This window comes from Lissotriton helveticus, chromosome 6 (assembly GCF_964261635.1).
Source record: "Lissotriton helveticus chromosome 6, aLisHel1.1, whole genome shotgun sequence".
In the NCBI taxonomy this organism is placed as follows: Eukaryota; Metazoa; Chordata; class Amphibia; order Caudata; family Salamandridae; genus Lissotriton; species Lissotriton helveticus.
Window position 1 is genome coordinate 862261869 of NC_136067.1, and position 72089 is coordinate 862333957.

The following is a 72089-nucleotide window of genomic DNA, read 5'->3' on the forward strand; positions in this document are numbered from 1 at the left end:
TGGGGCCTGGCCAGCAAAGGGTGGGTCCCTTGGTGGCTACCCAGGGCACACACCAATCCCTGGGGGGACGTGGAAGCCCCATGGCCCCTGTGGCCCCAGCTGGCAGTGCACAGGCCCATAGGGAGCAGCTAAAAATGATGCTCCCTATGAGGGGGATCAATCTTTTCATCTATTTCCCTACCCACTTCACTGTGAGGTGAAAGCTGCAGATGAAAATTCCGCTCCCAATGGGCGGGAGCATTTTTCCTCCTCCCACCCATTGAGAGCGGACTTGGGGCTCCATTACGATGTCGGGCGGATCGCCACCGCCATGGTGGCGGTGGCAATCCGCCCGACAGAAATGCCTGCCCGCCACCCTTTTCCCCCCGCCACATTACAATGGCGGGGGGGACCGCAACGGACGGAAACACCGCCCGCCACTTTTCCGCCCCTGTCGCCTTGCGACCGGGGCGGAAAAGGAATAATATGGTGGCGGTGTCTAATAGACACCGCCAGACATATTATGATGTGTGGTGTGCAGTGCCTTTCCACGGCGGCGATGCCGCCACGGAAAGGCATGCGGTCTTCACTCTGGGGGCCCCCTGCGGTCCCCTGAGTGATGTACAGGTGGGGGGTGCACATGGGGGGTACCTGTGGTACCCCCCTTCATTGTCATTTGCAAAGCGGGAGGCACCGCGCGGTGCCTGCCGCTTTGCAAATGACAATGTTAAAGTGCATTTTCAGCATTGTGGCGGGCGGTGCAGAGAGCACCGCCCGCCACAATGCTGAAAATACAGGATGTGCCCGCCATTGTCCCGGGCACATCCTAATGACACCCCCGGGACCCCCGCCCTTATGGCGGGCGGTCCCGATTTACGATGGGATGATGGGCGGGCAAAGTCCGCCCGTCATCCTAATGGACTCCTTGGTGTTTACTTCTGCTTGGCAGGAGATTTGAACTTGCTCCCGCAATGTGAGAGCAAACACAGGTTTCCTTCCTGCACCAGTGTGAGTATGTAAACCGCTATGTACTGAGGTGGATTCTCTGAGACATAGCCTGAGCCAGTCCTAGTGTATAGGGTCCCCAGCGCTGTTAAGGAATCAGGGAGGGGGCTCAAGGCTCATATATGTTCATGGCTTATTGAATCACCCTGGTGGATGGGGTCCCTGGGGCTGGCCCTGTGTAGATGGCCACGTGCTCTCCTACTCCTTAATTTATTGGCTGGGCCCCAGGGGACCATCCTAAACCCAAATATATCTACCCCCCCCCCCCCCCCCAGGACCTTGGCCCACCGAGGGGGGGGCGGGGGAGTCCTTCATCAAAAAACACAGGAAACTGCGCTTGTTTTTTTTCATTATTTTGCCATGGACCCCTGCGCATTTGTGGCTACATTTAAAAAAAGGGTTTTTGTCCTCAGGTGGATACCACCTTCACGGCTAACCCTGCCACCTTGTGTCTTTTTTTGTGTTTGTTCTTGGGACTTGGCTGAGTCCAAGTCTGAAGATAGCTTCCACCACTTCCTGGCTGAAGTGGTGGCAGCTAATCATGGCATTGCTGTTGGGGTAAACACCCAAAATATCGAATTTTAAATATCGAGTGTCCAGAATATCAAATCAAAAATATAGAGAGGCCAGAATATCGAATTCCCAAAATATAGTTGTATAGAATATCGAATTTGAGGTAAGAAACATTAATTTTCATAATATCCAATTTAGAAATATCGTTTTCCATAATATCGAATTATTTTAGTGTTATGTATGCTAGTATATGTGTTAAAATTATGTATTATTTTTGTAATGTATGTTGAGTTTTTTTATAGGAATTAATTTTATGTTATTTCATTTTTACGTAATTTAATTCCGTAGCGGGTTGTAGGTTTATAGTGGAATAGGGTGGGAAGTAATTTAATTATAGTACATTAAATATTAATTTTTATGAATTAATCATTTTTAATATAATTTTGCCTTTTAGTTATGTAACGGGTTGTGGGTTTATAGAGGAATAGGGTGGGAAGTAATTTAATGTAATTAAGTAAATATTTATTTGTATTTATATGTATTGATAATTAACTGATTGTTAATTAATTATTAATTGGTAATTATGTTTTTATTAATTGGTAAATAATTTTAATTAATTGTTTAATTGATAATTATGTTAATTGTATTAATTCATTATTTGGAGTAGGTTGTGGATTTTAGGGGAAAAGAGTGGGAAGTAATGTAATTAAATAATTATTGAAATTATTTGTGTCTATTGATGAATAATGTATTGTTAATTAATTATTAATTGGCCATTTTTTTATTACATATTACATTTTTGGTATTGTAAATTAATTGGTTGCTAATTATTAAAGGGTAATTAATTTGTAATAAATAATATTATTGTTATTTATAATTAATTATTAAATATTTTGTAATTGGTAATTAATTTTTAATTGGTATTGCTAATTAATGTATTCTTGTTTAAATATTAACTCATTACTTTTCCCTACTGTTGCACTCTCTGGAGTGGCAATAGTAATTTTTACCACTGCGCTATCCAACGCTTTCCCTACTGTTGCACTCACTGGAGGGGGAGAAATTTTTAACCCCTACGCTATCCAACACTTTCCCTACTGTTGCATTCTCTGGAGTGGGAATAGTAATTTTTATCCTCTCGCTATCCAACACTTTTCCTACTGTTGCACTCTCTGGAGTGCGACTAGTAATTTTTACCCGTACGCTATCCAACGCTTTCCCTTCTGTTGCACTCACTGGAGTGGGAATAGTAATTTTTACAACTACGCTATCCAACGCTTTCCCTACTGTTCACTCACTGGAGTTGAAATAGTAATTCTTACCCCTACGTTATCCAACACCTTCCCTACTGTTGCACTCACTGGAGTGGGAATAGTAATTTCTACCCTCCCACTATCCAACAAATTCTCTACTTTTGCACTTGTTGGAATGTCAATACTAATTTTATTCCTTTAGCTAAGCAATGTTTTTAATTTAGTTATATTTAATGTAGTGTAATTTATTAATTAACATAAAAAGTATAACTTTATTTATTTAATTTACTATATATTATATATTTTTATATTTAGTTAATAGATTTATTTATATAGATATGTAAATATATTTTTAATAATGTTTTAAATATTGTATAATTAAGATTAATAATTATTTTATAATATTATTAAGTAAATATATATGTTAAAAAAATTATGTTTTTTACATTACATTTATTATTTTTACATTTTAAGCTTTTTTACATTATTTTAACTATGTTTTATTTAATTGTGATTATTATTTAATTACTTATATATTATTTTTAATACATTTAAAACATTCAATATTTTAGTTAACTATATTTTAACTATAGATATTTTGAACTCGATATTTCAGTACTTACCTGTTTTTAAATAGGGATTCTATATTCTTTCCCTCGAAATTTTGGAGTCAATATTCTGCCCCTTGATATTTAGTCACTGAACCGCTGTTGGCACATGCATTCGTGGATCCACCACGATGGATCCTTGTTTCTAGATATACATAAATCTTTTTTTGCTGATAACTCCAAAACTGCTCAAAAGATATACACTAAATTATAAAAAGCACTTTCTGGACCAAGATCGAGGTTTCTGACAAATTTGGTGTAATTCCGTTTAGGGGTTCAAGCTGTAGTCGTGTCTAAATTCCCTATGGAAAATTGCATTAGGAAAATGCATTTTGGAACCTGACCTTTTTCTTGGTCCCGCTTGGCAAAATACCTCGAATCTTTTACAACAGCAGCTGAAGTAACTGGCAAATTAATTTAGGAACTTTAATGAAGAATCATCAGACTGCATCATGCATCGACCCCTGCACTGATTCATGCACTGCTACAATACCCTGAGCAGTACCCATGCAGGCCAGCCATCACTCTGTCACTACCCATGCACTCCTCTAATCACCCAGCATGCACCATTTACTTATCCAATCACTCCGCCAAAACCCAGGCACCTATACATTCGCCATGCACTGTTCTTGCAGTACTCTAATCATCCAGTAACTACTCATATACTCATGCAGTGACCCAGGCACTAACTCATGGCAAATACAAAGGAGATAATGCTAATTACAGGGGTACCCCAACGCAGTGTTCCCTAGTGAATGTAGGTGTTTTCACTGTATTCTAAGTGTCTTTAGCATAGCACTGGCTCCGGTCCTAGTTATTCAGAGTCAGTTACCACCAGTACTGGTCAGTAAAAGGTTGATTGCACAGGAGGACTTACTGCTCCTCTGTTGGTTCTTTCTGCACATCTATTGCTTCTTTCTCAAGTCAAGTCAAGTCAAGTCAGGTAATTTATATAGCGCACTACATACCCAGAGGGTCTCAAGGCGCTTAGGAGGGGGGAGGAGGATTACTTCTCAAATATCCACGTTTTAAGTTGCTTTCTGAATGCTAGGTGGTTCTGGGTAAGGCGAAGGTAAGTGGGGAGTGAGTTCCAAGTTTTAGCAGCTAGGTATGAGAAGGATCTGCCTCCCATGGTGGTCTTGTTGATGCGAGGTACAGTGGCGAGGGCTTGGCTGGAAGAACGTAGTTGGCGGGAGGGGGTGTAGAAGGACAGTCGTGAGTTGAGACATTCTGGTCCGATGTCGTAGAGTGATTTGTGTGCGTGGGTTGGCAGTCGGAAAGTGATTCTCTTATTGACGGGTAGCCAGTGGAGGTCTTTCAGGTGACCAGAGATGTGTTCGTTGCGCGGGATGTCTAATATGATCCTGGCTGAGGCGTTTTGGATTCGTTGGAGTTTCTTCTGGAGTTTAGCGGTAGTACCTGCGTAGAGGGTGTTTCCGTAGTCCAGTCGGCTCGTGACCAGAGCATGGGTGACTGGTTTCGGTGGGGATCCAGCGGAATGTTTTTTTGAGCATGCGAAGAATGTTGAAGCAGGATGAGGATACGGCGCTGACTTGTCTGTTCATTGAGAGTGAGGAATCCAGGATGACGCCTAGGTTCCGTGCGTGGTCTGTCGGGATGGGTGCTTTTCCGAGGGCTTCCGGCCACCAAGAGTCGTCCCATGCAGAGGGGGATGTACCTAAGATGAGGACTTCTGTTTTATCTGAGTTCAGTTTCAGACGGCTGTGTTTCATCCATTCGGCAACTTCTTTCATTCCTTCGTGTAGGTTAGTTTTGGCGGTGCTGGGGTCATTGGTGAGAGAAAGGATTAGTTGAGTGTCATCCGCGTAAGAGATGATGTTGAGGTTGTGTTGGCGGGCGATGGCCGCGAGGGGGCTCATGTATACGTTGAAGAGGGTGGGGCTGAGTGAGGATCCTTGTGGTACGCCACAGATGACTTCAGAGGCCTCGGACTTGAATGGTGGAAGGCGGACTCTCTGGGTTCTTCCGGTGAGGAACGAGGTGATCCATTCAAGTGCTTTTCCTTGTATTCCGATGTTACTGAGGCGTTGTAAAAGGGTGCTGTGGCAGACTGTGTCGAATGCTGCAGAGAGGTCGAGGAGGATGAGGGCGACTGTGTCTCCATTGTCCAGTAGAGTTCGAATGTCGTCTGTTGCTGCGATGAGTGCAGTTTCAGTGCTGTGTTTTGCTCGGAAGCCAGATTGTGAGGAGTCGAGGGATTTGTTGGCTTCGAGGAAAGCGGCGAGCTGGTTGTTGACAGCTTTCTCGATTACTTTGGCCGGGAATGGAAGGAGCGAAATGGGGCGGTAATTTTTGAGTTCGGTGGGGTCCGCTGTGGGTTTTTTCAGAAGGGCGGTGAGTTCAGCGTGTTTCCAGTTTTCTGGGAAGGTGGCGGAGTTGAAGGAGCAGTTGATGACGTCTCGGAGGTGCGGGGCTATGATGGAGTCTGCTTTGTTGAAGATGTGGTGAGGGCATGGGTCTGTGGGTGATCCTGAGTGGATGGAGTTCATTAGGCGGATGGTGTCCTCAGTGGAGATTGGGTTCCAGTCGTTAAGGGTGTTCACGGGGGGAGAATGTTCAGCATATGGTTGGGTGGGTTGGTCTCCGGGTTGGTTGTCGAAGCTGTTGTGGATGTCTGCAATCTTGTTGTGGAAGAATGAGGCTAGGGAGTCGCAGAGGGCTTGAGAGGGTGTGATGTCGTTGGAGTTGGCCGAGGGATTGGAAAATTCCTTGACGATGTTGAAAAGTTCCTTGCTGTTGTGGGCGTTGTTGTCAAGTCGATCCTTGAATGCTGTTTTCTTGGCCTTTCGGATTAGTTGGTGGTGAGTGCGGGTGGCGTTTTTGAAGGCGTCCTTGGTGCTAGTGGTTGGGTCTTTTTTCCAGGCCTTTTCAAGGGAGCGGCAGAGTTTCTTAGACTTCTTAAGATCATCGTTGAACCATGAGGCCTTCTTGTTGCCAGGTTTGCTTTGACGTTTTTTCAGTGGTGCTAAGGTGTCGGCGGTGTTGGATAACCATAGGGTGAGGTTGGCGGCGGCTTGGTTTGGGTCAGAGGAGTGGGCTGGGGTGTTTAGAAGGAGCGATGAAGAGATCTGGTCGGTGGTGATTTTGTTCCAGTTTCTTTGCAGAGTTGGTTGGAGGTGGTTGGTGGGTTTTGGCTTGTTGTAGGTGAAGTGAACGCAGCTGTGGTCAGTCCAGAGGAGATCCATAGTGTGGCTGAAGGAGACATGATTGCTGGAGGTGAAGATGGGGTCGAGTGTGTGACCAGCGATGTGGGTGGGGGAAGTGACCAGTTGTTTAAGTCCGAGGTTGGCGAGGTTGTCCAAGAGGGTGGTGGTGTTGCGGTCGTTGATCTTGTCAAGGTGAAAGTTGAGGTCTCCCAGAAGGATGTAGTCTTTGGAGGGGAGCGCGTGTGGAGTGATGAAGTCCGTGATGTCTTCACTGAATTTTGCGCGGGGTCCTGGTGGTCTGTAGAGGAGGGTGCCTCTGAGTGTGGTCTTGGGGTCGATGTGGATCTGGAAGTGAAGGTGTTCGGAGTTGGTGAGGTTGGCGTCAGAGCTGGTTGAGATGCAGATTGATTTCTTATGGACGATAGCGATTCCTCCTCCTGTGTGGCCGGTACGGTCTTTGCGAGTGATCTTATAGTCTTCAGGGATGGCAATGGTGATGTCTGGGGCGGAGGAATCGTTCATCCATGTTTCCGTTAGGAAGGCGATGTCTGGAGAGATGGTGTCTAGTAGATTCCATAGGTCAATGGCGTGTCTGTGGACCGAGCGGGTGTTGAGAAGGATGCATTGTAGGTGGTTGGGGTCGGGAATTTGTGGTGTGGTCGTAGCGGAGATGTTGTCGGTGCCGCTGAATTTGCAGGAGTAGCAGGAGAAAGGTCCATGGGTGTGTCCAGGAGCTGCTTGGACGCAGTTGGGGGCGCGACCGGGGTTAAGGGCTAGGAGGGTGGCGGCATCGTATGTAATGCGGGAGGGCTGGGCAGTGGAAGGGGCAGGGGGTATGGCACTGGGCGCGGTCCAGGCGCGGACGGGCGTAGACGGGCTTACCTTTGGCGCACCTTCGGCATGGACGTAGCGCGTGGACGCTGCGCGTTGGTACATCTGACATAAATGGAGAGTGGAGGGGGCGGAGGGTGGGAGGGTCAGCAGGGAGGCGGGGGCGAGGTTGAGGGAGGACTCGGGTCAACCTGGGAAATGGCCGACCAACAACAACAACAAGGAGCAATGGATCGCTATGAGGGTCAAAGATGCGAGTTCGTGCGCGGAGACAGAGGAGATCGTGGCACCCTTTAAATAAGAACACAGCCAATGTAATGCAGATAAAGCGCAGCTACAATTATTACAGGTACTGCACGGTGAAAGCGCTATCAGTTACCAATCAGCAAAGCGCTATGTAATTAAATAAACAGCAGTGCGCGCTAGCAAGTACAAACTCAGTGCCCAGGGTGAAAGCGATATCAGTTACCAATCGGCAAAGCGCTATGTAATTAAATAAACAACAGTGCGCGCTAGCAAGTACAAACTCAGTGCCCAGGGTGAAAGCGATATCGGTTACCAATCAGCAAAGCGCTATGTGATTAGGTAAACAACAGTGCGCGCTGGCAAGTACAAACTCAGTGCCCAGTCAGCAAGCAAATAGCAAATGTAGGCGCTACAATACCACAGGTGAGGGAGGAAGCGGGGGGAGCGACCACTCGCGTTGGAGGCAAGATGGTCACAGCTCACTGTGTGGGAGAGGGCGGCTCCTGTAGCTCTCGTGGGTGGGAGGGTCAGCAGGGAGGCGGGGGCGAGGTTGAGGGAGGGCTCGGGTCAACCTGGGAAATGGCCGACCAACAACAACAACAAGGAGCAATGGATCGCTATGAGGGTCAAAGATGCGAGTTCGTGCGCGGAGACAGAGGAGATCGTGGCACCCTTTAAATAAGAACACAGCCAATGTAATGCAGATAAAGCGCAGCTACAATTATTACAGGTACTGCACGGTGAAAGCGCTATCAGTTACCAATCAGCAAAGCGCTATGTAATTAAATAAACAGCAGTGCGCGCTAGCAAGTACAAACTCAGTGCCCAGGGTGAAAGCGATATCAGTTACCAATCGGCAAAGCGCTATGTAATTAAATAAACAACAGTGCGCGCTAGCAAGTACAAACTCAGTGCCCAGGGTGAAAGCGATATCGGTTACCAATCAGCAAAGCGCTATGTGATTAGGTAAACAACAGTGCGCGCTGGCAAGTACAAACTCAGTGCCCAGTCAGCAAGCAAATAGCAAATGTAGGCGCTACAATACCACAGGTGAGGGAGGAAGCGGGGGGAGCGACCACTCGCGTTGGAGGCAAGATGGTCACAGCTCACTGTGTGGGAGAGGGCGGCTCCTGTAGCTCTCGTGGGTGGGAGGGTCAGCAGGGAGGCGGGGGCGAGGTTGAGGGAGGGCTCGGGTCAACCTGGGAAATGGCCGACCAACAACAACAACAAGGAGCAATGGATCGCTATGAGGGTCAAAGATGCGAGTTCGTGCGCGGAGACAGAGGAGATCGTGGCACCCTTTAAATAAGAACACAGCCAATGTAATGCAGATAAAGCGCAGCTACAATTATTACAGGTACTGCACGGTGAAAGCACTATCAGTTACCAATCAGCAAAGCGCTATGTAATTAAATAAACAGCAGTGCGCGCTAGCAAGTACAAACTCAGTGCCCAGGGTGAAAGCGATATCAGTTACCAATCGGCAAAGCGCTATGTAATTAAATAAACAACAGTGCGCGCTAGCAAGTACAAACTCAGTGCCCAGGGTGAAAGCGATATCGGTTACCAATCAGCAAAGTGCTATGTGATTAGGTAAACAACAGTGCGCGCTGGCAAGTACAAACTCAGTGCCCAGTCAGCAAGCAAATAGCAAATGTAGGCGCTACAATACCACAGGTGAGGGAGGAAGCGGGGGGAGCGACCACTCGCGTTGGAGGCAAGATGCGCTTTTCTTCCTCTTTCTTCACACGTCCTAACTTTGTAGGCATAATTAGAAATTAGCATTTAAAAAAACATTGAAATTCACTGAAAAAAAACATAGGTTTCAGGGACGTTATAATTAGAAATTAGCATTTAAAAAACCTTGGAAATTCACTGCAAAAACCATAGGTTTTAGGGACGTTATAGTTACTTGGACATTTCATTTGTACAAAACCATAGAAATTCCCCTGTTATAGTTAGTTCAGCTAACTATAACTCACGCCCCCGCAATACACTGCTGATGAAATCACATATTACATCATTCATGACATGGTCGTTGACATCACTGATGAAATCTCTGATGACATCATCCAGTGACTGTGTGTTTCTGTAATGTTTAAATATGTTTTATATTTATATATATATACCATGATGCATTGAAGAATGAGTGGGTGTATAAGTGTCTGGATGAAGGATTTAGTAGAATAGAGCAGCTGTCTCCCACAGCAGCTCTTGGAAAGGAGGGAGACAGCTGTGAGTTAAGAGTCTCAAGTACCCAACTGTGGCCTGGCACTTGATGAATAAATACAATTTAAAAACGTATGTGTTGCATTACAAGGCTGCAGATGATGAAAATAAAAACAGATGGTAATGGTGAGCCGCAGAAGGCACTGAAGCCACCTAATATGCATATTATTTTCACTTTGTCAGCGAAAGCAGGGGCATTAAGGGCAGAGGGGCCACGTAGGAGCAGTAGTGAGCCCTCAAGATCCTCTAAAGGGCTGTAAGTGCCCTTTTTTCAAACATTTTGGAGCTAAGCTTTTTAGCCTTATGGCTCTAATTGGATTGATCTTTGTTGTGGTGTCCAAATGCTGCTTACTAGTATGTGTATGGGTACAAAAAACACTTATGCACAAAGTTAATTGAATTATGGCGCGTGTTAATAATATTCATAAAAAAACAGTTATTCTGTGTTATGGTATGTCTTTTGAAGACAATGCTATATTTTGAAATGTTAATGTTTGTGTAATTTCAGTGTAACACAACATTATGCCACTTTCAGTAACTGCACCATGTTTGTAGCAAAATGAATGCAGGAACATCGCAAATGAAAGCGTGTTGTTGTCATTCACAGTACTTTTGTTTTTTGAGCTTTTTTGTGCAAATTGCGTCCTAGCATAATTTTACATAATTTTACTGAAGTTTTGAATAATAACTCAAAAACAAAATCACACAAATATCATACATCTCTAGTAATAACATATTAATGCTTTTATGATTGTGATGACATCCTAACAAAGCTAGTTGCCCGATTTTAACACTTGTGCCACTGTGTTCAACAGGTATAGGGGGTACTTTGTTATTAGGGGTTAGTCCTTTCTGGACAAGCAACTCCAACATGAAATCACCTTTGGGATTTGAATCTACATATAATTGTGAATTAATGTGTAGTATTTAGTGTGTGTGCTATAAAATATATTTTCTATTTTAAGCTAAAGCAGTAGCTGCTCAATTAGTCCTATGGACTGTGATACTACGCTATTATGGCAAGACCATGGGGTCAACCCCGGTTGCACCAAGGGTTATTAACAGTGTGAGCAACCCTGCGATGTGCAGTGTGGGTTGGGCAGGAATGGTTGGTTGGGCCAAGTAAACAATTCCCACTGTTCATGGCTAAAGGCTGTGTGCAGTGGAGATGTAAAATAAGATACACCATAAAAAAAAATTCAAATGTGAGTTGGTGGTTTGGCTCTAATTTGTCAAGCCATTGAAATTCACTAGTTATGGTTAGCATTGCGAACAACACATGCTGTAACGCACACCACATGCAAGATTGTTATCTTGATTGCCATAACTGGTGAATTTTTGCTGCTTTACCGGTTTGAGCTAGAACCATAGCACAGTTTCTACCTTGTGAATTAATTTGTGTTTTTTTGATGCACTTAATTTTCATCCTTCAATGCACAACCCTTGCTGTGCTTGGCCATCCAAGTTTAAGGGCAGGAGGACAGAGCCTAGCGTGTAGACTATATTTATGTGCCCATAGGGCTAAAACCTGTCAGGTATGTGCGATTTCGGTCAGGTGAATGCTCTTTTCCTATATTTTTCCTTTCTGAGTTTTCCATAGTGTAGTTGGGATTTACTGCAGAGACTTCCCCCTATACGTGCATGTCTAAAATAGTTGCAGAACATTTGCTGCCATTTCAGTTGGACGAGTCTCCATCCCCTGGTGTACTGAGCGGGTGAAGACTCTTACAAACTTGTAAATACTACTAAAGGGTTGATATTTCCACCCAAAAAAGGTAAATACCATTGAGATTTAGATTTCCACCCAGACATTGGTGAAAATTAGATGTGTGGAGATTTCTATTGGTGCTCATTCAATTAGTTTAGGATTGTTAACACGTCAGTAATTTATTTCAGATGTAGGTGCTGACCCCAGAAATGTCTGTGAGCATGCTGATGAAGGAAACAGCAGCCTCCAGCTGCATGGTACACTTTGTTGGCAGAGTGTCAGTTAAGTCTGTTTGGTGATGTTTCTGAATTCTAGATAAAACAAAAATCTTCCAGACATACCAGGATGTGAAAGATGTCCATAGAATGGATTGTGTATAAATGAGAACTTCCGGACTTGAAGTTTTGGAGGTAATTCTAATCTGGAAGATGTCCAGTTTTATGCCTACAGTGTATTCCTTGATTCACCCCTGTTCCATGTGCCAATATTCAGATTCAACAACTCTGATGGGGTGTCCAGTCTTGCATTGTCCTCTCAGGCTCTCATCGTGAGTGGCCTCATAATCATTTCAGAATTCCAGCCCCCATGAATTACTAGTATATCGGGGATCAGTAAATCTTTCGTGAGGGATTCCCTATAGATTAGCAATTTTAGCCGCAATAATAGGGATCAACTGTAGGAATAAGAATTGCTGCACCTACTTTCACAGTTTTACCCTAATATGGAACCTCTTTTACCAATAATATTTTACCTGGTTTTACCAAGAAAATTTTGAATGGGGGCAAAGTGGAGCTGCTGCTTTTTCCGTGAAATTTGTACTCATGACTGCCATTACAAGCAACTTCAGGATTACCCGGTCGCTCATAATGAGATCCTTCGATCTGAAAAACATAGGGGCATATTATCAAGGGATTTATCTCTGCTTTTTCTGGCTTTAAAAGCCAAGAAAGCGGAGATAACATTATCTCCTTATCAGCAACAGGGTGCTAACACGCAAATTTGAATGTTAGCACCCTTTTTCTCTACGCTTCCCCTTGCATCTCTAATGCGATGCAAAGGGGGCGTTCCAGAGAAAAATAATAGGAGAAATGTTGTAAAGCGACATTTCTCCTATTATCAAGGATTTCGCTAACCCTGTTAGTGATAAAAAAAGCAGCGCTAACCACGGTTAGCGCTGCTTTTTCTACACCTGGTATTTTTCTGACTTAGCCATGATATCCTATGGAAGGTGGATATCATGGCTAAGTTTGTGAGCCCCTATCATCAAGCTAGCGCCAAACTTAGAGAGATTATCGTTGGTTTTCCAGCGATAATCTCTCATTTGGCAGTTAGCGCGAGGATTTTTATCACTTCTGAGATAAACCTTGCTAATAGCAAGTTATCTCTGCGATAATTTCCGGCGATGCGTAGCGATAAAAAATGCGTTGCTAAGCCTCATTAGCGATAAATATCGCTAATCGTTGGTAATATGCCCTTTAATTCAGATGGATTTAGCATTGCATCGCACCGAGGTATGGACTCAATTTATTCACGTGAAAACTTAAGGCTCTGAAGTCTTTAGACTTCCAACAGAACGAGGGATTTCCCAAAGTTCCTAATTTTACGCATGACTTTTTATTACGATTTTTCTCCAAAAAAGAATTAACTGGATTTCTGAATGGCAGACCGACTCTCACAGCTCATGGTAGATCATTTAGCAAACTTAGACAAAATGTGCAAGAAAAATATAAACAGCAAATAAATGTTTAATTTATAGTTTTGGTTTGATTATGAAGTCATGTCTAAGGAATCATCTCCTGTGCAACCTCGAAGAAACACAGAAAGGTGGGAGAGTCTCTTCTCACTGCGATGCTGCTGTTAGTTTGTAACAGACAGTCTGCTTGCTTTCCCGTTACTGGCTGGCAGCATTTATTCATCTTTCACCTTTTACTTCTTCTTGGATCCTGCTGCCATGGGCGGTTAACTGTTTTTTTTTCTTTGCTGGAATAAACGTTCTTGACAAGTCAGCAAAATCAAAGTAGGTTTTTGTGTGCCTTGGAGGCAATGCTGTGTAAAGTTTGTTCTTCCAGCTTCACAAATAAGCAACACGCCAAAAACTGCTGGAAGCAATGCAGCAGTTTGGATGGACGACTTCCGGGCTAAGCATCATGCTTTTATTTGGTTTGTTCCATCACATGCCCCCGATGCGAGTGTAAAGAAAATAACTTTTTCCCCTGAAACAACCCTGAATTGAATCAAAATAGAATGGCCTTCAGTTTTATTCTTCTGCCGAGCCATCTGATGCATGGAATTAAAGAAAGAACTTGGCCTACAGTGAGGTGTAAGTACATTTACTCTGACCCACCGTAGCGCTCCATACAATTCTCTCCTTGAATGGGCCACTAAAAGCTGGTGTTCTGCAGCTGCAGGTGGATATTAACTGCTGAGGACAGGAACAGTTTCAGCACGTACCTGGAATCTGATGACACATTGTACTGAGCCCGACACGATTATAACAACAAAGATCTCTTCTCCGCAGTCCCCACAACACCTCGCAAGCGCAATTAGTGGACCTTGGCACACATCTCTGAGCAGTGGAGTCAGAACAGTAGGTGGCTGAACATCTGCCCGAGCTAACTCCGAGTTCAGTACTGTAAAGTATTTCCGATAAGAATTGCAGGCTTGTGGCAAATAAAAACGTGCCAACGTCAAACTAACGAACCTAGATCACCTCATGTTGACACTAAATGCATGTCATCTGATCCTAAATTAGTTTATCTTAGGATAATGTCAAAGGGTCACATTTGAGTCGCACAGGATTTATCACCGTAGGAGAAACCACCTGGTATGACTTCAACTGATGCTGGATGCCATGTGACACTGCAGTGATTTTAAACTACAGTTCAGCCACAACACAATTATGTTCTCTGGAATCATATACTTTGGTCATATATGTAGGTGGTGTAAAAACACTCTGCAGCCCACAAATGATATTTAACTTTCATGCCACCCATGCCATTACTGTATCAGTCAACCTGGGCAATTAATGAAAAGTTAAATAAGACAATCAGGTGGAACTAATGTACAGTGTGTGTTCTAAGGGATAAGCACACATGGGCGACACTGTCTGACAGTGACATAGAACACATAGCTCTAAAGTTAACAATACAAAGAAGGACATGATAAGCAAACCTGCCCCCAAAATACCACGAACATGCACAGCAACTAATCTATGTAGGAATAACATACAATGTCCGATTACTGTGATCACTATGACACAAATCGAACATTATGAGCTCAGTCCGGAGGGCGTGGGCTGGTGGTTGAAATCAGGCTTTCAACACTTTCAGCCTTCCACACCTTGTACATCATTGGACATATTCAGATCTCATCTCTACATTACCTGTATTGTAGGCCTTGTGATCAGTGCCCTTCTGCATGACCACCACCACGTTTTGCAAAACATTGTTGAACGCTATTTGGTTCCTTGATGAGGTAATGTCCATCTGTCTCCCTCACTTTTTTTTTTATATCTTCCAAAAAACTTAAGTCTGACCTCTTCAAACCTTTTGGAGCTAAGCTTTTTAGCCTTAAGGCTCCGATTGGATTGATCTTTGTTGTGGTGTCCAAATGCTGCTTACTGATATGTGTATGGGTAGAAAGAACACCTATGCACAAAGTTAATTGAATTATGACGTGTGTTAATAATATTCATAAAAAAACAGTTATTCAGTGAATGTGTTATGGTATGTCTATTGAAGAGAATGCTATAGTTTGAAATGTTAATGTTGGGTTATTTCAGTGTAACACAAAATTATGCCACATTCAGTAATTGCACCGTGTTTGTGGCAAAATTAATGCAGGAACATCGCAAATTAAAGCATGTGGTTGTCATTCACAGTACTTTTGTTTTCTGGGCTTTTTTGTGCAAATTGTGTCCTAGCATAATTTGACATTATTTTACTGATGTTACTCAAAAAGAAAATCACACAAATATCATACATCTCTAATAATAACATATTAATGCGTTTATGATTGTGATGACATCCTAACAAAGCTAGTTGGCCTGATTTTAACACTTGTGCCACTGTGTTTAACATTTATAGGGGGTTGTGGTGTTATTAGGGGTTAGTTATTTCTGGAGAAGCAACTCCAACATGCAATCACCATTGGTATTCGAATCTGCATATAATTGTGAATTAATGTGTAGGATTTAGTGTGTGTGTTATAAAATACCTTTCCTATTTATAAGCCAAAGCAGTAGCTGCTCAATGAATTATTAAAGATTGCTTATTTCATGCCTATGGTCCGTGATGCTACGCCATGGTGGCAAGACCATGTGTCCAACCCTTGTTGCACCAGGGGCTATTAACTGTATGAGCAACCCCGCTATGTGCAGTGTGGGTTGGGCAGGAATGGTTGGTTGGGCCATGTGAACAATTCCCACTGTGCATGTCCAAAGGCTGTGTGCAGTAGAGATGTAAAATAAGATACACCATAAAAAATAAATGTGAGTTGGTGTTCTGGCTCAAATTTGTCAAACCACTGAAATTCACTAGTTATGGTTAGCAGTGCAAGAAACACCTGCCGTATCGCACACCACATGCAAGATTTTTATCTTGATTGCCATAACTGGTGATTGTTAGTTGCTTTACACATTTGAGCTAGAACCATAACTCAGCTTCTAACTTGTGAATTGGTGTTTTTATGATGCAGTTAATTTTCAGCCCGTGCTGTTCGCATCATTTGATGCACAACCCTTGCTGTGCTTGGCCATCCACGTTTAAGGGCAGGAGGACAGAGCTTAGCATATAGACTGTATGTATGTGCCCATAGGGCTAAAACTTGTCAGGTGTGTGTGATTTAGGTCAGGTGAATGCACTTTCCCTATACTTTTCCTTTCTGAGTTTTTCATATTCTAGTTGGGATTTACTGCAGAGACTTCCCCCTGTAGGCGTATGTCTAAAATAGTTGTAGAACATTTACTGTAATTTTAGTTGGACGAGTCTCCATCCCCTGGTGTATGGAGTGGGTGGAGACTCTTACAAACTTGTAAATACTACTAAGGGGCAGATATGTCCACCCAGAAAAGGAACATACCATTGAGACTTAGATTTTCACTCAGACATTGGTGAAAAATAGATGTGTAGAGATTCCTATTGGTGCTCATTCAATTAGTTTAGGATTGTTAACACGTCAGTAATTTATTTCAGATGTAGGTGCTGACCCCAGAAAGGTCTGTGAGCATGCTGATTAAGGAAACAGCAGCCTCCAGCTGCATGGGACACATTGTTGTCAGAGCGTCAGGTAAGTCTGTGTGGTGACGTTTCGGATCTCTAGAAAAACCAAAAATCTTCGAGACATGGCATGATGTGAAAGATTTCTGTTGAATTGATTGTGTTTAAATGACAATTTGTACACGTTTTGGAGGTAATTCTAATCTGGAAGAAGTCCAGTTTTCTGCCTACTGTATCTTCCTTCATTCACCCCTATTTCATGTGTCAACATTCAGATTCCTACAACTCTGATGGGGTCTCCAGTCTTGCAGTTTCCTCTCAGTCCCTCATCGTGAGTGTCCTCATAATCAGTTCAGAATTCCAGCCCCCATGAATTACTAGGATATCGGGGGTCAGTAAATCTTCTGTGAGGGATTCCCTAGAGATGAGCAGTTTTAGCCGCATTAATAGGGATCAACTGTAGGAATAAATTGCTGTACCTACTTTCACAGTTTTACCCTTATATGGGACCTTTTTACCAATAACATTTCACCTGGTTTTACCTAGCAGATTTTGAATGGGGGCAAAGTGGAGCAGCTGCTTTTTCCGTGAAATTTGTACTCATGATTTAGCCATGACAAGCCACTTCAGGATTACCCAGTCACTCATAATGAGATCCTTCGATCTGAAAAACATAATTCAGCATTGCATCGCACCCAGGTATGGGCTCAATTTATTCACGTGAAAACTTTAGGCTCTGAAGTCTTTATACTGCCAACAGAACGGGGGGGATTTCCCAAAGTTCATAATTTTATTTTATTACGATTTTTCCCCAAAAAAGAATAGGATTTCTGAATGGCAGACTGACTCACACAGTGTCATGGTAGATCTTTTAGCAAGCTTAGAATACAATGTGCAAGAAAAATTAACCACAAAAAAATGTTTAATTTATTGTTTTGGATTAATTATGAAGTCATGTCTAAGGAATCTTCTCCTGTGCAACCTCGAAGAAACACGGAAAGATGCGAGATTCTCTTTTCACTGCAATGCTGCTGTTAGTTTGTAACAGACGGTCTGCTTGCTTTCCCGTTACTGGCTGGCAGCATTTATTTATTTTTCACCTTTTACTTCTTCTTGGATCCTGCAGCCATGGGCGGTTAACTGCTTTTTTTTCTTTGCCGGAAAAAACGTTCTTGACAAGTCAGCAAAATCAAAGTAGGTTTTTGTGTGCCTTGGAGGCAATGCTGTGTAAAGTTTGTTCTTCCAGCTTCACAAATAAGCAACACGGCAATCACTGCTGGAAGCAATACAGCAGTGTGGATGGACGACTTCCGGGCCAAGCATCATGCTTTTATTTAGTTTGTTCCATCACATGCCCCCGATGCGCGTATAAAGAGAATAACTTTTTTCCCCTGAAACAACCCTAAATTGAATCAAAATAGAATGGCCTTCAGTTTTATTCTTCATCCGAGCCATCTGATGCATGGAATTAAAGAAAGAACTTGGCCTACGGTGAGGTGTAAGTACATTTACTCTGACCCACCGTAGCGCTCCATACAATTCTCTCCTTGAATGGGCCACTAAAAGCTGGTGTTCTGCAGCTGCAGGTGGAAATTAACTGCTGAGGACAGGAACAGTTTCAGCACGTACCTGGAATCTGATGACACATTGTACTGAACCTGACACGATTATAACAACAAAGATCTCTTCTCCGCAGTCCCCACAACACCTCACAAGCGCAATTAGTGGACCTTGGCACAGAGCAGTGGACTCAGAACAGTAGGTGGCTGAACATCTGCCAGAGCTAACTCAGAGTTCAGTACTGTAAAGTATTTCCGATAAGAATTACAGGCTTGTGGCAAATAAAAGCCTGCCAACATCAAACTAACGAACCTAGATCACCTCATGTTGACACTAAATGTGAGTCATCTGATCCTAAATTAGTTTATATTAGGATAACATCAAAGGGTCAAATTTGAGTCACACAGAGATGTATCAACGCAGGGGAAACCACCTGGTATGACTTTAACTGATGCTGGATGCCTTGTGACACTGCAGTGATTTTAAACTACAGTTCAGCCACAACACAGTGGTGCTCTCTGGAATCATATACTTTGGTCATATATGTAGGTGGTGTAAAAACACTCTGCAGCCCGCAAATGATATTTACCTTTCATGCCACCCATGCTATTAATATATCAGTCAACCTGGGCAATTAATGAAAAGTAAAATAAGACAATCAGGTGGAACTAATGTACTGTATATGTTCCAAGGGGAAAGCACACATGGGCTCTAAAGTTAATAATACAAATGAATGTGCTTTTATGGCTATATCTAGCCACAATAAAGTTTTGGAAATGAAATGAAATGAAAAAAAAACAATACAAAGAAGGACATGATAAGCAAACCTGTCCCCAAAATACGACGAACATGCACAACAACTAATCTATGTAGGAAGAACATAGAATGTCCGCTTACTGTGATCACTATGACACATATCGAACATTATGAACTCAGCCTGGAGGGCGAGGGCTGGTAGGTGGTTGAAATCAGGCTTTCAACACTTTCAGCCTCCCACACCTTGTACATCATTGGACATATACAGATCTCATCTCTACATTACCTGTATTGTAGGCCTTGTGCTCAGTGCCCTTCTGCGTGACACCCACCACGTTTTGCAAAACATTGTTGAACGCTATTTGGTTCCTTGATGAGGCAATGTCCATCTGTCCCCCTCACTTTTTTTAGTATCTTCCAAAAAACTTAAGTGTGACCTCTTCAAACATTTTGGAGCTAAGCTTTTTAGCCTTAAGGCTCCGATTGGATTGATCTTTGTTGTGGTGTCCAAATGCTGCTTACTGATATGTGTATGGGTAGAAAAAACACCTATGCACAAAGTTAATTGAATTATGACGTGTGTTAATAATATTCATAAAAAACAGTTATTCAGTGAATTTGTTATGGTATGTCTTTTGAAGAGAATGCTATAGTTTGAAATGTTAATGTTGGGTAATTTCAGTGTAACACAAAATTATGCCACATTCAGTAATTGCACCGTGTTTGTAGCAAAATGAATGCAGGAACATTGCAAATTAAAGCATGTGGTTGTCATTCACAGTACTTTTGTTTTCTGAGCTTTTTTGTGCAAATTGTGTCCTAGCATAATTTTACATTATTTTACTGAAGATACTCAAAAAGAAAATCACACAAATATCAGACATCTCTAGTAATAACACATTAATGCGTTTATGATTGTGATGACATCCTAACAAAGCTAGTTGGCCTGATTTTAACACTTGTGCCACTGTGTTCAACATTTATAGGGGGTTGTGTTGTTATTAGGGGTTAGTTATTTCTGGAGGAGAAACTCCGACATGCAATCACCATTGGTATTCGAATCTGCATATAATTGTGAATTAATGTGTAGTATTTAGTGTGTGTGTTATAAAATACCTTTCCTATTTATAAGCCAAAGCAGTAGCTGCTCAATGAATTATTAAAGATTGCTTATTTCATGCCTATGGACCGTGATGCTACGCCATGGCGGCAAGACCATGTGTTCAACCCTTGTTGCACCAGGGGCTATTAACTGTGTGAGCAACCCTGCTATGTGCAGTGTGGGTTGGGCAGGAATGGTTGGTTGGGCCATGTGAACAATTCCCACTGTGCATGTCCAAAGGCTGTGTGCAGTAGAGATGTAAAATAAGATACACCATAAAAAATAAATGTGAGTTGGTGTTCTGGCTCAAATTTGTCAAACCACTGATATTCACTAGTTATGGTTAGCAGTGCAAGAAACACCTGCCGTATCGCACACCACATGCACGATTTTTATCTTGATTGCCATAACTGGTGATTGTTAGCTGCTTTACACGTTTGAGCTAGAACCATAACTCAGCTTCTAACTTGTGAATTGGTGTTTTTATGATGCAGTTAATTTTCAGCCCCTGCTGTTCGCATCCTTTGATGCACAACCCTTGCTGTGCTTGGCCATCCACGTTTAAGGGCAGGAGGACAGAGCTTAGCATATAGACTATATGTATGTGCCCATAGGGCTAAAACTTGTCAGGTGTGTGTGATTTAGGTCAGGTGAATGCACTTTCCCTATACTTTTCCTTTCTGAGTTTTCCATATTCTAGTTGGGATTTACTGCAGAGACTTCCCCCTGTAGGCGTATGTCTAAAATAGTTGTAGAACATTTACTGTAATTTAAGCTTGACGAGTCACCATCCCATGGTGTATGGAGTGGGTGGAGATTCTTACAAACTTGTAAATAATACTAAGGGGCAGATATGTCCACCCAGAAAAGGAAAATACCATTGAGACTTAGATTTTCACTCAGACATTGGTGAAAATTAGATGTGTAGAGATTCCTATTGGTGCTCATTCAATTAGTTTAGGATTGTTAACACATCAGTCATTTATTTCAGATGTAGGTGCTGACCCCAGAAAGGTCTGTGAGCATGCTGATTAAGGAAACAGCAGCCTCCAGCTGCATGGGACACATTGTTGTCAGAGCGTCAGGTAAGTCTGTTTGGTGACGTTTCGGAACTCTAGAAAAACCAAAAATCTTCCAGACATGGCATGATGTGAAAGATGTCTGTTGAATGGATTGTGTTTTACCGCATGTGCGCTAGCGGTTTTCCCGCTGTGCGCTGCGTTTTTGTAAATACCGCGTTACATGACGAGCTCAGCTCATCATGAGCGTACGAGCGGCGTAACTCATGACGAGCTGAGCTCGTCATGAGCGCGGAAGGGGTTAATGACAATTCGAACACTTTAAGTTTTGGAGGTAATTCTAATCTGGAAGAAGTCCAGTTTTATGCCTACTGTATCTTCCTTCATTCACCCCTATTCAGGGCCGGACTGGTACTGTCGGGCACCGGGCCATCCCCCGGTAGGCTGGATGGGGTGGGGGCCGGTTTTGAGACTGGGGGCCGGTTTGGACCCTGAGGGTGGCGTGACAGTCCGAGCAAAAAAAGCACAACAACCATATCTGCACATAAAATGCAGCTGCTGCTTGTCCGTGGTGTTAGTTAGCCTTTTTATTATTTATTAAAAATCCACCGGCACTTAATGCGCATCATACGCAGCGCGCAGTGATATCTACTCCCTCTTTGCTCTCTCTGTCTCCGCCGCCGCATCTGCGCGCAGCGCGCCATGGTACATACCCTAAAGGTGGGGTCTGGTGGTGATCATGCGCAAGCTCATTGGGGTCGCGCTCGCGCAATAAGCGCACGTGACTTTGAGGCAGAGGAGGGAGGCCACCACGCAGAGGCTGGAGCGGATTCTGGAGCCCTCATAATGAAATTATTTCTTGCAGGCGGCGCCCGCAGGTGACTGATCGTTACGTTTTGATTCGTCCGTTTGCATTTGTAATGCATGCCACCCTGATTGAATCCCTGATCAATTCATGGCCACAGGCACTGTCTGAGACTGGGGGCATTGCGCTGTCCCCGGGATGGAGTTAAAAGTAAAAAAGCCTGGTTGGTTAGGCCCCGGCCCAGCCCGGTTCCGTGATCGCAGCGTAGTGAATTTCCTGAGCAGTGCTCACAAAATAAATCCACTGCTCTCTTTGCAGGCAGACGGGTTTCATCGGATACTTCTAGATGTTTTTGTGTTTTGATATTATTTCATATTCACAAATGATGATGTTGGTCATTAAATAGTAGTGAAAAGCGGCCCCAGTACTGTGTGAGGAAAAACCAAAATGTTTCCTGTGATACTTTGAGCGGCTCTTTGGCAAGGAGTGTTCGCCCACTGTCGTTGCTTAGGTTGAAGAGTGCAGAATTACAAAGTTTGTAATTCAGTACTTACAAACAGAAGTATAATACTTTACACTCTGCTTCGTCAGCCAGAGAACGGAGTCCCTATGTACATTGTACTGCATGGCTTCTGTTGGCATTGCAAACCACTTGCGAGGCCTACATGTCTTTTTTGTTGTTTGTTGCTTGTCCTTGTGTATTTGTGAGCTACAATGCTCTGTGCTGTGGGGGTGGGATACAGGAGTAGGTGGTTGTAGGGAGGGATAACAGGAAGGGAGATGGGATTGTGGAGGGAGACATGGCCTGGAGCCTAGGAGGTGTCCCTTCATGGAAACTTCTGACTGGGGAGGACATTGCACAGGGTGGGGAGGTTAGCAGTGAGGGATTGCCAAATGCTTGTGTGTCAGGTGACCAAGAGGTTACAAACTGACCAGAACTTGCTCGAAGACCAGGGGCTTGTGGTTTTTCCTGAAATGGAAGGCAGGCACGGCTTACCAGTTAATGACTGCAACGGAGATCCACATGCCCGTCTGCAACTGGGAAGTGCCTGGCGCCTGAGAGATGTGAAACGCTTGCAGGCATTATGACCTTTCATTGTAATGCTAACCTTCTGGTCGCATAACTGGGCTGGGGCCTAACTAAGTAACCCGGCTTAGGGCTTAGGGCGGCTCGGAGAGAGGTGATGGTGGTTGCTGCACTGGCTGGGCTGTGGCGTTGAGAAATGTCCTGGAAGGTGGTGTGTCAAACCAGGCGCTGAGACAATTGCTGCTCAGCCTACTAATACTTGTGCTGCCCCACTTCCAAGTCCCAACTATGACATGATGACACATGAACTAATAAAATATAAGCTACAGTAAGAAGAGCGAATGTTACAATTGCACATCAATGACTTCCTTGCAGACATTTGGGGTAGGAATGAGGCAGGGCGAGGCTCATGCAATTAAAAGTTTGCGTTTGTGTCCTGAGGCTGTCTTCAGTTCTGCTCTGTCTGACTGTCCCGCAGGCCGCAGACGGTGAGTGTCTCTGTTGCATGAGCATACGTCAGTAATGACGTCTCGTCCATTTTTCCCACATATCTCTGTCATGAGCCCTCCTTCACCAACCCATGGCTCCCCATAATCAGAAATGTCTTTAATGGGCAACTTGTTTTTTTCTTGCTAGCAAAAATCACGGGGCGAGAGGATGTGCATTCCAACACAAGACTACTATGTGTATCATTCTCAACAGGAAAGCTTGGAATAGCCTCTTTGTTTAGGCTTGTTTTGTGTACGTACGTGCTGCAAATGCATTGTGCAGAGCAATACATTAATTTAAAAGGACGAATTCCCCAGTGTCGTATGGTTCTCATTGCTGGACATGCTCCCACTCCCTTTCTAAATTACAGAATAAAACTAGCTCCACTTCGTGTGTGGAGGATGAATCAGACACGGTCCTTGGGCAATTTGTGGTAATTACCTATTTTCTCAAAAATTCACGTTACACATATTTATGCATCTTCAGATGATCTCTGATGATGATGGCGTCGCTCTCAATTCTCGCATATACAAGGCACACACACTCTGACTCCGGAATATATCTTTGCACCTTCCCCTACTGTGCACGGTCTAATGGGTGAGAAAATATTTTATGAAAGTGCAGATGAAGCCAAACTAGTCTGCGACGCGGTAATAGTGATGTAAGCCTTGCAAAGCAGGGCTTAGCCTTTCAAACGTTTGTTTCGGACAGTTTTCGGTGGGCCTGTTTATAATTCACACTCTACCAAGAGTTATTATTTGAGACAAGATGAACAGGGTTGGACTGGGAACTGAAAGCAGCCCTGGCAAATGTAGCCAGACCAGCACCCGTGTGGCGCATCGCGAGCGAGGCCGACCACTACTAGGAGGGTTGTGGGGGGGTTCTCCCCCCAAGAAAAGTTTGGAAAAAGACAGACCAAAATTGTGCATTTCCCAGCACATTTTTCATTACATATTTAATTGTATCAACTTTCAAAGCACAGTAAATAGTAGATGATGACCTTAAAGAGAACCAGGTTACCCACCCAGTCATATGTGTACCAATAGACATTCTTTCAGAGAGCACGAAAAATAGACATGAGTAGTGAATCTGAGAGAACAAAGTGAAAGTGAAACCAGCCCCCATATGGTGTGTAGCCAGCAAGCACAGTGAGCAACTACTACTAGGGGGAGCAGGGTAGGGGTGCCCCACTCATGCAGGGGCACCCTCAAACTTAGGACCCAGGACCCCGCATTCCGGATTGAAAGGCCTTAGAGGCGACTGCTAGGTTTTAAGTGTAGTGACCTCAGATATAGGGAAACCTATATCTATCGTAAATGGCGCTAGCACAAGCTTACACAGGCTACAATGGCAGACCCGATGTCACAATTTGAGTGGTCTCTCATGGGTGGCATAATACATACTTCAGCCCATGGGGGACCCCTGGGGTACCTATGTCCTGGGTACCTTAGTACCATATACTAGGGACTTACAAGGTTACCCCAGTAGCCAATCAGTAGTGTACCTAAGTACACACCATGTCAAATTTAGGGAAGAAGCACAGAGACTGGGGTCCTGGTCAGCAGGATCCCAGTCAGACTAGTCAGAAAAACATAATGACACCAGCAAAAAGTGGGGGTGACGTTGAAAGCAGATCCTACTTTCCTACGTGCCATATAAAAGAAAACTGCTGCTTTGCAGACCTGTTGATCCAGCAATTCCTGGAAGCGGAGGAGCAAGCCACCAGAGAACAAGTCCCCCATCATGCCAATACCTACTCTCTCTCATGCTGACAGAAACCTGGACATGATGGTGCCATGCCCTGTAGAGATTATTTTAAGTGGGAGAGCCAGGGCGTAGGGCTTTGTTGATTTACTGTGAGATGAACAGCATTTTAAGCAGCCCATAGCAGTAGTGAGCAGAAGTGAATGGGTGACCAGGACTAATGGAGCCAGGGAAGAGGACACCATGCAGGAATCCCTCCCAGATCTGAGAGTGCATAAGGTCTTTCTCCAAGTGGTTGTATCCAGCCAGCCAGTATGCCGCCCATTCCAGTTGTGTTGAAATATTATAGTTCGAGAAATCAGGGGCTCCCATGTCGAGGTTGGGGATTTAAGTTTTGCAAATGCTATGCGTTTCCTACCCATGCCTCAAATTAGACCATTTAAAAGGATGTCCAACTCACTGAATTTTCAGGAATGGTTCAAGATTGGAAGGTTGGCAAAGTAATAGAGGAGGTGGGGAGCATTACCATTTTAGACCACACTATACGGCCAATCACCGACAATGGGCGAGGAATCTAAAAGGAGACCTGTGACCATAACAATCTTATAGCTTTCCCCAGATTACTCTCCAGCAGGTCTACCTATGCATGATGGATTTGGATTTGCATATAATGAAAGGTGTGTGGAGAACCTGTTAAGGTCTCACTCCCCAGATGGATCGTGCGTTCTAGGATGGCATTGCAGAAGGGATATACTAACAATTATTTAATTAACTTTTAGCCCCAATAGCCTCCAGAATTCCTCTATAGTGTACACCACGGGGACCAGGGCCATATAAATATCAGAAATGATGTGTAGCTGCCCTCTTTCAAATGTTTCAGAAAAGGGGGTGGTGATGAACAGAGTGTCTGAATTAAGCAGACCACTCTTACCCAGTCCAAAGATCAGGGCTTGATCCATCACCGTTATTTAGCTCACTGCCCCATCCCAGCTCAGAACCTGGCTATATGCAAATTAGTCTGTCCCTGGCCCAGTGCATCATGGGAACAGGGCAGACCAAACTACCAAGCCAATTCTTCACCAGAAAGGATACAAGCTTCCGGGGACCGGTTTCTGGCATTTCAGCCTCGTCGGCCCGGCATGCTTGAATCCTGATGGAGCAGTGAGCAAGGGACTCATGTCTGGGTATACCCTGCCACACCTATAGTGGCCAAAAACGATTCACCACCCCCTTTTCTGAATCTCTTTCAAATGTAGCAAAAAAGTTCCTGGAGACTTATTTGCACCCCTCAGAATGATGTAAAATCACCTAACATTTAAGGGAGTATTACGGCTGGGAATTCGAAAAACATGACCAATTACACCTATATTTCATCAGCACATACAAACAAGTGAAAAATAGAAAAATGTGATGGATGGAATGCCTGAATTAATTTCAGCCACAGGTAATTACTTGGGCGCATCCCAGTCCATGACAGTTTCACACCATGCCACCGCAGTTATGGCCCAGCCAAAAGCAAATCAGTCTTGGCCAAGCTCAAAGAGGACCAGTCCATCCCAAACTGCCAGGCCAGATCCTCCCTGAACCAGAATACAAGCAACCCAAGACTGGTGCTGCTCTGATTGGGACTTATCACCATCAGTCGGGTGCCACTTGGTTCCAGGGGCACAGCAAGCCTAGGACCTGCGTATGGGAATACTCCTCTTACAGCACTACAATGATGCTGCAAAGAAGCTCCAGGGCTCCATAAGCATGCCTACAAGAAAGTGCCTAGAGGTGGACAGATAAGAAAAGAGGGATTGTTGTGGCACACAGCAGCAAAGGAACCAACCTTCGGGTATGGATTATCCGGGAGCAAGTCTAGTGCCTTTTGGGGCCTTGATGAGAGCCAGATGGGACAAAATGAAGGAAAGCATCGATTCGGAGGAGGGTGAAAAATGAGTGTATAATGATGGTTTAGGTGTGATTCATATGCTGCGTCTTTACTAGGAAGCATGCATTTGGTGAAAAAAAGACTCAGTTACATGATATACTATAGCCCCCCACAACCCTCCTAGTAGTGGTTGTCCTCGCTCGCGATGCGCCACACGGGGGCTGGTCTGGCTACATTTGCCAGGGCTGCTTTCAGTTCCCAGTCCGGCCCTGCCCCTATTCCATGTGTCAACATTCAGATTCCTACTGATGGGGTGTCCAGTCTTGCAGTTTCCTCTCAGTCCCTCATCGTGAGTGTCCTCATAATCAGTACAGAATTCCAGCCCCCATGAATTACTAGGATATCGGGGGTCAGTGAATCTTTTGTGAGGGATTCCCTAGAGATTAGCAATTTTAGCCGCAATAATAGGGATCAACTGTAGGAATAAATTGCTGTACCTACTTTCACAGTTTTACCCTCATATGGGACCTTTTTACCAATAACATTTCACCTGGTTTTACCTAGCAGATTTTGAATGGGGGCAAAGTGGAGCAGCTGCTTTTTCCGTGAAATTTGTACTCATGATTTAGCCATGACAAGCCACTTCAGGATTACCCAGTCACTCATAATGTGATCCTTCGATCTGAAAAACATAATTCAGATGGATTTAGCATTGCATCGCACCCAGGTATGGACTCAATTTATTCACGTGAAAACTTTAGGCTCTGAAGTCTTTATACTGCCAACAGAACGGGGGGATTTCCCAAAGTTCATAATTTTATTTTATTACGAATTTCACCGAAAAAAGAATAGGATTTCTGAATGGCAGACTGACTCACACAGTGTCATGGTAGATCTTTTAGCAAGCTTAGAATAAATGTGCAAGAAAAATGAACCACAAAAAATGTTTCATTTATTGTTTTTGGTTAATTATGAAGTCATGTCTAAGGAATCTTCTCCTGTGCAACCTCGAAGAAACACGGAAAGATGCGAGATTCTCTTTTCACCGCAATGCTGCTGTTAGTTTGTAACACTCGTGGAGACTGACTCACCGCCTAAAGACTCTCTTTGTGTTCTTGCTGCCGACCCTAGCTACAGGAGTAGCACAGCTTTCCAGTTAAAGTCCCGCTGAGCGACCGGGAGCGTGAGGCCGCAGAGGATGACGAGGCGCCGGCCCCAGGACTGCGAGGACCAGCATTCACCATCTTCAGCTGGTCCTCTTCCTGTGACAGCCGCGCCCCCTTCCAGTGCCCCGCCCCCAGCGAAGCACTACAACTTCTCGCGGCACCCGCTGGGCGGGTGCCACTCGTGGAGACTGACTCACCGCCTAAAGACTCTCTTTGTGTTCTTGCTGCCGACCCTAGCTACAGGAGTAGCACAGCTTTCCAGTTAAAGTCCCGCTGAGCGACCGGGAGCGTGAGGCCGCAGAGGAGGACGAGGCGCCGGCCCCAGGACTGCGAGGACCAGCATTCACCATCTTCAGCTGGTCCTCTTCCTGTGAGAGCCGCGCCCCCTTCCAGTGCCCCGCCCCCAGCGAAGCACTACAACTTCTCGCGGCACCCGCTGCGCGGGTGCCACTCGTGGAGACTGACTCACCGCCTAAAGACTCTCTTTGTGTTCTTGCTGCCGACCCTAGCTACAGGAGTAGCACAGCTTTCCAGTTAAAGTCCCGCTGAGCGACCGGGAGCGTGAGGCCGCAGAGGAGGACGAGGCGCCGGCCCCAGGACTGCGAGGACCAGCATTCACCATCTTCAGCTGGTCCTCTTCCTGTGAGAGCCGCGCCCCCTTCCAGTGCCCCGCCCCCAGCGAAGCACTACAACTTCTCGCGACACCCGCTGCGTGGGACGCGCGCGGGACGCAGCCCGGGGCGAAGCCCGGGCCAAGGGCGGGCCCGTTGTTGCCCGTTAGTGCCCGATAGAGTCCGGTCCGGGCCACTCCTCGTTCATCAACGACCTAGCAACAAAACAAACATGCCAGCCAAAACAAGAAGTACCTCCAAACCCAAATCCAAACATGCGCAGGAGGTAGCACAAGTAACAGGCCCCATTGACCTATTTATATCACGGGTCAACGAGACTATAAATCAAAGCATAGCTCTAATGGAGAAGAGAGTATCTTTAGATCTTATGAGCGCAAATGCCAAGCGATCCTCATTAGGTGCTATAGCAAACGCCGCCTCCCCAATTAACTTTAACACCCAAAACAGCTCCCTTCCGGTGACCCTACCAGCTCCTGACCTAAACACTGTACCATCGGTAGTTGACCTGTCAGTCACGCACTCCGAGTCGGACCTCTCCATAACATCGGATGACTTGGAAGTAACTCCCGACCTAGCTGGCTGCCAAACCCAGGGAGATTTCCAACCCACTGACAGCTTGCCCCAGCAAGGTGCTAGAGAAGGAGCAATACCGAAAACCCGATTAATAAACAGCGGAGAAACACACAGTCTACAGTGTCAGGAACATCCAATGCCTCTTTCAAACTCCTCAACGTCTAATAGCATACTATACATCCCCGAAACAACTCTTCCACACAAGGCAATCTCAAATGATACCACCCCTAACCAATGTAAGACCTGCAGAATCACCTCGCAAGTTCTTACTACAACTAAAGACTTATTATATCAATACTTAAAGCCAATTCAGCTAAGCATCAGAAACCTTGAAGCCCAATTAACGATAATCTCGGCCACCCTTCTAGATTCAAACACCCGGATAGACATAAAGGGGCAGCGTAACACCGTGCATCCACCCAAAAAGCAAAATCAACTGCACACGCAGACAACAGTCGTTCACTCAAACCCAACTTCAATAGCCCAGAGGAATCCAAAACAAACCACCACAATACCCAAACCTAATGTGAATATTCCTCATCCCCAGAAGGAGAAACCCCCTCCTAAAATAGCACAGCAAACAGCACCAATGGATACAACTACGGTAGGCACTCCATGCCCAGCAGCAAACATAGATTCTAGCAGAATCTGCCCAGGAAAGTCCGAATCGCATACATCGAAGTCCCTGCCACCTCAAAAAACACTTAAAAATACACCCAAAAATACACCAAAAAAACCTTTCACAGCTAGACGCCCTGCCCACATGCCCCCGGAAGCTACTCCCTATACAATAGTTCTAACAGGAGTACCCGAGTTAACAGATGATACATCGGAAACTGCATGGTCGCTTAAAAATAAGGCCATGCAGTGGCTTAGTATCAACAGACCCTTTGAATCTCACCTTTCGGGAGGGATCACCGCAGCCCGAAGGGTAGCCTGGATAGGCAAATCGAAAAAAACAATACGCGGTGACTGTATCATCGTAACCTGTAGAGACCCTGCAACTGTAGACCACATCTGCGCTTGGCCTCAACTCGACAAGAAAGGGGGAATAGATGCCTGTCACCTTTCCTTCTTCTACCCCCCAGCGAAGCAACATCGTAACCCTCCATTGTGGGAATGGCACCACCATCCCAAATATCCACGAAATCACGATCCACGACACCAAGTACCATGGAACCAGGCGGAATACTCGCATGACTATCCAGTCAGGGGTGGACCAAGTGAAAGGTACATAGAACGACAAATTCCTTACTGGCAGGACAGACCGTACCAAGCATACGAAGGATGGCAGGGCTTCCCAACCCAAAATCGATTCGATTGCCTCGAAATGGTCGACTGACCGTTTCTGGACAAACTTAGTCACCATAAAACTGACACTACACAATACTCTGTGTCTGATAAACAACATTTAGTACGACCAGAGTTGCCCATTACACCTGAGATATCATCACCCCACCTAAATGACCTCCGGATTAGTACCCTCCCAGCAGAAGCGGATATCAGCCAAAGATCAAATAATGAGCTAGATACAGCTAGTGAATCTAATACCAACAACATGTCATTATCCATCAACGCGAAAGATAAAGATGTCACGAGCGTAGGCATAGCCTATTGGAACATCGCAGGCCTAACCGCAAAAATAACATGTCCTTTATGGCTGAATACTGCGAGGACCTACCAAATCCTGTGCCTCCAAGAGACCTGGCGCACAACCCCTCTTCACCTAGTGGGCTATAAGACCTTCTTCACTAAAGCAACACCGAGCGCCATGGGAAGGCCAAAAGGTGGACTCATGATTTACTTCTCTAACATCGTCCCACTCAGAGTGAAACTATTAAAGGAAACATCTACCTTTCAAATCATTCAAATTACTCATCAGGTGGCAGCAACGAAAAATTTATTCATACTCATAAACTATTACAACAATGCAGGCGCCCTAGAATGCTGCTCCCGTGTAGATGAAATGATGACATTCATATCATCACTACAAAGTGCAAATCTCAATATAACACTCAACTATTTATGGGGAGGCGATTTTAATCAAGCATTATGCCCAAACCATAAAAGTGGGATTTGTGGATTACAGAACGAATCTGGAAATCCCATCCCTCATTTTGTTCACACTCTGGGCGAAAATAAGCTTAATGAAATTCTCTTCACTTTGGACTTAGACTTTGTCAATAAGCTAGTTAACCCGGCGCAAGAATTTTTACCCACTTTTCACGGGCGAGGCTGCATGACAATCATAGATTTTATCTTAGCCTCAAACACCTGCAAAGGCTTACTAAAAAACTATAAAGTAGGATCCAGTCCAATCAGCGACCACTATCCCCTAAGTGTGGATCTCCTTATGGGAAAAGTAGGTTTATCTTTAACAAAAGCCACCTCTCTTGACCAACAATCACTGGCCATAAAGAAAAAGAACGGCTACACCATCAAATGGTCAAAGATCGACCCAGAAGAGACCACGCAAAAGATACTCGCAAAAACACAGATATGGCTCTGTCTGCAGAGGCATCCCCCGAATTAATTATTACCTCCTTTAACAACATCCAAGGAGCAATAAGGGAAGAGCTATTCAAAAACACATCAAATAAATTAAAACCCCCCACGACGAGATGGTTTGACTCTGATTGCCGAAAGGCCCTCACGTCTCTTAAAGAAGCTCTCCGACAAAAACCTAGAGACGCCCTACTCATTTCATACCGGCGGAAAAAGTACAACAACGCACGGAAAAGCCGTAGGCGACAGATAAAGCAAGACCTATGGCGCCAACTACATGAGAGTGCACTAAAAAAAGATAGTATCACGTTTTGGCAGACAATAAGATCACCTTTTCTGGATAACATCACTGACCCCCATCATTTAGACGTGGCAATAACCGAGAATGACTGGCTCCATCATTTTATAATAATTTTTGGCTCAACAACGGATCCACCCCAATCAGAAGTTCGGGAACAAGTAAAGAACAATTTCCACCCCATTAACCTACGCTTCACAGTTGCTGAAATTAGAAAGGCCATCAAAGCCTCAAAAACCGGTAAGGCTCCCGGCCCAGACGGGGTGCCTATGGATCTGTTTTTACACAATAGCGATTACTGGTCACTAATAATCACCCGGGTAATGTCCGCAGTCACTGAAATCGGACTTCTTCCATCATGGTCATCATCCACCCTTTTGCCAATATTCAAGAAAGGGGACCGTAATGACCCTGCGTGCTACCGACCAATTTCCCTTCTGGACTCCACGGGCAAGATTGCAGGTCGACTACTCCTGGACCGATTACAATCCTGGGCCCAGGAAAATAACACCATCACAGACCTGCAATACGGCTTCCAGAAGGGGTTGGGGACGGTGGAACAGGCCCTAAACCTGATCCTCCTGGCCGGAAAATATACACGCGCGAAGGGAGGCAACATCTACTTGGTCTACGTAGACCTGAGCGCGGCTTTTGACTGCGTTCAGCATGCAAAGCTGTGGCAGACCAAGACTAGCCTTGGAGTGGATCCATCGTTACTAGCCTTTCTCAGGGAATTATATACCAACGCTGAAGGCCGAGTTCGCTATGGCACTGGCGGCGAACTATCACGCCCCTTCAAAATATCACGAGGAGTACGGCAAGGGTGTGTACTGGCTCCCTTCCTGTTCAATCTATACACCAACGGGATTGAACAGGCTATGTTGGAAGGGAGCAAGGACCTTCCACAGATAGCACGCCGCCCGATACCCATCCTTCTGTATGCCGATGACTCGGTCATCCTGGCTCGGACCCCCAACCAACTCCAACGACAGCTGAACAAATACGTGGCATTCATGGACTCCCTGGGTCTAAAAGTAAACATTAAAAAGACTTTCACAATGACTATCGGACCAAAACGGGGTGCCTCAAAATCAATTTTTATTAACAATAACAAGCTGGAAAAAACATCGGTATACCCTTACCTGGGCATACTTGTGGAAGATACAATGACCTGGCACAAAGCAATCGAAGCCAGGAACCTCAACTTTCGCCGAGCAGTATCAGCACTAAGTGCTTTTTCCAGAAAACTTGGAAAACCTGCCCCAGCGGAACTGCTAACGATTTATTACGCAAAATGCCATAGTGTGGCCACGTATGGAGCAGGCATTTGGGGCCACGGACGCATTGATCAACTCCAGGTAACGGAAAACGCTTTTATTAAATATATCCTAGCCCTTCCCCAAAGCTCCCCGACTCTATCAACACATCGGGAGCTGGGCATGGAATATGTAACAGACACCATACGATGCCAGCCTCTCATACTCTGGCACCGCATATGGTGTAATCCCGCAAGTCATATAACACGTTCCCTTATCACTGAATGCCTTGGCCTAGCACACTGGAGAAAAATACCGTGGCTCAACTACATCCATAAATTTCTCCAAGACCTAGATCGCGAGCAATATTTTCTTGAACCACCCTCAATAGAAGACATTTCAAAGAAACAGCTTAAAGAACTCTGCATGGGCCATCTAAGAGAGCTTCGCAACCAAGCAGAGATTGTTAAAACACAAAATGAAAAAATCCGCATATTGCAGCCAGAGAAACTGATGCAGCCCTACTTGACGTTTTTTCTTTCGAATTATGAAAAATTCCTATTGACAAGACTACGGTTCGACCTTTTCTTCCGCATAGTCTCATTTCCTGAACTGAATAACTGGTCCCGAAACCTGACATGCTGCCCTTGTGACGGACTTTCCAAACAATCTACGGTCCATGTCATCTTGTTCTGTAAATATTATAGACCAGCAAGAAAAAAATGGATTCTGCCCCTCCTCCGTTTAAGTGGACATAGACATACATATCCAGCACTCGCTTATCTTCAGACACCGAAAAACGCACATGAAGCAAAACTGGTAGCGACTTTCTTAAAAACAGTAACAATAACCCGTCGCAAAATCGTTTCTTAACATTATAAGCGTCTTATGTAAATGATCTTTTTACTTATTTTTACTTAATGATCTTTATAAAATTGTACTTTTTATGATTATACAAATTTTATAATCGAATAAAAGTTAATGAAATGAAATGAAATGAAATTGTAACAGACAGTCTGTTTGCTTTCCCGTTACTAGCTGGCAGCATTTATTCATTTTTCACCTTTTACTTCTTCTTGGATCCTGCTGCCAAGGGCGGTTAACTGCTTTTTTTCTTTGCCGGAAAAAACGTTCTTGACAAGTCAGCAAAATCAAAGTAGGTTTTTGTGTGCCTTGGAGGCAATGCTGTGTAAAGTTTGTTCTTCCAGCTTCACAAATAAGCAACACGGCAAACACTGCTGGAAGCAATGCAGCAGTGTGGATGGACGACTTCCGGGCCAAGCATCATGCTTTTATTTAGTTTGTTCCATCACATGCCCCCCATGCGCGTATAAAGAGAATAACTTTTTCCCCCTGAAACAACCCTAAATTGCATCAACATAGAATGGCCTTCAGTTTTATTCTTCATCCGAGCCATCTGATGCATGGAATTAAAGAAAGAACTTGGCCTACGGTGAGGTGTAAGTACATTTACTCTGACCCACCGTAGCGCTCCATACAATTCTCTCCTTGAATGGGCCACTAAAAGCTGGTGTTCTGCAGCTGCAGGTGGAAATTAACTGCTGAGGACAGGAACAGTTTCAGCACGTACCTGGAATCTGATGACACATTGTACTGAGCCCGACACGATTATAACAACAAAGATCTCTTCTCCGCAGTCCCCACAACACCTCGCAAGCGCAATTAGTGGACCTTGGCACACATCTCTGAGCAGAGGTGTCAGAACAGTAGGTGGCTGAACATCTGCCAGAGCTAACTCAGAGTACTGTACTGTAAAGTATTTCCGATAAGAATTACAGGCTTGTGGCAAATAAAAGCCTGCCAACATCAAACTAACGAACCTAGATCTCCTCATGCTAACACTAAATGTGAGTCATCTGATCCTAAATTAGTTTGTATTAGGATAATATCAAAGGGTCAAATTTGAGTCACACAGAGATGTATCAACGCAGGGGAAACCACCTGGTATGACTTTTTTTTGTGGAAACAAATATTTTTTATTGGATAATGTATGAAAGATTTCATTTTTGGTAAATGGTGAAAAATAACAGAATGAGAAAAAAAATATGTTTTCTTACAACCAAGTGAGCCACCTGTTTTAACATTCAGAGGAGATCAGGATCGCAATGAGAATATGTGCGCTTTGTTTATTTAACCAACACAGTGTTGCGAAAGTTTCAGCAAGGTGGGGGGGTCTATTGTCCTCGGTTTGCCAGTCCTGTGTTACAGCAGCCGTCCTCATACTTTGCAATCCAAGATAGAGTGCTTGCAGTGATCAGGCCGCTTCAGCAGGTCTGGCATAGATGGCCCAGGGTTTGCCACGGCATGCCAGAGTCAAGGCACCTGGTATGACTTCAACTGATGCTGGATGCCTTGTGACACTGCAGTGATTTTAAACTACAGTTCAGCCACAACACAAAGATGTTCTCTGGAATCATATACTTTGGTCATACATGTAGGTGGTGTAAAAACACTCTGCAGCCCACAAATGATATTTAACTTTCATGCCACCCATGCTTTTAATATATCAGTCAACCTGGGCAATTAATGAAAAGTTAAATAAGACAATCAGGTTGAACTAATGAACAGTATATGTTCTAAGGGGAAAGCACACATAGGCTCTAAAGTTAACAATACAAATGAATATGCTTTTATGGCTATATCTAGCCGCAATAAAGTTCTGGAAATGAAATGAAATGAAAAAAAAACAATACAAAGAAGGACATGATAAGCAAACCTGTCCCCAAAATACCACGAACATGCACAACAACTAATCTATGTAGGAAGAAAATAGAATGTCCGCTTACTGTGATCACTATGACACAAATCGAACATCATGAGCTCAGTCCGGAGGGCGTCGGCTGGTAGGTGGTGGAAATCAGGCTTTCAACACTTTCAGCCTTCCACACCTTGTACATCATTGGACATATACAGATCTCATCTCTATATTACCTGTATTGTAGGCCTTGTGCTCAGTGCCCTTCTGCATGACACCCACCAAGTTTTGCAAAACATTGTTGAACGCTATTTGGTTCCTTGATGAGGTAATGTCCATCTGTCTCCCTCACTTTTTTTTATATTATCTTCCAAAAAACTTAAGTGTGACCTCTTGTAGCCTTCTCTTGTCTACCCTTCTTTAGTTTATATCTTTCATGTTGGCCCATCTTGGCCTTCATCCATTTTTCTTGACCACTTCCCATTCTACATGCTCCAACACTTGATGTATAATGTTTAACGGTTGGTATTGTAATAAAAGCACATTGATATCTTTCAGCTAGACAAGTACAGTTGGAGATCCACTGGTTTCTGTTCTTGCAATCTTGCACCTGCCGTAGCTGATGATGTACGTGGCTTCTTAAGCTCAATGTTAACTACTATGTCAGTGTTTCCCAAACTGTGTGTTGTGACCAACTAGTGCGTCATGAGCCAAATTTTGGTAGATTGTAAACGTCCAAGCAATACATAAATATGTCTTTTAACCCTGCATTTATCTTGTCAGATATGCTGTCCTTCAAAGACAGAGGTCAAATGTCAGCCTATGTCTTCTAACAAAGTGGTGCTTATTGTAACATGCGGGTTGGTGTTTATGAACGCCTTTCACTTTACAGTACGAGACAGAAAAGTCAAGTGAATTATGTAACAATCTTGCTGGGATACAGGGGGCCTGAAAGGAAAGGCTGCAGGATGTATTTTTTGGAACAAATAAATTGTACACATTCAGCAGTTAGGAAAGAAAAATATAAACACATTTTTTGGTAATTCTGACATGTGATGGAAACGAAGATTTTAATTGGATCAAAGCAAATCAAGACACTTGGGGGCCGATTCCGATCTGGTAAAATCACCGTCCGTACGACTCGCATCCGGAGCCATTTCCGTACGACTCGTACAGACGCCGTACGACTCGACGAGTATGATCCCGACCCGGGGTACCAGGACGCGAGCTGTACGGTCCATGTCAGGTAAGGGCGATTCATATGGAAAAGCGCACAATCACATACTAACCGTATGACGCGTACACCTCATGAAAGCAAGGGTATGCGCCGTACCCCTGTAGGCACCGTACACCCAGCGTACATGGGGTACGGTGCATACACCATGTACGCTGGGTGTACGGCATGTATCCCCCATGATCGCAGGGGTACAGCGCGTACCCCTGCGATCATAGGGTGTACGCACCGTACCCGGGGGGTCCGTTCCGTACCTGTTTTGGGGCGAACTCTGCTTTTACGGCTGTTTTCAGCTCCCGTAGGAAAAGGGTCGTACGGTGCGTACCCAACACGAATCGCACTTGCCGGGTCGGAAAAATCGTCCGTGAACCGTACAGATGTCGCGTACAGCGGGTTCCGAGGGAGAGTCGTACGGGGATTTCATTCGTACGGTCCCTGTACGATTCGTACGGAGTACGGCTCCTGGTACGGATCGTACTTCGTCGTTCGTACGGGGGACGTTTACGGGTACGATTCGTATGGGAAAAACGCTCCGAACGGCAATTCGGAGCGCTTTTTACCGGATCGGAATCGACCCCTTGCTGATGCACAAATGATAAATATTGACTGAAATCAGATTCCCACACAATATCATTGTGTGCAACATAGTATTGTCAGTAAAACTATATGTCGTGCAAATTTTGTGGCCATCTTAATGGAAAATGTGCTGTGTGGAAATCACAGTGCACCACCACATGATGCTTGTTACCTTTAAAAAATACCTACCTCCTGTTCATTGAAGATAGGTGTGTTGTTCGAGCTCTACTCATTGAGTTGTGGTTCTAAAATGTTTGGGAAGCTCTCTACTATGAGCTACATTAATGCATTACATTTAAAAATAATATTACATTTTAAATACAATATACTTGTAATATGTCAAATATACAAACAATTCATAACTCACAAACATAAAATAAAAATATACATTTTAAAATAGGTGCAAATAATGTGTAAATATAAATATATTCAAAAATACTAATAATGAATTATAAAATCAAATACTGGATATTAATAAAATTAAATATATAAAATAGTAACAATAAAAATTGTTACAATGTAATAAAATATAATGTACATTAAACTAACTTTTAAAATAAATATATATATTAAATCAGCTTAAAAATAATAAAACAAAAAAAAATACACTTGGAGAAGTACCGTTTACTACTTCCACTCCAACCTGAGCAATGGCAGAAAAAGCGTGGTACTTTGGAGGGGGTCAGATTCACTAATTTCACTCCTAAATTTTTCAAATACAACATTTAAACAGTTAATGAAAGTCCTGAGCACTCAAAGCGTCCCACAGATTTCAGAAGTATTTGTGATTCTTTATGTTCCATCCAGAAGTTCTTCAATTTTCAGCACAAAATAAGCACTCCAATGTGGCATCTTAAAAAACAGCCACAAGTTTCGTCATGGGCAGATAAGCCTCCGACTTCCTCGGGACTGTAACAAAATAAAAATTCCCTAAATTAGACCTACCTATTTTAGGGTCTAATACCCCATTCCCTGCCAGAAGGGTGTTCAGGAAGTTGACAAGGTGTTATATATCATGTATAATGCCCAACAGAACGTAGTCCTCACTGTAGCAAACAAACAGCGCTCAACTCAGGATAAGATTCTTAAACAAGTACCCCAAGATAACGTGAAAATCATCCAGAGTGAAACGCAAAAGGTAATCGAAATCAGAAAAAGAAGACACCAGGCGTAAAGAAAGATATAAGACAAATACGTACTGGTCAGTACGCACAAGGATAATTCCTAATAGGTTTCCTTCAATATAGCAACAAGGAATCTGCATGATGGGGCTAAGTGGTAGGGGAATTGCTGTACTATTAAGAGGAGCTGCCTGATGGGAGTCATTGATTATGGTATTGTGTGGTTCGTTTTCTAATGGAGATTTCCTGTTTCCTTATATAGGAAGGAGATAAGAGTGGGTTTACCTTATTACTGATCTGATCTGATACAGATGGTGTTGTTGCTACACTGAAGGAAACCTATTAATATTATGCTTGTACGTACTGACCAGTGTACACTTGTCTTAATTGTTTCTTTACTTCGGGTGCCTTCTTTTACCTATTTCGATTTCCTTTTCCGTTTCACTCTGGAGATGTTTTCACATAATCTTGAGTTGAGCACTGTGTGTTTGCTACGGTTAAGACTACGTTCTGTTGGGCACTATATATCATCTATAATACCTTGTCAAAGTCTTTAAAACCCTTGTGGTGGGGAAAGGTGCATTAGACCATGGATCTAATTTAGGATATTTTGATTTTGTTACAGCCCTGAGGAAGTCGGAGGCTTATTTGCCATATGACGAAAGACGTGTTGGCTGTTTTTATGATGTCGCATTGGAGTGTTTAACTTCGTGCTTACAATTGAAGACCTTCTAGATGGAAAAGAATCATGCATACTTCTGAAATCTGTGGGACTCTTTGAGTGCTCATGACTTTCATTAACTTAGTAGTGCATTTACCCCACCCTGAGTGATGTTTAATGGTTGTCTGCTGGCTGAACATATTGACCATACGGTTGAGAATACATATTTTTCCCCCAACACTCTGTGCTCCCCGACTGTAGCCTGGCTACCTTTTCTTTCTTTTAGTACACCATTTAAACATATACCACAAAATGTTAACATATTTCAAATAATACATTTATTTATTAAATATAAAAAAACACAATTTCATATATTCTAATTTATATTACAAATAATAAATTAAAATAAAAAATATAAAACATATTTTGAATTAAGGCACTTCCCTCTCCGCTTCCCTTAAAAACAAACACAGACAAATAAATACAATTTTAAAGGAATAATATTTATATAATAAAAATGAGAACATTTTAACAGTAATGAATTATTACAAAAACAATTACAATTAAAGCAATTGATAATATATACAAGCAATTCAGATTATTTAATAATGAAATAAACTTATCAAACAATTAATAATTAATTGAAAGCAAACAAATTAAACAAGTAATTAAAATAACCATTATTCAATTGATTGATTTTTAATAAATGTCAATGAAAAAATTAAATTGCATAACAAATGAATTATAAGGTAAAAACAATATTTACATTTTGAAAATCTTCCAACTCTAATCATCTACAAACACACAAATCTGATACTACCTTAACAATTTCATATCAAAATATACAAAAATACAGAAAATACAAATGTTCTTATAATACTGAACTTAAAACGGTAGTAAAAGCGAATATTTTTCAAACAAATTAAAAGTGGTATTTTATACAACAATCTTAAAGAAAACAATATCATGTACAACTAGATAAAAAAAATGATACTAAATAACTAAAAACACAATATTCTTATCTTCCATATCCTGTCCCACAATATTTTTGACATTACAATAATTTTGACATATTTGTGAGCCATGATATTTTTAATCCATATTTTGTCAGATTATCCATGAGCCACCTTTCAATTTCGAGAGATGTTACCCCAAAAACTCTTGGGTTTGTGTCTACTGTTGGAGTATATTTTCTGTTATTAATTCCAGTAGGGCAATAATATGAAACAATGTTATAGACACTATATTTTAAAGTGGCAGCTCCTCCGCTAAGGCAGAGGAACGTCGCCTCACTGCTCTTAGAGAAGTGAAAGAGGGAAAATTAAATGACAATAACTGAACATTATTATTATTTTATTTTTGATTGCTGCGGGGCTGGGTTAGGGTGGGCGGGGGCTGGTAGCTCTGGGAGGAGGATTGGACTATGAACACTAAGTGCACATGACTGCTTAGCCGGCCGTTCTTGCTGGTCAAGCAGCCATGCGCACTTTGCATATTCCCCACCGGGCTGTACTGAATAGCCTGGTAAGGAATATGCACAGGCTCCCTGTTCCGATCTGAGAGCCGATCCAAGGCACTCAAACCAATCACAATGCTCCATTTCAGCATTGTGATTGGTTCAGGGAAGCCTGTGTGCCATGGTGCTTACTGCAGCTTCTTACAGACTACAGTCAGGAAGAGCAGAGAAGCGGAGGATAGATTCGGCCTGTAGAAAAGGCAAGTGCCTTTAAAAAAAAAAATTCAAACCACCCCATTGCCATCCCACCACCAGCATTCCCTACTAATCACCACTGATACTTTCATCGAACAATATTTAGTACATGACAATTTAGTACCAACCCTCAACTTCCCCCCACCCCTCCGAACACACACACACTACCCAACATGAATACGTACTGGCATCCCCAAAATGGAACAAGTCTGAGAGTGAAATATCTTATTGCTCATGACCCTGACAAGCATTCAGATGTAAAACAGGTTAGAGAGGTACGTAAATATGTTTTAATTTCGGGGTCAGAAAGGATTAGAATACAGTTCAGCCAGGCTTTCAGCCCAGACATTTAACTTTTCATGTGGTGCGATATCTCTTCAGTGTGGGATTGGCCATTCTGCCACTCTGGTTTGTCGCAGCTGGGTTGCAGGCCAGTGACTACTTTCAGAGTAGAATAGGCTGCCATAACCCAGCCATTCACTCCAGGCCCAATTCCAGTGTCAGCCTCCTGCAATGTGGGGCTGGTTTTGAACATTTTTGCCATGGCTGACTTTGGTATCCATTCCATCTGCGTATCTTTTGCAACAATACAGATTTCTTCAGATGCCTAGACAAATATATTAACTTGAATTCCTTTTCTTAAGATCCTGGGTTCCTATCTAGCATCAAACATGATGTGCACCATATCTGGTAGTTTTTGGTTTAGCAAATCTGCTAACCATACAACCTATTAAAAACAACAGTTTATACAGTGACAGCTTAAGGATTTGTGGGGTCCATGGGCAAGATAGGTTTTAGGGTACTCTCTTTGGAGCAACTTTGAATTTATTACTGCTTTTCGACGCGTTCAAATCCTCATAATGCTAAACAATATTGAAATATTTGTAAAACTTTCAGAAAGCAAACAAAAAACAGCTGAAATTTCAAGTCGGTCCACCAGCGAAAAAGTAGCAAAAGAACAAGCATTAGGAAAGCCATTTCTTTTTGTGTTTGGATTTAGATTATTTTACTTGCAATAATATTTTACGTGACATTCAGGGGTCTATTCCGATTCGGGAAACAAATCTGTACGACAATTCGAATTCGTAGCCGTTTCCGTACGAATCGTAAAAATCCGTCCGAATCGCGTAGTAGGATCCGTAGGTAAAAAATACGTCAGAATCTTTGCAAACCGTACGAAAAGAAAGGGAAAATCCATACGCAACGGACACTGAAAGTGTACCGTACGAATCGTAAACATGCCATACGACCCGACAAGTACGATCCAGACCTGGGAATCTGAATGCGATTTGTACTGAAAACGTCGCATATGAGCTGCGATTCGTACGGAAAACTTTGCTGATGAGCAAGCCACAAATTCAAATACGAGACAAACCCCTCCTGAATGAAGCGCACGCGAACCCCGTAAAACATCACGTATGAGCGACCCACAAAATCCAATACGATACGAATCCCCTGGACGAAGCGCACGCGAATCCCGCAAAAACGTCACGTATGAGCGACCCACAAAATCCAAAACGATACAAACCCCCCTGAACGAAGCACACGTGAACCCCGTAAAAACGCCGCGTATGAGCGACCCACAAAATCCAATACGATATGAACCCCCCCTGAATGAAGCGCACGCAAACCCCGTAAAAACGTCACGTATGAGCCAGCCACAAATTCAAATATGAGACGAACCTCCCCGGAACGAAGCGCACGCGAACCCCTAAAAACAGCAAAAGGATGTAGGAAACGACTCGTACCGCGACAACGTCGCGTTGCACACACAAATAAACAGAAGCAAATACAAGTAAACGAGCCGTACTGAACAACGCGGACACTGTAAAACAGCACAAGGAGGGTGAAAACGACTCACACAACACCACAAAACACGTCTCCAGTGTACAAACCATGGAAATTAATGTCCTGGCCAGATCCAAACAGGCAAACAGAGGGGCTAACTCAGAAACACCCACCAAAAATTCAAACTAAGCCCCACCCACAAATTGACCAATAAAAAGGGCCCACACACACAAACCATGATCCTTTGCAACAGACACAATTAGCAAGACACACTGACAACACACCACAACTGCACACATCAACCTTCATACATACCCCCAATCACATTCTGACCCACACCCCCTTCAAAATCAGACCCACACCCCCTAATCCATACACACCGTCACCCCATACCATGTCTGCACAGAAGAATCCAAAGTTCACAAAGGAGGAGATGGAGATCCTTGTAGATTAAGTCATCAGAGTCGAGCCACAGCTGTTTGGCGCATTGGTCAGACGGAGCATAATAGCTGAGAAAACACAGCAGTGGGAGAGGATAGTCCATAGGGTGAATGCTGTTGCACCCATCAGACGCACAAGGAAGGATTGCCAGGCCAGGTGGTACGATCTGCGGAGGATGAACAAGCGGAAGATGGACGAGGAGTACCAACAGAGCCAGCACACTGGAGGTGGTGGTCCCCACAGACCAGTACAGTACCAGCCCTGGGAAGAGAAGGTGATGGCCCTGCTACCACCGGTGGAAATACATGGAATTGAAGGAGTCGTAGAGCCTGGTGAGTACACAAACAACTTATGTAACATGGGGGTAATGGCATCCACACCCCAAGTACAAAAAATGCCTGCACCAACCCCCAAGCGCCCACCGACCCACAACTACATCCAAAAACAATGCTAATGCCACAAACATGTGAGAAAGCAAGGCCATGCTATGTCCCATGCCACAGGAAGCACAGACCCACAAATGGACGTCCGGTATGCTGGGAGGGTGGGTGTCACAAAATGCATTGTGGGACCCCAAATCAGACCCAATTGCATGGGTGTCCGCAGGTGGGGTAAGGGGGGCTCTTGGCGCCCCTGGATCACCAGTGCGTCTGGTGTGGGCCCAGTCAGATCTGGACCTAGTCCATCATGCTTTTGAAATGGTGACATTGTTCCGGGTGGCAGCCCCCTCCATTGGGTGGGAAGGGCGCAAGGGGGAGGGGGAGAAGGGTGCAAGGGGGAGGGGAGAAGGGTGCAAGGCGGAGGTGGAGCAGGGTACAAGGGGGATTTGGAGAGGGTGCAAGGGGGAGGGAGAGAATGGTGCAAGGCAGAGGGGAGAAGGGTGCCAGGGGGAGGGGAGAAGTGTACAAGGCAGAGGGGAGAAGGGTGCAAGGGGGAGGGTGAGAAGTGTGCAAGGCAGAGGGAAGAAGGGTGCAAGGGGGAGGGTGAGAAGGGTGCAAGGTGGAGGGTAGAAGTGTGCAAGGCAGAGGGGAGAAGGGCGCAAGGGGGATGGTGATAAAGTAACAAATTTGCACACCCCTATAAACATATCTGTGGACGCCCATGCCCAATTTCCCTCATCCCATACGGGCCAGATACACGCCCATGCACCATGCTCAATGCACAGTGAGTGGGAACGTACTGACAAGATAGCTGACACTGGGCCCTGGTGTAGGCAGCACAAGGCCCTCCTGTGACCAGTGCAAACACAAACACCAGGACAACAAGGTCAGATAACATGGTCAGGAACTCACAACCACTGTCATGGCAGCATGCTCCATGGGGGGACAGCCACACCACAAGGGAGGCCCAGTTCCAAATCAGACTCCAACTACCAGCAAGGCCTTTCACACACACCCCTTACACAAACATAGCCTCCTGGGACAGGCAATGGAGTGCCCTACTGTCACAATGGCCATGTAACACAACAATACCAATACAGATCTGCTGAAGCATCCAAGCGAAAAATGCACGGTGCGGATTCACAAGCCCCTTGCGCTTCTTTCACGCCGCCGTTGCGTCACCTTTGTGACGCAGCGGCCGCACAAAAGTGGCGCCATGGTGCTGGGAATTTACAAGGTGATGCATCTGGGAGATGTGTCACGTTCTAAAGCCCTGCACCAGAAGTAAGTGTTCTGGCGCAGGAAGGGCGGGGAGTGGGAGGGTGTACCGGCACAGCAACGCCTCCCAAAAGTGGCAAAGTGAAAATCTGTCACTTTTAAGCACATGCTGCGTCAAAACCCTGCGCATGCTTCAAGCAGGCGTAAGGATTGACGCAGCATTGTGCAGATAGGGCCCCACAGAGCATTGCTGGAGCTGCGTTGCTCTGGTGACGCAACTCCAGCAATGTGCACGTCTACGGAACATATGCGCGATGCAGCGGTGTTGTTTTTCCCCCATGGTGCTCCGCATTGTAAATGTGTCGCAGCCATGCTAGCATAGTTGTGGTGCACAATGACAGGCGAATCCCTGCTGATATGCAGGGCTGTGCCAGTGATTGTAAATATGCCCCCCCATGTCAATGACTGAGCACAGAACAATCTGACCCCACAACATACCCATCCACAAGTGAACATTGAGGACAATCCAAAGCATAGACAACTACCAGGTGGAACAGTGCCAACTACAATGTGTATGAAAAATGGATGTTGCATTAAATGACATTAACATTGTCTGTCTCTCACACCCACAGGGCAACGTGCGGTATCTACCCCCAACAATGGGGGAGATGAATCACAGTCCCAGGCTATGCAGGACCCTCATTCCACCAACAGCGACGCCTCTCACCACTCCACGGATGACCCCAACCAACCTGGCACCTCTGGTGCCCAAACCCGTGCAGCAGCTGGATCAGGAACATCTGCGCCAACCACCACCACCATTCCTGCCACATCCTAGCAGACATCTCGGAGCCCTGCCCACAGTCAACAACTGAGCCAGCTTGACAATGAGGGATAAGGTTCGCCAGGCACCCAGGAGGTGGCAGACAACACCACCACTGCCATCCCTCAGGGGTCCCGTCGACCCGATGTGCCCACAAGCACAGGCCAGGCTCGTGTGAGCAGAGGTGGTGGGAGTGTCGCCAGGCGGAGGCGAGAACCTGACCAGCCAGCTGTATGGCCCGGTATGTCTCAACTACGCAACATCATGGAGGCATACCGGCGGGACACCAAGGAGTCGGGACCCTCACAGAGATGAAAAACCTGCAGGCCGAGCAATACGCCAGTCAACAACAAAACCAAGGACAGATGGAGGTAAGACTGGCTGAGCTCCTGGCGGTGCAAAGGGACATAAGCCATTCACTCCGTCGGATCGCTGACAACATGGAGACCCCTCCCTGTGTCACCAGGCAAGAGACTTCTAGGCGAATACCGCCACCAGGCACAGGGAGGGAGGAGATGGAGGAATCATCCGACGGAGCGTCCCAAGCATCGTCAAGGCCTGCATATGAGGGTCCCCAAAGGAAGGTGGGTCGTCCACGGAAAAGACAGTACGAAGCAGCGGACCATGCACATCTCCCAGGTCACCTGGTCTGGCACCTTCACTTTGGGTGCAACAGCATCACCTCATTGACTGTCCTACTCTCCCACATGGACTTGCTGGTTGCAGTCTGAACAATGATGCCAAACACTGTGGTCTGGACTCTGTTGACTCAAACTGCAAGGCATCACATCTCCCTCTGTGAACTTTGGATTCCCGGCATTTTTGTACAGCACCTATCACTTACTCACGTTTCACGCACAAGACAGATAAATAAACAAAACAATCACAAGTAAAATTGGTGTGGCAGCCATTTAGCATGAGTCAACAACATATGTGTGGGGATATGTCAAAGTATGCCAGAGTGTGGAACAAACTCAAGCCATCCATACACAGGGTTCTGAGTCTGGTCGAGGACACACATAGGTCACAATGTATTATCAAATACATACATGGAGCGCAATACTCACCTGTGATAGTTTCAAGCTGCTGAGGGGGCTGGGCTTGCCATACTGCTCGGACAGACAGTTTTGGAAGTGTTTTATGAAGGCGTAGAGGTCATGGGTCATGTGGAGGTGCCCAGGGAAGGATTACCAGGTCTGTTTGGTGAGGTGGGAGAACTATCTCACGCATGCAGTTGTACTGTGGATGTGATGAATGGTGCCCAGGGCAAGGTAGTTGGACGGAGTTGGGGCAATGGGGTGTTGGATGGGAGACGTCCATGCTCGTCTTTGGGGCTGGGGTTGTGGAGTGCCTCCTGAGTGTGGCTGAGGAGTCTGAAGGTGATCCTGCAGTTGACAATGAGCCTATTGTAGGTTTCTCAGGTGGACGGTCAAGTGGCTGTGACAGGCGATGTTGAGGATGAGGTGTGTGGATGCACCCTGGATGTGCACAAGTCCTCCGGGAGTCTGGCTGTTGTTCCTGCGTAGAGGTCGTTGCCGTAGTTGAGTTGGCTGGTGTCGTGGACCTGGTTGACTGTCTGTCTTGCGTAGGAGTTGATCTATCTGAAGATCATTTGCAGCATGCAGAGGGAGTTGCAGCATGAGGTAGAGATTGTGTTGAGTTGCATGGTTATTGTGAGAGAGGAGTGAAGGATGAACACCTGCTTGCGTGCGTGGGCACTGTGTGCTGGTGCGCTGCCCAGGCCGGTGTGACACAAGGAGTTGTCGCAGCTATAAGGGGACAATCCTCAGATGATGACCTCAGTCTTGTCCAAGTCCAACCCCTGGTGGATGGTGTTCATCCGTTCCTCAACGCACCTCATGCCCTCTTGAAGGTTGAAACTGGGAGTGGCTGGGTCTCTGGTGAGGGTGAGGAGCAGCTGGGTGTCAATGGCATAGGACATGATGATGAGGTCGTGTTCACATATGATGGTGGAGAAGGGGGTCATGGAGACATTGAAGTTCGTCACGCTGAGAGATGAGCCCTGGGGCATGGGCCCGATGACCCCAGTGTACTACGTGCTGAAGGGGGAGGCGGTCTCCCTGGGCCTTGCTGGTGAGGTACTATGCGATTTCATCCATGGCCCTCCTCTGGATCCCAGTGTTGGAGATGTGTGATCTGACAGTGTGGTAGCACATGGTGTAGAATGCCGTTGAGAGGTCGAGGGGTTGAGGGTGGTGGTCTCACCATTGTTGAGCAGGGTCCAGGATGTCATTGGTTTTGGCAATGAGGGCTGTTGCAGTGGGGTGATGACTGTGGAAGATGGACTGGGGCGGGTTGCCTGGAGGTGTTTGCTTGGAGGGAGATGGTCAGTTGCTCGTTGACTGTCTTCTTGATGACATTTGCCGGGTAGGGAAGCAGGGTGATGTTCCTGGCAATTCTGCGGTACTGCAGTCCATTGTTAAAGAAGGGCCTGGGTCTATGCATGCCTCCAGCTCCCATGGAATGTGGCATACTCAAAGGAGCTGCAGTTAGATAGTTCACACACGATGCCGATCAGCTCTTTGATGTTGTGTGTGTTGGTGCCTATGCCCTACCTGAAGGATGTCCTCTTGTCCGTGCTGATGGTATACAACCTTTACCACGCATTTTTTACCACGCAATACCATTACAACGCTGGCATTACAACGCAAACCATTACAACGCATTGCGGTGGGGGGCGCTCTAGGGTAGGGAATAAGTTTAATTTTCTATCCAACACCTTCCCTAGTGTCAACGGGGACTGGAGTTGGAATAGAAAATTATACTTACCACTATCCAGCACCTCTAAGCGCTATGCGTTGTAAAGGTATGCGTGGTAAAAAACGCGTTGTAAAGGTATGCGTGGTAAAAGTATGCGTTGTAACGTCATACATCCGTGCTGATGATATGGTGATGTCTGTGCATGGCGGGCTTCATGGTTGAAAGGTAACTGATGGTTGTTTGTTTCGCAAGGTTTGCACGAGAGTCCGGCTAGACCTGTATGAGTCCAGTAGGTATGCCTTGTCCCAGGTAGATTAACTGTTGTACTTCACAGGAAAAGTCTGCCAATGTGGCAAGAGTGTTGTATCAGTCGCTGATCCAGTGTGTGGGGTTGCAGGGTGTGGCAGTGGCATTGGTTGGAGTGTCCTGGGCGAGGGTGCCACACAGCTCGTCTGTGGTGACTTAGGTCAAGGATCTCAGGGGGATCTATAGCTGAGTGTGGGGCAGTGTGTTGCTTGTTGGAGAACTGGATGCAAATGTTGATGTACCAATGAAGGATGGTGGTGTAGTTGTCCTCCAGCCAGAAGTTGCTGTCCCCCTGCCACATGTAGTCTGTGTAGGTGAGGGTCCGGGTGCTGATGTAGTTGTTAATGGGTTAGCGGAATTGTGGGTGTAGGCCTGGAGATCTGTAGATGAGTGTTAGACTGAGGGTGGTCAGGGGGTTGGTGTGAAACCTGAAGTGCAGGTGCTTCACAATGCTGAGTGTGTCCTTGTTGGCGTATGTGACTCTGAGGGTGTACTTCTGAATGAATTGCAATTCATCCTCCTGGATTGTTGGTGTGGTCCCTGCGGGTGATCTTGTATCAGTCTGTGATGGCAATGTTGAAGTTGTGTGCTGAGGATGCGTTCAACCAGGTTACTGTAATGAAGGCAATATGTGGGCTGTTGTGTTGAGGAGGTAACAGAGTCCAATGGCGTGATGGTGGATGGAGCGGGTGTGCAGTAGGAGGCACATGACCTGGTTGTACGGACATAGTCTGTGAGGCAGGGCAGCATGGTGTAGGCAGTAGGAGTTGCACACACATTATGTGAAGCTGTCGTGTGTGTGCTTAGGGGTTGCCTGATAGCAGGTGGTTGATTGTCTGGTGTTCATTGTTTGGAGTGTGGCTGGAGCATGAGTCTGTTGTGTTACGTGGGTCATGCAAGGACCAGAGGGTCTTGCACTGTGCACGTTGAAGGCGCTGAAGGGCGCTGACGGTCCTGCCTTTGGCACGGAGATGGTGCAACATTGGCACAGACAAGCTGCTGCCTGCATTAAGAATGGGTGGAGGGAGGAGCATCTGTGAGACATGTGGGTTGCAGAATCAGGGCAATCGGTGGTGCGGTGCCGCAGGGGAAGCAGCAGCAGGAATGAGTGAACACCTGATGGCGGAAGGGGTGAGACATCAGGCAAAAAGTATCACACAAAGACAAGGAGGTTAGAAAGGCACAGTGTAACAGGTGTATGGAAAGGAAGGAGTGTCTGGTTACTCATGGGTCACTCAAATAAAATGGATAAAAAATCACCAAAAATGACGGGCACAGGATCAGGCACCAAAAGGCCAAGCTGTGCCCAGGACACACAGCGTCAGCAGGTGTTGCTGCCCATTGTGGGTAGCAACCTGTACAAATACATACACAACCAAGTACTTCCTGCAAAATAGGGATCATTAGCCATGAAGAACTGCATGCATGTTGGCAAAATACACATACTCCCATATGCACAATCTTTGTCAATTATTCCATAGATGGCGCATGCAAAGTGGCAAGAGAGCTGCGGTGACAGTGATGAGGCACATTGTACTGTGGCGAACACATTTACTACACAAACGGATCAAGTATGTGTTGAGGCCATGCTGCATGAGCCAATGTCCATGACCAGTGCCATTGCTCTGAATACATTAACAGTCATGTAATGAGTTTACCTGTACTGCTGGTGAAACAATATGCACATGACTGCCTGTGACTGTCAGGGCCTTGAATCCTCAGAAACGTGCGATGCTCAAAATGGTCCATCTCCCGATAGCCCCTAGGTCTGAGTAGAAATGACAGAAACAAAAGGATGATCAGGCGAGGGAAGGAAAGGAAGGAAACAGCAGGGAGGGAGATCTGAAACAAAGGTAAACAAGCATAAGGATTCAACACTTCTTGTCACTGAGTCACAGAATACCTCAGGACCTATACTGTAACAGTTACACCTGTAGAGGAAAACAACATCCACTGTATCCTAGCTGGGATCACAGTAATGAAAGTGCTACTAGATCTGAGGATCAAACATGTGCATTACTACACATTTACAAAGAAGGATGTTTCATACGTTTACAGGTATTAATCCAGAACTTATCATCATAACCAAAAAAGTCCTAACAGCCATGTAACTGGGAAATTTGAGCTTACTTCTGGATGAGCTCTACAAGCTCTTGCTGTGAAAACAGAGATGAACAATGCACATGAATTCATAGCACATGGAAAGGTGATGAAACACCATAACACACCAAAGATTATGTTGTACGAGTTGCTAAAGAAATGGCCAATATTATGATTCTGTTCCAAGGATTTTGCAAGTAGCACAGGGATCACAGAAGACACATAAAGGTAGCAGAGTACTGCAGCAATATGAAAGTTGTATGACGCTCTGCAGGCTGCTTCAAGGCAAGTTAAGCCATGCGGTAATCCTGAAAATAACAGTGTATGAATAATGTCCAATAAACAGAAATTCAAATGTGCTGCAGCGCGACTCACACAAAGCCAACAATCCGTATTTAACCTTAGGGAATCAGTGCGGGTCAAGAATGGAAATTACACATCCCCCGCAAGAGCCTTAGGAAGCTCGTCCAACAAGGGAGGGAATTAGGTAAACACAAGGAAGCCCCGCAAGAGCTAGTCATCGGCTCATCCAACTAGGCTTTGAAATGCCAAACAGAATATGCTGCTGGGCCGGAACTCAACAGAGAGAGTAATGAGGAGCGATGGCACAAAAGCACCCCTACCGTGACCAGGATATGCAGCACACCACAAGAGAATCCTGGAATTTATGGCACCCGACTGGTGCCACAGAAGCGTTTACATTTGCTACAGCGCAACGTTGTGACATCATCAGCGCAACGTTCTTGGCTTCATGAGAATAGAAATTTCTTATCAAGTTAATGAGATGGCTTGCAAAGCAGTGTTCTCCACCGGCCCGGAGGAAGCGACGTAACAGTGACATGACATACTGGCACAAAGGGCAATGCATCCATATGAACAGACTCACAGGACAGTTGACAGAACATGTGGTACATACGCTGGCCCACACCTTCACAACATGTTTGTTGGAAATCTAAATGTACTGGCACACAAGATTAAGGGAATGAGCCAAACATATCCTGCTGCACACAGCAAGGCTGCAATTCCCATAGGGCCTGTTGTTGTGATGTCCCACACAATGTCAACACGTGGTATCCGCAATGTGTCAGGGGCAAGGTTTACACACATTGATGCCTTCGCCAGAGTCCACACTCCACTACAAATGACTGTCAAGAAGAGTGACTGTCATGTCATGGGAGTGGTGCAACATGTAATTTGATCCATGCGGATGAGACATGTATGCATGGTACTACAACATGCACAGACACAGTTCCCACACATTCCCGAACCATACCAATACAAAAAAGCCTGTTTGGATCTCTTACCCGAACTGACATTTACACATGTCCGTGCATGGAAAGCTGATTCAGCCCACGTTGCAATCATCCTGAGGAATAGCAGGAGGACAAAGATGACACAAACAGACAACAGGCACAGCAACCTGGGAATGACAGACACACCAGAGTTCACCGGTAAAAATCTTTGCAAAAGACATGGGCAGTTACAAAACAGGAACTATGTAGGACACATGCAAATTTCAAGGAAAGTTATTGTGCATTACTGTGTGGCATGACATCAGCACTTGCGTGACACATCAGAACACACATCAAAGTCACTTTGCATACAGTCAGCTGGACACACATATTGCAACACATGCCACTCAATGCTACAAGCTTGCTTACTCATTCCCAGTGACTCACAATTATGAGAAGAAGTAGCGTATGAGCTGACTCCGGATATCATCCTCTTCTTCCTTATCACTTGCATCGTGACCAAGCCCTTGATCCTCAACAGGTGGATGTTCCTGCTCCTCAGGATCCAGGATGAGTGGCACTGCCTTCTCAACTGTCATGTTGTCCAGCTTGCAGCACACGAGGAAGATTTTACAGACCTTGTCCGGTGCATATGGGAGGGATCCGCCGGTCTTATCGAGGCACCGGAATCGGCTCTTCAGGAGGCCAAATGTCCTCTCAATCACTCACCTGGTCTGCCCATTTGCATTATTGTACCGCTGATCTACAGCTGTTCTTGGGTTGCGGTGAGGTGTCATTAGCCATGGCATGTTGGGATATCCCGAGTCCCCTACATAGATACATCATGTAAATAAGTGGGTCAGGAGATGCCGTCAGAGCAAAAGATACTGAAACACACAGGACAAACAGAGTTTACCCACCAACAAGACATGCCCGCTCCTTGCGCAGCTGCAGCATCCTTTGTGGCACCCTGCTATGCCTCATGATGAATGCATCGTGTGCTGATCCTGGAAAACGTACACAAACATGGGAAATCAGCATGATAGCAAGACACACCACAAGGGCATTTATTGAATGATAATGTTTACGGTTGAGGTAAGCCTTCTCCTGTGCCTGTGGTGGTACCAAAGCTACATGTGTTCCATCAATGGACCCAATGACATGTGGCATCCCTCCCAGGGCATAGAAATCACCCTTGACATCTCTCAACTATTCAGGAGTAGGAAATTTGATGAATTCATCAATGTGCTCCAACATGGCTGCCAAAACATCACGCAGGACACGGCTGAACATTGTCTGTGACATTCCAACATCAGCTATGGTTAATTGAAACGTACCTGTAGCAAAAAATGGAGTGCTGCCATTACCTTTATCTTGGGGGTCTTGGGGGACTTGGGTAGGATATCTGTGTTGCGGTTGGAGATGTGGTGCCAGCTTGTTCGTCAACTCCTGAATCAACTGTTGAGTGAATCTGTAACTTTGGATGCAGGCACGTTCCCTCATGGTACCCAAGTCTGGGAATGGCCTTGGTAGAGGCGGTGCCCTGCAGGACATATTTGGGAATAATGGAGATTAACAGTCAGCCAACATCAATGGCATTGCACATAGCACATGCAATACTGCTACTAGACATCATGTCACTATGGAGTCTGGCGTGTGCAAAACATCCAGGACACATATGCAAGGTTGCTGGCACTCCTACGAAAAGCCAGATACAGCTGTTGATTGACAAATAAACATGACATGCCCTGAAATGAGCTGCTGGGCCAGTCTGAGTGAATAGCCCGAGATATCACTGGAGTGACACACGTCACCATACCTTCAGTGGAAGGTTGTCATCCCATCCAGACAGATGACTGCAAGGCACATGCACAGGTCACATGGAATGTCAGATGTACATATCAAACACTTTGCGATTAAGGTGTACACGTGACAACAAAACAACACAGCCATTGTCACGACACAGAAATGCATGCCTGGGGAAATATGAAGTCTGATGCCATCAGACCCAACAGCCGTGTGAATGCACATGTGGCATGGTGTGCGTAAATGTAAAACGATTCCCATCTCAACACAGACTCATGTTAGATGCACCAATATCAGATGTAGTTTACGGAACACAAACAGCCAGCTCATAGTAACACATGACACACACCTGACATAGTCACATAGGGTCATGCTGAGCGTGACATGTCAGTTGACAAAGTGCCCCAGTGCCTGGCATCAGGAGACAGGTGCCAGTAGTGATGACTGTGCCATCCCAGTGTTGCTGTGCATGACAAAATCTTCCTAATGATACACATGGGACAAGTGTCAAGGTGATGTGTACCACATAGTGCCCCATCACACATGACGTGTCCACACGTCATCACACATCGATTTGCAACAAGATAAGATGCCCTGTGCTATATCACTGGCTGCCACACCTAGGGCCTGCACACGAAAGTATGCAATGACAAGTACTTGATAGACATCCTTGTGCGAACCATACCCCTACATCCCTGCCGTGTGTGCGCCTCATATCACTATTGTAATGGTGCCATACGTGAGTGTATGAACCGCACCGTACCCCTGCATTTGCATCACCATGTGAAACGCACCATACCCCTGCGTCTGAAACGCACCATGTGAAATGCACCATACCCCTGCATGTGAAAAGCACCGTGTGTAAGGCACCGTACAACTGCATTCGCATCACCATGTGAAACGCATCGTACCCCAACATTCATGGCGTGTGTGGCATCGTATCACTATTGTAATGGTGCCCTACACGAGCTCGTGAAACGTACCGTACCCCAACATTCATGGCGTGTGCGCGCATTGTATCACTATTGTAATGGTGCCATACGCGAGCAAGTGAAACACACCATACCCCAACATTCATGTCGTGCGTGGCATCGAATCACTATTGCAATAGTGCCATACACAAGTGCGTAAAACGCACCGTACCCCAACATTCATGGCGTGTGTGTGCATCATAACACTATTGCAATGGTGCCATACGCGAGCGCGTGAAACTCACTGTACACATGTGTGGATCTCAAAATTACTTAGGGGACGCATAGGGGACGAGTAGTAGGCCCTGAATGCATCCTGGGTGTCATGGATACTGAGTTTAGACTAGCTATGTGTCCAACAGGTGTCCTGCAAAAGTCAGTTGGCCAAAAGAATACAATGTTGCAAATTGATTGTTGAGCTAAAGCTCAAATTTTAAATGATGCGAATGTTGTCAGAGCCGTATGTTTAAAGGGATTGGAGGAAAAGTATGATGCAAACGAATCTGACCTATCACTCTGTACTCCTCTAACTGAAAGCCCCTCAACAGCACTGATTTAAGGCAGCAAGAACCCCAGACAGGGCACTTGCATGCACAACATTGGAGTGGACCACACTGCTGCTGTCTCTGCATCCTCTGGCATATCATGGCTCTTACTATGGAGAGGGGCCCTGCCTTCACTGAGGAGGAGAACCAGGCCCTCCTGGACAGCCTCCTACCATAGTACAGCAAGCTTTATGGGAGACCAGACGAGCAGGTGTCTCCACTACCTTTGACTGTGCACCTGTAGTGTGAGTGTCAGAACAGGCATTGTGTATTGGCGGGACAGACATGCAATGTGTTTTGGAGCGAGTCCCAGGGGGTGTACATGGTGGTGTCTCTCATGCAGAGCATGATGTAGTTCATATGTGTTCACTTCTCACTTGCATTATGCTTACTGTGACATTCACTGCATATTGGATGACATATTCAGCCGTGCCAGACCTTGGTGGCTTCATTTCCAAATGTCCTGAGGTGGAACAGTGGTCCCCCCGAAGTGACAGGTGACTGTACTCACAGATGTTTATGACTTGAGGGGACCTGTGGTGAGATTGTCCAAATAATGTTTACAACCTCATCGACATTGATGTGTGTGAATCTGCCTTGTCATGTGGGTGAGTGTGTATGTGATGTGATGTGTTGCACCACTGCTGCATGGCGTATACAGCAGCTCTCCCCGTCTGATGTGACAAGTAAGCAGTGCTGTGTGCCTGACGTGCAAGGCTAGCACGACACCTGTGACACCCCAGTGGCACGTGCGACATGTGCAAAGTGAGGGTTGTAGCCGCTGTTGTCAGTGACAGGCAAGTGATCTGTGTCAGGGTGTGTCTGTCTGGTCTGCTGAGGGTTCTTCAGTGGAGTGGGATATGTGACTGCTTGGCACATGCTGGCCCACACCCTGCAGTTGCATGTGTTGTACAGTGTGTGTCATGATCAGTGAGTGTGTTGCACCCGTTACGCCATCTGTTGGCTTTCAATGCCATGTAGTGCATTGTGGATTTCACACAGGCCAAATTCACATGGACAATGTTATAGTTAGCTGGACATTTCACTCATACAAAACCATTGAAATTCCCCCGTTATAGTTAGTTCAGCTAACTATAACTCGCGCGCCCGCAATGCACTGTTGATGACGTCATTATTACATCACTCATGACATGGTCAGTGACATCACTCATGACATCACTGATGACATTTCAAATTACATCACTGATGACATCATCCAGTGAATGTGTGTCTTTCTGAAAAATAAATATCTTTTATATATGTATATCTAAAGCTTGATGGAAGAATAAATGGGTAAATAAATGTCTAAATGGATGTTTTTTTGTAAAAATTATTGCATAACTGACTTATTAAGTGTATCTTGGTGACTACATGTATTCGCAACTAATGTTTAAATATGTAAATATCTGTATCAGTGTCTCACTTTGTCTATACATGGCTGCATGGGTTAGTGAGTAGCTACATGAGTGTCTATATTAATCATTAGTTGGCTTTTTGAGTTTCAGTATGAGTGTCTGTATGGTATGGTTTGGTGGGGAGTATCACTTAGCGCATAGATGCATGAATGAGTAACTCACTGTTTGTATGTGTTTTGAAGACAGCATGTGTGCAGGACTGTATGGGTGGATGAGTGTGTGTATGGGTGTGTTAGTGAGTGAATGACTGTCTCAATAGTATCTTTATTAGTAACTACATATGTTTTAATCTACTATATGTGAGTATTGATGTATATAAGTGATTATATGTGAGAGTGTGATAGAGTGGATGAGGTCCTGTATAAATAAATGTGTGTTTATATAAGTGATTGTTTAAGAGAGTAAGTATGTCTACGCTTCTGTAGAAGTAAGTGTAGTGGTGTGTGTATAGCTGTATATGCAAGTAAATGGGTGTTTGATAGTTTATTTGCATGTGTGAGTATGTGTGTGAGTAACTCTATGGATGAGTATCAGTGTGTAACAGGTTGTATAGGTGTATGAGTACATATGATGAGTGAGTACATGTATGAGTGACTATATAGAACTGTTGGTGAATGAGTGGATGTGTATGTAGATGTTGGAATTACTGAATAGGTTGTTGTAACTAGTATTGGTATCTCCATTTTTCTGAAAATGTTAGTTTCTATTTTTGAATGTGTGTATCAAAGGTTATATTAGGGTGAGAGGAGATCTGCCACTCTTTCACAAGGATGATTCATCAGTGATGTCATTTGAGATGTCATCAGTGATGTCATGAGTGATGTCACTGACCATGTCATGAGTGATGTAATATGTGACGTCATCAGCAGTGCATTGCGGGTGCGCGAGTTATAGTTAGCTGAACTAACTATAACGGGGGAATTTCAATGGTTTTGTATGAGTGAAATGTCCAGCTAACTATAACATGTGTGAAACCTATATTTTTTTCAGTGAATTTCTAAGGTTTTTTAAATGCTAATTCCTAACTGTAACGTGGCTGCAACCTATGGTTTTTTCAGTGAAGTTCAAAGGTTTTTTAAATGCTAATACCTAACTATAATGTGGGGGAAACCTATGGTTTTTTCAGTGAATTTCAAAGGTTTTGTAAATGATCATTTTTAAAAGTATTAATTGTTACATTTTTTATACTAATTTACTCCATTGTTTTAAAGTATTTATTTTTAGATATTTTATTTTTTAAATTACAATACATATTTTTTATCTAAATTGAAAAAAAAAGATTTTAAAAATTTTGAAATTGTAATATTTTTATTTTTTATTCAATATTTTTTTATTTATATACATTGTATATAGCAGGCAATGATATCCTATGGAAGGAAATTCTGGTTACTGGTAAGTACAGTGAAATTTACTTTTCAGGATCAGTTGTGGGCTGAAAGATGCAGCACTGAGGTCTCTCCTGATAACAGGTGAGTAAATCGGAATTCGTAGTGTGGCTGATTTTAGATGAATTTTTTAAAGTTCCAAAACTCCACACTTAGAAAAATTTCCAAGTGAAACTAGTCAATGTTAGCCTATGGAAGGAAATTCAATTTACTGTAAGTATGGTTAGAATTACTTTTCAGGATCAGTAGTGGGCTGAAATATGCAGCACTGAGGTCTCTCCTGATAACAGGTGAGTAAATCGGAATTCGTAGTTGGCTGATTTTACAGGAATATTTTGCTCAATAGTGAAGGAAGGGGGCGGGGCCTGAGGTAACATGTGTGCAAACACACCCTGTGGCGCGTTTTAGGTTGGGGAATTAATTCCTCTTCAATCCTGAAGTCCCCTGTGAGCCAACTAGCCCACCAAGTACCTCCAGTATGCGCCAGGGAGCTGTGTTGCAGAGAGGTGTTCAGAGGGCACGCCCTCTTTTTACAACATTCAGCAACACATATCCATAACACAGCTCTGTGGCGCTTACTGGAGATACCTGTTGGTCTAGTTGCCCCCTAGGGGACCTCTGAATTGAAGAGGATTTAATTCCCCAACTTAAAATGCACCACAGTGCATGTTTGCACTCACATCACCTCTAGCCCCGCCCCCTACCTTCACCACTGTGCAAACGCGCCCTGTAGCGTGTTCTAAGTTGGGGGATTAAGTCCCCTTGCATACTGGGGGTCCCTGGGGCCAACTAGCCCACCAGGAACCTCCAGTATGCGCCAGGGGACTGCGTTGCAGAGAGGTGTAAAAAGGGGCATGGCCTCATTACACCTCTCTGCAACACAGCCCCCTGGCGCGTTTGCAGGGGGGAACTAATTCCCCTTACATACTGGAGGTCCCGGGGGGCCAACTAGCCCACAAGGAACCTCCAGTATGCGCCAGGGGACTGCCTTGCAGAGAGGTGTAATGAGGCCACGCCCCTTTTTACACCACTCTGTAATGCAGCCCCCTATGCCCCCCTTAAGGCTCCGGGGACTCCATTCCCCAGGGCCGGACTTTTATTTATATATCTTTTTTATTTTTTTGGGAGGGGGCCGTGTGGCCCCCCTCCCAGGCCCCTTCTGGCCCCAGGGACCGAAAATTCGTAAAATCCGCGATCGTAATGGATTTTCCGCCCATGCTTATTAAGGACCCCCAAGGCCATAAAAAACATTTTTTTTCTAAAAAGTTGCGAGGTGCGCGCACCCGGTCGCGCACCTTGATTTACAAGAGTGTGAAAAACTATAGTGGAGATCGTGGAAAGGGGGCAAGGTAGAGACTCCCTGACCCCCTAGGTTTTCTCAGGGGGTCCATTAAGGACCCCCAAGGCCAAAAAAACCATATTTTTTTTCTAAAAAGTTGCGAGGTGCGCGCACCCGGTCGCGCACCTCGATTTACAAGAGTTTGAAAAAGTATAGTGGAGATCGTGGAAAGGGGACAAGGTATAGACTCTCTGACCCCCTCAGTTTTCTCAGGGGGTCCATTAAGAACTTCAACGGGCCCCCAAAAATATTTTTTCTAGAAAAAAAATACCGCGAGGTACGCGCACCGTGCGCGCACGTCGACAAACAAACAGAAAAAAAATAGTTAAATAACATGTTTGAGAGTTTAGATGTTGGTTGGCTCTTAAAAGAGCCTTTGTGTTTATAAAGTGTTTTTGGTACCTACAAGTAAGTACCGATGCAGAGTGGTAAATTCAAAAGGAAGACTCTATTCCCCTCATCTGTAAAATGTACAGCATCTCTCCTATAGATGCCTTGCATGTTGTAACGCAAGTTGTTGTGGTATATAGAACCCATGCCATAGTCTCTGAGGAAAGCAGAAACAGACTTATTCACATGTTTCCTTGCTTTCTCAATCTGTGGGCAATATTGGTTGGACCAGTTCTATTTTTGTCTTTGGCATATATTTGAATATACAAAGGCAGTTTGTGGAAAAAGTGACATCAATTGCCCAAAGGTGTCCTTTAAAAGCATTTCCAGACCTACCCCAGTCAAAGTGCCCAGGTCATTTCCACCACAGTGCACAATAATGAGGTCAGGGTGTGGCAGATGTAAATAGGATTTTACCAATGGCATCAATTGGTGAAATTGTAATCCTCTCTGGCCAATCCACATAATATCCACATTTGGTAAATCAAGGTTGATAAAACATCTATTTGCTGCATACCTTTTACTCCAGTATATATAGCTGTGTCCTATAACCCAAACTTTTAGCATTTTGAAGACAGATCTGTCGTGTAGGCCTCAGCCAGACCCGCTAGTGCAAGGGGTTCGCCCTTCTCTGCACGAAGTCCTCAGACCAGATAGAAAGAAGTTGGCACAGAAACTGGAAATAAAAAACGTAACATTTATTACACCTCATGAGGTGGTGCTATGGTTCAAACAGTACCCTTTGGCATTGCAAGAAGTAGCACCCGAGCTAAAAATACATGGTTCATTTATACCCACACAAGGGCTCAAAAGAAGGCGGTACAAAGCACAAGATCACATTTTATGTACATATAAGGTAATAACGAGAGGCACAATCGATCAGTGGGAGGAACTAACAGTCTTGGGGGTTCAACTAACACATTCCAATCTAGAGCTAATCACTACCAGATGTGAACCTTAACGGTCAGCGGCAAAACAAGGGGACGCTCATAATAGCCTGTTGCTGGGCAGATTCAAGTGCCATGGACAGGAAGATAGGACAGAGCACATGGTCGGCACGAGGTAGCATGCGGCAGTCAAAATGGCTGCCATGAATACAAAATGGAGTCTGTTAAATGTCAAGATAACAGCTAGAACTAAGATGTCTTCCACTAATGCTCAATCTAATCGCTGTTAAATTACAACAGACGACCCTTTTAGCATTAGCTAAAGACATACGCTCTTTTGGGATAATCTAAACGCTCATCCCGTATATCTATACGCATCATATCAGCTACTTCTATATCTAACGTGTGTTGTGTATTCACAGTATTCCTTTTGGATGGTATACAAGCAGTTATGCACATAGAACATAGCATTGGGCTACAGTGGATACACATACAACAGGTGAAAATCACTGCAATTGCAATACAGAGAATAGTCAGTAATTTCCAACCCCAGTCAGAAACTAGAGCCCAAAACCAACCAGCAAAAGTCCAGGTGCCATTTTTAGTATGAATATCTGCAGCTATCTTATGCAGTTTAAGAATTGCATCAGACACTGAGGGCGAATTATCAGGGATGAAAACGCAACAACTACTACCGATAACTTTACATGCACCTCCTCTATCTGCTAACATAACATCTAATACCATCTTATTTTGGAGAGTTACAATTCTAGCAATTTGTAACTCTTCGGTAAGATTCCCAAGAGCTATAGCAGTTTGATTAGTGACAGCTTCCACGACTCTAGTCAATCGTCGTATTTTCCTGCGATTTAATGCAGCACCCACAAAGATAAACAAACCCAAATTAAAATCAACATATTGCTGCAGACTAGTATCTGTCTGATCCACATCATCTATTCTTTTTGTCCTTTTATAACGATTCATTGAAATATTTCTAAACAGTTTAAAATCTTGGTGGTATGAAGCAGGTGCTAGGAAAACAGGAGGCAGTAAAAAGGAAACGTAACATGTACCTGACCACCCTACTGGTAGTTTATGATATCCATGGCTCCCACACGCTAAATATGTGTTGTGTGAGGCCAAGAATGAACTATCATTCAGTCCATCTATATTTAATACAGTAACACATTCACTAGTTCCAACTGGAATTCGTCCAGTACTTTGTACACTTAAGTCTGCTTTAGTCCTTGTAACAGTAATTACAGACTGGTTGCTTGTGGTAGAGTCTCTCGTATGGGTGAAAACATATGGTGTAGAAGCATTGTCCGGTCGGTATTCCTCCCATTCCCATATAGTTCCATTTGCTTGAGGATACCCATGTGCATCTTGATAACACCCTTTATTCAGACGGAAAAGAAGTCCACCTACTGTAGGTTTCCTAGTTGCAAATAGAAGAGTCTACCAGGCTCGACAAGAACCATTATGCGAAAAAGGAAGTGGAATAAAAGGTGTTCCACCTTTCTTTTGATGTGCTGGAAGCATACCACATATCCAACAATTAGTGGTATTCGTAGCGTTATGAGTGTGATAGAGCATCTGGACAAACGTATTATTAAGATAAGATTCTCAATGCTTTTGCTCATGATACGGAAGAGTGAAATGCTGATGCTCTCCTGGAACTGGAGTAGTAGGAACCACAAAAAACTCATGAGCAGGAATCATCATCTCAATAGACCAGGTGATCACTGCTATAATTGTCAAAGCAGCAAAAACACCTATAACCCCTAATACCTTTTTCTTAGTGGTTATCATAGCAACAAAATCAGCCTTCTCAAAAATAGAACAAAACGACGAAAACAAAAATGATTGTAGGAGCCCTTCTCCCGTGGGTAGACGTTGTTTTCTTCACCGCAGATCAAGACAGGTGTCACCACACTACGCAGGGCTGATCCCCCTCCCTTGTCATATCGGCATTCCGTTTCCACTAACCAGGGCGGTTGCTCAACCTGTCTCTCTAAAAAAAAAGCTGTACACTCTTTCCTCGGTCTCAAGTTGTATCGCGTTGCTCCAGGAGTCATGTGGTCCGGGGAGAACTCCGCAGATTCATCAGCTGATGCAGCAGGGCCTTTCTCCGTAGACAAGATCTCTCGATGATCGGTCAGCGCAGCAGGTTCCACCAAGGTCGACAATACCTTCCGACAATGAGTGCTATGCACCCAGTTTTTCATGTTGGTGACTGGAACCGCTGTTCTCGTGGCAAGGAGCACCTGTTCTGGTCCACGCCATCTTGGCTCCAAGCTGCTTGACCTCTCGAACGCCTTAACCATCACAAGGTCGCCAGGACGGAGCTCATGGCCTTCACCTGCAGATCTGTCAGGAAGTGCTTCTCGAACCTGTTGATGAATAGAAACCAAACTGTCAGTTAACTGTGCCAAATAGTCACTCATCAGGACACAAGTTACATCATACACATAACTCGGTTTTGGAACTCCCCAAATATTCATGGGTTGTCCAAATACCACCTCGTACAGGGTGAGACCCGTCCTAGAATGTGGTACTGATCTGATAGACAACAATGCCAATGGCAACACATCTGGCCAAGTCAAGTGTGTAGAAGCTTGAATCTTCGCAATTTTCAGCTTCAGAGTAGCATTATACCTTTCCACCAATCCTGCTGATTGTGAATGGAACACTGCATGGAACTTCTGTTTAATTCCTAATCCCTTCAAGACATACTTGATAACTTCCTCAACAAAATGAGGTCCGTTATCATTCTATAAAAGTCTGCCAACACCAACCCTCGGGAAGAATTCCTTCAGTAGCACCTTAGCGGTAGTAATAGCAGTATTATCCTTTGTGGGGTACGCCTCAATCCATTTACTGAAAGCACAAACCACCACTAGAACATACTTTAAGATATTACAACGCTCAATCTGGATGTAGTCCATTTGCAAGACTTCAAAAGGTGCAGTTGGTGTAGCAAAACCTCCAGATGGAACTCGGGTTCCTTTTCCAGGATTATATTGTAAACAGATCAAGCAACACTGTACTACTCTCTTAGCTGTGCTAGCAATTTCTGGATGCTCCCAAACTTGCGTAAGCATTTTCGTTATTGCGGAAGCTCCAACATGTGCTAGCCCATGTGCCATCTGAACCATAGGTGGTACGAAAGCTCTAGGCAGCTTCCATCTATCCATCTGCTTATTCCTCCAACAACCTTCGTCATCTAACTCTCCTTCTTTAGACCACTGTTCACGTTCTTGATCAGAGGCTGTACCCTGTATCTCTCGTACTTCTTGCCTAGCATCATGCCATCTCTCAGCTTGTGACTTACCTACATACATAGGAGTAGTGTTTCTTCTCATCGCAGTTTCACGTGCCACGTGGTCTGCAAAGGCATTACCTTGTCCAATCTTGTCTGTCACTTTCTTGTGCCCGCTACACTTCACTATGGCTACTTTCTTTGGGCATGTCAATGCAATCAAAAGTTTATGCACTAATTCTCCGTGCATTCTTTGCATTCCGTGAGATGTGAGAAAGCCTCTTTCCTTCCAGAGTAGGGCAAAATCATGCGCTACTCCAAAAGCGTAGCGGCTATCTGTGTAAATGTTCACACATAAATCAGTACTAAGCTCACATGCTCGTGTCAAAGCTATCAATTCAGCTGTTTGGGCCGATTTCTGCTGTAGGCGAGCTGTCTCTACTATTGTTTCAAGCGTGGTGATTGCATATGCGGCTGAGGTCGTACCATCTGGTAATTTCAAACAAGACCCATCAACCCATAATTCACCATCCACATCTGGAAGGGGCATATCTTGCAAATCAATGCAACCCTTTGTATGTTCCTCAGTCAGGAATATACAATCATGCGTTACTTGTGACTGAGGCTGAGTCGCCGGATAGGGCAACAAAGTAGCTGGGTTCAAAGTTGCACATCTCTTCAATGTAATGTGAGGAGCTAGCAGTGTCAGTTCATATCCTCTAAGACGAGCGCTAGTTAAGTGCTGCATCTTTGTCTGATTCAAAAGGGCATCAACCGCATGGGGTACCAACACTAACAGCTTATGTGACAAAACTATTCTCTCACTCTATCGTATTGACACAGCAATTGCTGCAACTGAGCGAAAACACCCAGGTAATGCTCGAGCAACAGAACTGCTGAGAAATAAGCACAAGGACATTGCTTATCACCATGTAACTGGACTAAAACTGACAATGCCCATCCATCTTTCTCATGCACGTAAAGTGTAAATACCTTCGTGTAATCTGGTGTACCTAACACTGGTGCTGAACAAAGGGCTTTTCGTAACTGTCGAAAAGCACTTTCACATTCATCAGTCCATGGAAGGGGTACTGAAGTGTCTTTCATTAAAAGCGCTAACAAAGGCTTAACAATGTATGAAAATCCCAAAATCCACTGCCTGCAAAAGGAAGTGAGACCCAGAAATGCACATACTCCTTTCTGTGTGGTAGGAACTGGCGTGTCTAAAATTGCTTGTATACGATCTGATGTCAATGCACGTCTCTCCTTAGACAAAAGGTGACCTAAGTAGGTTACCTTTGGTCTACAGTATTGCAGCTTCTTTCGAGACACTTTGTGATGATGTGAAGCAAGAAAAGAAAGCAAAGATAGAGTACATTTGTCACACTGTTCCAGGGTGTCGGCTGCCAGCAAGATGTCATCGACATATTGTATGAGAGCTACACCTTCAGGTAATGCAAAAGAATCAAGTTCTCTTTTCAATGCTTGACTGTAAATACTCGGACTCTCAGTATAGCCCTGAGGAACTCTACAAAATCTATACGATCGATTATTCAAAGTGAAACCGAACAAGTATCGGCTGTCAGGATGAATAGTGATCGAAAAGAAAGCGTTCTTCAAGTCTATCACAGAACATGTAGTAGCAGTCGGGGGAACCAAAGTGAGAAGTGTGGTGATATCAGAAACCACAGGATATTCCGGTATGACAATCTTGTTTACCTCCCTCAATTCTATGATAAATCTGTAGACTCGTGTATCAGTATCTCTTTTCAGAATTGGAAGAATCGGGCTGTTGCATACATTAAATGGGTCTTCCTCAACAACCCCAACTTGGATGAGTTCTTGTACAATTCGTATGAGTGCTTCCTCACCCTCCTGTGAAATCCTATATTGTGGCAAACGAGGTAACACAGCTCCCTCCTTGACACTAATCTGTACTGGTGGGATAACCATTCGACCCACATCAGTGTCTGAGGTAGCCCACAAAGTTTTAGGAAGCAAAGCCAATGCAATATCTTCTTTAACAAAACAAATTCTGGCAGGCTCAGAATAATTATCATTCAAAATGACACGCACTCCTTCAGGAGAACATCGTATTGTAGCTCTAAAATATTTCAGCATGTCAAGACCCACAATATTATCTGTTGTGTTTGGAGAAAGCAAAAATGGACATGGAGCATTAAATTTATCAACATGGAATGCAAGTGGTTGTGACAATGGGCTAAGGGAAGGTGTTCCATCGAAACCTATTGAAGTAATAGTTACGCCAGACAGGGGAGCCCTCGGAACCAATTGTTTAGACAAAGCGCTACAAGTAGCTCCTATATCAACCAGAAACCGATCATTAGAACCCAAAACATGTGCTGTAACATAGGGACCCGTCTAATCTACTGGAACTTCAACTGATTCCTTACCCCATCCTAGGCAATCCTATGCATGAGCAGAATCGTAAAGGTCAGGCTGGACATAATCAGACATTTGATATTGATTTCGTCTATCAAAAGTGTTTTGGCCATTCTGTGTCCGTATATTAGTATCAAATCGAGCACGATCATTCGTATTTCCCCTAGGCCCTGAAAAACCTGAACGATTTCTCATTTGTCCCCGCGCTCGTGAATTCTGTTGAGCATGCAACACTGGACAATCAGCCATCCAATGGCCAAACTGCTTACAATACGCACATTGATTGATAGACAAATTCGCACGAGTAAAGGGGGCATTGAAAGATCCACGTCCGCCTCTATTGTAGCCTCTATCGTAGCTTCTATCATAGCCTCTAGAGGGTGGACCATAGACTTGGGCCAACATAATTTTCGTTTTCAAATCTTTGGAATTCTTTTCCTTGCTACCTTTCGCTTCTAATTCTTGACGCTCATAATATTGAGCCATCGTCAAAACAGATGTAAGGGGAAGATGTAGTACAAGAACTTTCACTGGCTATTAAACGACTAGCTATCCCTGGCAACAAATTTGGGACATATTTGTCGACAAACAGATGTCTGCCAGTATCATCTGTCAAAGACTGACCGCTAAAATCATGAAAAGCTTCCTCAAAGCGCGTAAAGAAATGAGAAACTGATTTGTCAGCCTTTTGTTTACATGATGCTAAGACAGTCCAATCAATCTTTTTAAGGGGAATAACTGTTTTAAGCTTAGTTAAAATTGCTGCAGGAAGATCGAGTATTAAACGATGTGGCTTTTGAGCGGGCTCTCTATCCACATCCACTCATTCTAAATCCTTCCATTTGGCACCAAAAGTAGCAGGGTCATCAATTTTACCAACAGTTCGCCACATATCCTCATCACCCGTTCCTTTAGGGGGAACATATAAGGGCGCGGCTTCCCGCATAGGCCTCATTTCGACTGGTATTATCTTATCTGTTCCGAAGATAGGAGACTGCGACACTCCGGACAGATTGGGCTGAGCAGCTGGGTCCGTACGCTTTTTCTACTCCTTCAAGTGAACCGCCTCATTTAGTAATTTAACCAACCGTCTAATCGCGTCGTCCACCTGAGAAGGAAGAAAAAGACCATTACGTAGCTGTTTACGATCATCTGCTATATCATTAGGCTCTAACACCGAAGAGTGTTTTCGAAACATTTCTACAACTTCAGCAGCAAATGTCTCAACAAAACATAACTGATCCTTTTCAGACCAGTCCTTCATAATAACTAAAAGATCGAGAGCAAAATCAGCACTACGTAAGGCTATACGAGCAGCTTGTCTGAGTTCGGATGAACGCGCAGTAGTCAACATGGATCGAGTGTCCCGCGCTTTTTGTTGCTCTATGTCAGAATCCCTATCGCCTTCGGCCGGAGCGGACGGAACGGCATACGGAGGTGGAAGTCGATGTAATAACAAAAAATCATCTTGCGGTTTATTAAGGACAGGATAGAGAGGCTGTCGGACAGGATATTGGCCAGATACCTGCAACCTACCTTCTTTCTCCTCTCTTTCTTTTAACTCTTTCACTTTGTTCTTTCTCAACTCCAGCGCTTTCTCATACACATTCTTTCGCTGTTCTTTCTCAATCAACGCTTGTTCACGCTTCTCTTGCTGTCGCACTTCTTTTTCCCACATACGCACTCATTCAAACATGTCACGTCTAGACCTTCGCTGAAACATACATCGCTCCACATACTCAATCTTTCATGCAACAAATGACCCATTCAGTGGCCACCGTAACTCAGGATCCTTTTTGGTATATTTATGCCATAACGTGCTGTACATTATGGCAGAAAGACGAAATTTCACATACATAGTTCTATTAGGTGAGCCGGCTGCGATTCCTCGAGACATAGACTGGTACCATTACAAAAGCAACACAACCTTCGAAGTGCGCTAAAAACAGGCATGCCAGAAATAATGCAAAATATGCAGCATTATACACAAAGTAGCACTTAAAGTACCTTTAGTACGTTGCGCCGTTCAAATCAAATAGTTGTTGAAAAATCTTCACATTGCCTGCCTATATGGGTTGCAACACATATATATATACCAAATTCCAAATACAAATTAGACTAGTCTTTTCCAAATACAAATATGCCACAGTAAGTGTTCCTAAAACTACATTACCATACAAGGGCATCCAAAACCCATAATAGGTGCCGCAAAACAGCTCTTACCAATCATAGGGTGTCCAGATTCCAACTGCCAAGTTCTAAATTCGACCAAACGGTCACTGCACGGCGAACCAACAGAAGAGATCTCAGTCGAGGACCGGTGCCGCCTGGATGGTCAGATCGGAAAGAAGGGAAGAAACCCCTCAGGTGCCAAGACTCGGGACTTCTCTGGCAGCGATCGTGTCCTCAGCGAAGTTCCAAACCTTCGTCACGACCAATCCTTCGGGCATCCGAGTCGCCGATGAGCCCCACGTGGGCGACAATTTGTCGTGCAGGCCTCAGCCAGACCCGCTAGTGCAAGGGGTTCGCCCTTCTCTGCACGAAGTCCTCAGACCAGATAGTAAGAAGTTGGCACAGAAACTGGAAATAGAAAACGTAACATTTATTACACCTCATGAGGTGGTGCTACGGTTCAAACAGTACCCTTCGGCATTGCAAGAAGTAGCACCCCGAGCTAAGAATGCATGGTTTTATTTATACGAACACAAGGGCTCAAAAGAAGGCGGTACGAAGCACAAGAGCACATTTTATGTACATATAAGGTAATAACGAGAGGCACAAGCAATCAGTGGGAGGAGCTAACAGTCTTGGGGGTTCGACTAACACATTCCAATCTAGAGCTAATCACTACCAGATGTGAACCCTAACGGTCAACGGCAAAACAAGGGGACGCTAATAATAGCCTGTTGCTGGGCAGATTCAAGTGCCATGGACACGAAGATAGGACAGAGCACATGGTCGGCATGAGGTAGCATGCGGCAGTCAAAATGGCTGCCATGAATACAAAATGGAGTCTGTTAAATGTCAAGATAACGGCTAGAACTAAGATGTCTTTCGCTAATGTTCAATCTAATCGCTGTTAAATTACAACAGATCCAGTAGTACTCAGATGGGCTCTGGAAGTGAAATGGCAGTTAGAAGCTGAGAATTTAGAAAAAAATGTGGATGAGGTTCATTGCACTTGAAAAACTAGAAATGATTGGTTGTTTCTTACAATTCAAGATTAAAAACTAGGGTGCATGCTAATGTTTTTTTTAAAGGATAAATGCTATTGGCTGAGAAAAAATCATCAAAACTAACAAAGCTGTGGATAAGCAGGTGTATTTGAAGGTCAAACAGCCTTGCTGGTTTTCTTTGCAACATTGAGATATGAACTTCTGACCTGTGTCTTCAGCCAGGTGCAGGATGAGGTGTTACCATGGTAACAGGCAGAGAGGGCAGAGGGGGATGGTTGAAGTTTTTGTGACTTTGAAAATAATGAAAGGTAGAAGTAATTGAAATGTTAGTTTGATTTTGAATTTGTGTGGGAAGAAATTTGAGTGGTTATGTACATGAATATGGGTTTGAAATGAGAGGGAATCTGTGCCATTAATCGGAGGCTACAGTGACAGAAGCATTATTCAGAAATTCTGCATAAGAAAATCTGATTTGTGACTGCCACTGTTCTAAATCTTCAAAAGCATTTTTAAAGGTGAGCCTCTAAATCTGTTTCACTGTCCTTATTTTTTCTCTCTCACTGTTTTCTTTTCTTTCCACTACTCTTCATTTTCTTTCCTCTCTCTTTCTATAAATGATTTCCTCTCACTTACTACTTTTTACTTTCTCTTATTATGTTTTTTTTCCTTACTCCTCTTCCCTCATCCTGATATCTAATCCCTCACTGTTACTGCTTTTCATTCACTCTCAGTACTTTTTCCTTATTCTCCCTCCTCACTTTCTTTCCTTCAACTTTCGTTCTTGACTTCCTCACTTCATCTCAGTTATTCATTTTCATTTATTCGTTCTTTTTACTTTTTCCCTCTTTTTCTTCCTTACAACTGATAGAATTTTCAGATTGTCACCTTGTAGTTTTGTAACAATTTTTGGTATACTGTAGAAATGCCATAGAAAATGTTTTAAGAGCAGATAGTAATTATTTTACTGATTTGCAAGCTATACTGTCATGTGTCTAAGATCACACTGTGAGTCAAGCTTGATTTTAAATGAATCTGGGTGAATAATTTGCTTAGTTGATGTGTTTAAAAATATGGGAATACATGTAGTCTTGAAGTTAGTTAGGCTTTAGGATATGTACTGCTAGAGAATCTTAGGCAGCATGTCTGTCAGACCTCTTAGTTCCCAAATAGGCTCTGTGCTGTGCAATAAAGATCCAGGATGTGCTGTTGAAATGAAAAAGGAATGTTATGTCTTGCTTATATATATATGGTCTGTTTGTTGCCAGTAGAGATGGTGAGATGGTATGAGCATAGACACAGATAGTGCAAGCAGACACAGACATGGTAGATTACATGTAAAATCCTGGTGAAAAACTTTAAAAGTGCTCATTTTACTAAAACCATTTATCACAGTCATTTTTTTAAGACAGAGAACACAGCCCATGTGTTGAATATTAGACAGATTTGGTGGCATGAGCTGGAAGCCATTTTGTATTTCTGACATCCATTTTCTTCTCCATGTGCTCTCTCCGACCTTTCTGTTAACTGACCTTGTAGCCTGTCTAGAGACAAACTATGTTTAACATACTCCACTTCACACATGCCCAGAAGGGCCTAACTAACAGAATGCACCTACTTCGCTAGTATAACTGTCAGACTATTTTGGCCAGGATCACAGAGAGTGTCTGGGTGAAAGAAAGAATTATATTTGCACGTTTTTGTTTAATCTGTAAAGATGGTGCAGAGAGACGTTGAGTTGGTATGAGCACAGACACACATAGTGCAAGCAGAGACAGACATGGTAGGTTACATGTACCATCCTGGTCAAGCTTGTTTTTAGATGAATCTATCTGAATAATTTGTGTTTACAAATCTGTAAATGATGTATTTTTGAACTGTAGTATAAGTTATTTCTATGTAGCATGTAACATGGTAATGAAATTAGTGCTTTTTTGGTTTTTTTAGTGTTTGGTGCTCAAATCA